General features: G+C 36.0%; 7 protein-coding genes across 11 annotated transcripts; 3 read left to right on the top strand and 4 right to left on the bottom strand.

Moving 5' to 3' along the window:
- Nucleotides 1–1,892: 1,892 nt before the first annotated feature.
- LOC113732366 (uncharacterized) lies at nt 1,893–5,349 on the bottom strand. The gene is made up of 5 exons (XM_027258080.2): nt 5,098–5,349; nt 4,593–5,003; nt 3,522–4,430; nt 2,688–2,921; nt 1,893–2,588 (listed from the first exon to the last, which is right to left on the bottom strand). Exons 1-5 carry the CDS (start codon nt 5,113–5,115, stop codon nt 2,406–2,408), a joined length of 1,755 nt encoding a protein of 584 aa, XP_027113881.1. The 5' UTR covers nt 5,116–5,349; the 3' UTR covers nt 1,893–2,405.
- A 6,088-nt stretch (nt 5,350–11,437) lies between these two features.
- Nucleotides 11,438–14,942, bottom strand: LOC113732365 (uncharacterized). Its single transcript, XM_027258078.2, has 3 exons — nt 14,754–14,942; nt 14,599–14,651; nt 11,438–11,929 (listed from the first exon to the last, which is right to left on the bottom strand). Exons 1-3 carry the CDS (start codon nt 14,842–14,844, stop codon nt 11,810–11,812), a joined length of 264 nt encoding a protein of 87 aa, XP_027113879.1. The 5' UTR covers nt 14,845–14,942; the 3' UTR covers nt 11,438–11,809.
- Nucleotides 14,943–18,843: 3,901 nt separating this feature from the next.
- Nucleotides 18,844–21,467, bottom strand: LOC113732364 (uncharacterized). Its single transcript, XM_027258077.2, has 2 exons — nt 21,325–21,467; nt 18,844–19,675 (listed from the first exon to the last, which is right to left on the bottom strand). Exons 1-2 carry the CDS (start codon nt 21,386–21,388, stop codon nt 19,092–19,094), a joined length of 648 nt encoding a protein of 215 aa, XP_027113878.1. The 5' UTR covers nt 21,389–21,467; the 3' UTR covers nt 18,844–19,091.
- Nucleotides 21,468–35,835: 14,368 nt separating this feature from the next.
- On the top strand, nt 35,836–39,930 carry LOC113728935 (uncharacterized). Its single transcript, XM_027253282.2, has 2 exons — nt 35,836–36,218; nt 36,345–39,930. The coding sequence occupies exons 1-2, from the start codon at nt 35,836–35,838 to the stop codon at nt 39,928–39,930; spliced, it is 3,969 nt and encodes a 1,322-aa protein (XP_027109083.2).
- Nucleotides 39,931–40,775: 845 nt separating this feature from the next.
- LOC113732363 (glutamine--fructose-6-phosphate aminotransferase [isomerizing] 1) lies at nt 40,776–49,145 on the top strand. Its single transcript, XM_027258076.2, has 11 exons — nt 40,776–41,191; nt 41,707–41,879; nt 43,110–43,218; nt 44,833–44,978; nt 46,095–46,259; nt 46,461–46,821; nt 46,905–47,155; nt 47,257–47,371; nt 47,500–47,755; nt 47,831–47,999; nt 48,652–49,145. Exons 1-11 carry the CDS (start codon nt 40,942–40,944, stop codon nt 48,733–48,735), a joined length of 2,079 nt encoding a protein of 692 aa, XP_027113877.1. The 5' UTR covers nt 40,776–40,941; the 3' UTR covers nt 48,736–49,145.
- A 1,884-nt stretch (nt 49,146–51,029) lies between these two features.
- Nucleotides 51,030–52,170, bottom strand: LOC113732361 (uncharacterized). The gene is made up of 3 exons (XM_072080309.1): nt 51,675–52,170; nt 51,369–51,554; nt 51,030–51,280 (listed from the first exon to the last, which is right to left on the bottom strand). The coding sequence occupies exons 1-2, from the start codon at nt 52,024–52,026 to the stop codon at nt 51,493–51,495; spliced, it is 414 nt and encodes a 137-aa protein (XP_071936410.1). The 5' UTR covers nt 52,027–52,170; the 3' UTR covers nt 51,030–51,280; nt 51,369–51,492.
- A 306-nt stretch (nt 52,171–52,476) lies between these two features.
- On the top strand, nt 52,477–58,292 carry LOC113732360 (putative disease resistance RPP13-like protein 1). Of its 5 annotated transcripts, none has more exons than XM_072080305.1 (4): nt 52,477–52,541; nt 53,280–57,139; nt 57,433–57,500; nt 57,970–58,292. In XM_072080305.1, the coding sequence occupies exons 1-3, from the start codon at nt 52,503–52,505 to the stop codon at nt 57,470–57,472; spliced, it is 3,939 nt and encodes a 1,312-aa protein (XP_071936406.1). In that variant the 5' UTR covers nt 52,477–52,502; the 3' UTR covers nt 57,473–57,500; nt 57,970–58,292. The 5 variants fall into 5 exon arrangements, with proteins under 5 accessions (XP_071936406.1, XP_071936407.1, XP_071936408.1 ...); XM_072080306.1 differs by having other exon boundaries at nt 52,491–52,545; XM_072080307.1 differs by having other exon boundaries at nt 52,538–52,661.
- The last annotated feature ends 12,366 nt before the right edge of the window (nt 58,293–70,658 follow it).

The following is a 70,658-nucleotide window of genomic DNA, read 5'->3' as shown; positions in this document are numbered from 1 at the left end:
CCACTCACTGTCCCACTTTTTATTATATTACTATTTCTCCTTGATAAATATCATGTTTTAGTTCTTTTTTGTTTGCTTAAGATCCAATAACTATTAATTGAATAATACACAAAATTTAACAAACTCAAAAAATCAAAAATACATAAAAAATGAAATTTTTTATGAATTTTCTGCTGTTTTTTTTTAATTTTCTATTATATATTGCTTTTTTGAAGCTATTGTATTTATTTTTTACTAAATTAATAGTTATTGAATCTTAAAGAAACAAAAAAGAACTAAAATGTGATATTTATGAAGGAGAAATTGCTTCATAAATAGCAATATAATAAAAAATGGGACAGTGAGTGGCACAGGATATGGGACAGAAGATCCGTTGCGGAACACAATCAGAAATGTTGGAATTTTATTGGCATATAATAACTCGCCAAATGAATAATATAGCTGAGTCTTTGCTGAACGAGAGTCTTGAGAATTTGTCAAACAATCACACATTTCTTGGAAGCTGGGATAGGCAACTTTTGCTTCAACAGAGAATCAACAAACAAGAAGGATTGTTGCGCCCCTAATTCAACCAAAAACCAAAAACAAAAAAAAAATTTTTGTGGGCATGTAGTGGCATGTAGTTATGCAACTTAGTTGCTTTCAAGATCTGTTATTCGAAACCAACTGCTCCTAGGATAGTTGGCCACCAGATGGGTGTAGGTCGGGTGTAGGTCAAAAATCAAATCCTCTGGTTTGTCTTGTCTAGAATTTTCTGAAAATTTCAGCAACGAATGTATAGTCACCCGTCTGGTTCGATGATAGTTTAGCTCCTTTGGGATCCCCCTTTGACCCCTTTGGATCCACCCCTTCCTCTTAGTGTAGAATAGAAATTATCATGTTCGGAAAAAAAGATTTATTATTCGAAAACAAAAAATCTATTTTATTATTCCAAAGGAATTTTCTTTCCCGGTTGTCAAACAAATGGGGCTGAAAATGACTAGATTTGTCAAAATTAAACCTTGGGCTGCTGTAGAATTGTCCTGAAATCAAAATCTGAGCATCCAAAACTTTTAGCAGGGAACATGACTTGGACAATCTTTCCTCGAACCTTCTTTGCCTTCATGAGGAATCTAATGGTGCAACTTTATTCTACTAGCTAGTGAGCACTATTGGCCATTTGCTCAACCGCTCAGTCTTCAAAATGATGTTGTTGGAGCCCCCAAGGAGGACTGGCCAATTTGAGGGGGTCAAGAGCTCAATGATTGGCCACTACACATTGAATCCAAATGCTAATGCGACTAGAACAAGAAAAGACAGGTCTAAAGTTACAGCCTATCCACAAAGCCATGGTACAATTGGTATATTCTGTTTCCCACACCAATTTTATCCATTCCTTTACTAGTTCCTCAATTATGCTGTTTATTTTATATGCATTTGAAAAGAGTTTTGTATTAGATACTCCTAATTTGGTTTTGCATATCATTTTGGCCCACCTTTAACTATAAACTAACTTTCAGTAGCTACTAAAAGCTTAAACTGCTCGTTTTTCCTTCCCCACCAGCATAACATGGAGTTTAGGCAAAGAGGACGGAAAAAGAAATGATTACAACCTCAAAGATTGAGATCAACCATAGTACACAACAAAAATGAAATAATGAGCTAAGATCAATCATTAATCTTGTTGTTTAGGAAAATCATGACAGTTTAAAATTTTGGTTCATTGATGAGGAAGATATAGAGAGGACCAATTTTTTGTTCTTTTTTTTCCTATCCACTTGAAAAGGAGATTTCTTGTCAAAATTATTTGAGTTTTCAAATTAACAAAGAAATAAATAAACAAACATTTTTCTATGAGATCAACTCATGACTGTTCTTTCAAGGCTGCACAATGAAAGATACTCACAAAAGGGTTTACCAAACTTATAAGATTCTAATAAATTAATGAATGGAATCGTATATCCCAAGAGGAATATCTATTACTATAGTACAAGGGATATGACCAAACCTAAGGGACAACTTGCACTTGTATTCATGGTGGGAATCTGAGGGGGCTCTCCTGAATCTTTTTCCCTTGCTAGTAATTCCAAATCATGCACAAAATTTTTACATCTAGCCATAGTGCAATTATTTAATGCATGAAGGAAGCTACAACAATTCTTATTCATCTTGTGGATGAATATCAGGTCAGCAAAAATTATTGCACTCATTCATCCAATGTCATCATCATTATCGTGCCCACCACTTCTGTGGAGAAGTCATCTTGAGTTGATACTTGAACAATATTGACAGGGATAGAACCCTTTGGTCCCCCCTCCTCCCCCACAAAGGCTAGTGTTTTCAATCAAGAGTGAGTGGCCATCTTGAAACACATCCTCACATTTTGTGGGATAGTGGAAAAAAAATCTGTTGTGTTTCATCATCAGCTATCTTCTGTACGCTCCTGGGACTCTAGGTGTTGGAACCACCACATCACGGCCTGCTTTTATCAAGTTGAGCCGGTCTGGAATTGTTTTATCATTAACAAACAGCCTGTTATTGGGATTTTCGGCATAGCAGACGTAGTAACAACCCACACAGGCTTGAGGCAAAGCCATCGCAATCCTAGTCTGTCATCAGATAACAAGTGCATTTTGTTAATTCACCAAATATTTCGACCAGTGGTAAGAAATTGTGCAGCAAATTTATTGATTAAGCAAATCGCTAACCATTAAATAGCCTATGAAGGCAGCAAGAAGTGAGACAGTGGCTGTATAGCTTTTATGTACTGTGGCTGTCCAAGCGGCTACAACAATGACACAGATGCAGCTACTGCATACTCCGGTGAGGAAGCAAATTGCACTAGTAATGTCAGAGTCCACAATCTGATGTATCTCTCGCCCCTGGAATAATTCCCAAGTGTCTTGTGAGGCCTTCACAAAACCTTTTCCATATGCAGCAATCTGTAGAAATCATTGGCTATTTGCTTCAATTACTTGAATTCAAGTTGATCAAATTCTGAGTAAATTATTAGCTGGATAGGATGTTGCAAGTCAGGCCAAAGCCATGGTTTCTTTGTTACATTTTACAAGTTGCAAAGTCAATGCAGGCAAATGATGGACCAAATATAAAAGAGTCATTTTTTTGTTTGTTGGTTTTAATAAATTGACTTGAAAGCAACAGGAAACAATAAAATTTATTGCCAAGGAAGGAAAGCAGTACAGAGCAACCATAGAGGCAGCTAATATACTCAACATACATCTAAATCAAGACATCTGGTATCAATTTACAACGCTCAGACAATAGGCATGCTCAAGGGCAACTTTCAGTTTGCAAAAACTAATCGTTAATTGTGACTGGAGAACCATTACTTATGCTGCTTGAAAAATTTTCATTCATGATTGGCTTTTGTTGTGAGCCCAGAGTTAGAAGTTTAACCGAAATGCAGGTATTGAAGTTCTCACTCATGCCGAACGATTTAAGTTTTGTCTTCAAAATTTAAAATATCTCTCATAGAATTCAAAAAGCTTAAATTTCTAAGTGCTATCAAAGTCAATAATTACCTGCACATAAGCCCAGCCGTTGCCACGTTTGAAGATAGAGTCCATGATCCTGAGACCGCAGCGAGCACAACAAAACATGAACTCATCTTCCCCCTCAATCAAGTTCAATCCACGAGCCACAATCCTTAAAGCTTCAATCGAAGGCACAAAAACGGATCCAAGACAAGCACTACCAAGATTTTTGGACAATGCTCTTTGAAAGCAAAATTGTGTGCTTGATTGCATTCCTCTAAGATAATACAGAGCAATCACCCTACTAACAGTTAAGTTAACCACATTCCTCATTACTTCAGTAATCCAGGCCAAGCTCACTACCAATACAATGATAACTATTGGTGGATAATAGAAATTCAATGATCCGATAACCGCTAAAATCCAAAGTGACATCCACACAAAACCAGCAGCAAGCATCCAATAAGTAGGCTGGTTCAGATCATGAAATTTTGCTACAGGTTCAAGAGCTTTGATGAAAACCTTCGAGCAAAATCCAGTTCTCTGTGTCACCCAACAAGCATACAATCCATTCCCAATTGCAAAGAATATGAAAATAACTCCAAGAGCATCGGTAGCTGGCATTTGGAAACAAATTAAAAGGATTCCAGCTGATAAAGCCAGAACAAAAGAGCTCCAAATTATGAAATGCACCATGAATTTAGGCCAAACTCTTACTGCCTTTTGCCAAAAAATTGCTAGAGTTATACTAAGAAAAGATGCAGCCTCCACTTGAGGCAGAAAATGCTTCAATATCTTCAGCTCTTTTCTTTTAGTCTTTCCTTCTTCTACCAAGCCTTGCACCCCCTTAAATATAAGAAAACAAACTAGCCCAAAAGCCAGAACCATGTGAACCACGAACAGAAACAGAGACAACTTGTTTGTGTATGATCTTGAATTCAATGATACAATTGATTGCTGCCCCAAAAAAAAAAAAGAAATCAAAATCAAAATTGATGTCAAATCTTCACATGTATCCCACGCACACACCACACATAAACAGACACAGACATATCTACAATCCAAAATTCTTTAACAAGAATATTTGATGGAAAGAAGAAAGATACATATGAGACCTACTTGAGGAGTAGGTGTGGAGCGAGGCTGAGAAGAAGGAGCAGGAGAGGGGCGAGGAGGAATACTCTGAGCAGGAGAAGGTGAAGGGCGAGCTGAAGGAGGATGACGATTTTGATAAGCAGGAGAAGGTGAAGGGCGAGCTGAAGGAGGATGACGATTTTGATAAGCAGGAGAAGGTGAAGCAACTCTTGGTGCATTTGCTACAAGCCTTAAAGGGTTGGTATCTGACAATCTTTGCATCATTGACATGTGAAATTCCCTTGTCCCTTGATGCTGCTGCTGCTCATTTTGACTTGCAAATTCTTCACCAGCAGCTTCACCCTTCTCAATATCCTTCATTTCTTCCTCTTCTTTCCTTTTCTCCTCCTCCATTCCTTCTCCTTCTCCTTCTCCATTTTCCCCCTGCACAATTACCTACCAAGAAAGTGAAAACAATATCAACTAAAGTTCAAGAAAAAAAGAAAGAGGGAAACAACAGAATGGTTGGTGTCCTGGTGTGTTCTCTTACAGGTTCTTGAACACCCATCCGCGGCGGCTGAAGTGGCGCGTGGTGGCGGTGGTGGAGGTGGGATTTTCGTAAGAGAACGTTGGATTTTGTTTCCTTGTGGTGGCTTGTGCTGTTGGCTCTTACCTAATTATTTGCAATCATCAAAGCTTTTTCCTTCTGACCTCAAAGTTTCAGACACAACTAGTTCTCACCTCCACCACTCGCAGGGAGAGGCTCGTGTAAACACGCTCCAATGGCTGCACTACAATTTAAAAGTACTAAAACATTCGTCAGTTAGAGAATGGGCTTTTAACAGTTTCACGGATGGAGGCATTATATGGTGCGCTGTGGGACATGGTTAGTTATTGTAGGCATGAAATACACGTGAGAATATTTGGTCAGACATTGAATGCTGGCGTTTCAATTTGTAAATTTCGTACTACCAAAAGTTTGATGATGCTATCAACGGCTGTGATTTGTGGGTTTGTGAATGAAGTTGGGCCACGTCATGTTTGTACACGAATGTAGACAGAACGATTGGGGTTGACCCCACGTTATCATCTTTAATTTACTAGTCGTATAAGGCACTCTAGAGTCTAAAGTCTTCTTCCAACTAGTAAATGGCACAAAAAAAAAGTAGTAAATTTCTAATTTTCCATCTCTTCTATTGGTTTGGAATTTGGATAACTGATTCAGCTCTACTAGTACTGTGTGAGGATAAGGAATTTCGGATAAGGAATTTGTAACAGGTCCAATTGTGTGAGGATAATGTATTTTTTCTTCTATTCACGCGTCTATCAGAATTGTACGAGTTTATATTAAAATCTGTAAAAAAAAATACATCAATCGAACGAAGTTCAACTAATATGTTATTTTTTTGATATATGTAGAGAGCTTTATATACCACAAAAATTTGATTGGACGAAAGGTAAAGGAGGAATGGATTGGACGATTCAAAAAAAAAGGAAGTAACGTATGTTTGTACTTTAAAAAAAAACAACTTTGATTGAATAAAATCGAGAGAAGGAATGAATTGAATAATTCAAAATAAATTAATATAAGTGAAAAATTTCAAATTCGAACACTCTCATTTATCCTTAAAAAAAAAAACAACTTTGATCTTTAGTAAGAGAATTATGTTTTTAAATTTGTATTATGTCAATTATGAATTACGTGGGCTTTGACTAACTTTAGGAACATTCAAGAATAGACACATGAAAGAATGTGATACATTACATTGACAAGACGTCTTAGTCATGAGTGATTTTGCTAGAATTATGCGGATGATCTTCCATTTTGGACGGCAAACTTTAAATGAGTTGCCTCAGCAAAATTATGTCACATCTTTAGGATTGAACGACAACTATTCTCTAATGTTCTTGTGGATCTTCTCTTACGCCTATGCCTTGTTTGGATTGCCTCTTTTCTTGAAAAAAAAATTGGAGTTTTCTGAAAATATTCCCTCAACACTTTTTTAAATATGCATCACATTTTTCTATAAAAACTCTAAAAAGTGCTAAAATAAGTGCAACCCAAATGGGAACGATTGCTAAATGAAGCCTGTTTTTCAGTAGATTTAACCATTCTTTAATATGCCAAAAATTTTGAGATCCTACAAAAAAAAATGTTAATCAGTTTTTGAGGTAATGTCCTCTTTATTCTAAATGGTCTTTACTTCTATCCTTTAAAAGGTGTCATAAAGTTGGCTCTTGCTAAAGCTTCAGTTTCAATATAGCATTATCAAGCATTAGAGGTGATGCTCAAAAGATCATTAACTCAATTACTGGTCTCCGGAAATTCTCAATCTGAGAAGCTTCTTGGATTCTTAGAAAATATGATAGTGTAGCTCATAAGCTAGCACAATACGCTATTTCAATTCAAGATGAAATTGTGGGATTTTCCACCCCCTTTTGTATTATCCGTTCTTCAAGCGGATCTTTCAAATCGATTGATATATAAATAATTTCATTTCGCTTCAAAAAAATATTTTTCAAAAATAAGGTTTTTAAATAAAATACTACAATAATATACAAACAAAGATGTCTCAAAAAAATCTCATACAAAAGTTTTTCATGTATACTGCTATAATAAAATTTTTCATATACACACTCAAAAACAGTTAATCCAAATGGAGTGAATCTTTAAGCTATTAACAGACGGATTTTTGGATCTTTGCCCTTCCTCCTTGCATCAAGAAAAGATGACAAAAAAGTTTGGCATTTCCGTGCAATTCAAAAGCAAATAAAAAAGAGTTTGCTTTAAAAACTCTCACTACCATGCCATGGTAATTTGTGTAGTTTTTTGCCGTTCTGGACAGAGTTTCCTTCTCGATTTCATCAATAAGTTGGAAGTACAGTTAAACTTCTTATTTAAAAATTAACCAAAAGGAAGAGGTGTGCCCTATAATTTGAACGTTAAAGTTTGAGACAGGATCTGCAAGAATGACTTGGAATTTGGTATTCAATAACTTCACGACATTAAACGTTCTGAATATTCAGATGAATACTGTACCAACCACTTGAGTTTGGTAAGGTGCATAAAGCATTATATTATACAACTTGTCACAGCTTTAAAAAAAAAAAAAAAAGGAATTAAATAACTGCATGAATGCTTTTCCCTAGGTGGCTGTGATCTATCCCTTTCTGTGTTTCATATAATTTTTAGGGTTAATTCCACTTTGTCCCCCAAATTTTGGACGATTATCCACTTCAGTCCCTAATTTTTAAAATGGGACACTTAAATCCCTAAACTTATAAATATCTCCCAATTAAGGAAAATTGTTGACAAATCCTGAATGTCATTGGTGGTCGAAGTGTCCCATTTTATAAGTTTAGGGATTTAAGTGTCCTATTTTATAAGTTTAGGGACTTAAGTGTCCCGATTTATAAGTTTTAGGGACTTAAGTGTATCATTTTCAAGTTTAAGGACTGAAGTGAATAATTATCCAAAGTTTGGGGGAACAAAGTGAAATTAACCCTAATTTTTACTAATTATACTTTGCGGTTGCTAATTTGGTGGGTCACTTTTGAGGGACGATTTTAAAACAAGAAATTGACAAGCACTCAAGTTTAAGGACTGAAGTGGATAATTATCCAAAGTTTGGGGGAACAAATTGAAATTAACCCTAATTTTTACTAATTATACTTTGCGGTTGCTAATTTGGTGGGTCACTTTTGAGGGACGATTTTAAAACAAGAAATTGACAAGCACTCCACGGAAACTTTTTCAATGTTTATTTGTGCAAGATAGGTGGCCATTCCTAAATTGGTTTGCCAGCCTTGATTGAAAAGTCATTTTTCACCAAAAAAATTTCTACGTTTCCCATAAATACATTTTTCAATCAACTTTTTATCTCACATATATCAAATCATTACAATGTATTTTCTAGAAAAAAAAATTCAAAAAATTGCAATTCAAACAGGATTCTAAGATAGTCGATTATCTTGAGGTAGTGGATTAGGATTCTCTTCTCTTCAAATATATGATAAAAAAAAACTAAATTGATACTCTTTTAAGGAATGTTACTGTTCATGACTATTTTCATTGTAGAAATAAATTGTATAGAAATCTCAAATTAATTCAACAATGTTTGGGCTTATGATTAAGCAATCGTATTTTTTTTGTTTTACACAATTTACTTGGTTCTCTATCATCTGATTATTATATATTTATGTAATAGTAATATATTGTCCACTGGGTTGATATTTTAACACAATGATCTCCTCATTAAGATAAATCTTATCGATTATTATATGGTATTTAATAATTTACATACAGGTAAATGGACAAATAAATTGACGGAACTAATTTGACAAGATCCAAAATCCATAAGATCTGGGATTTAAGTGTTTAAAATAGATTGAGTAGAACTTTATGATAAATCGAATGGGGTGGTACCTCTAAACTAATATTCGTACAATGTTAATTTTCTGAAATATAATTCCAAAGGATTTTCTCCACATTAACACTAATTTATTCTTAATGTACCACATCTAAAAGAATGTGCAAATAATAATAATAATAATAATAATGTGATACACCTGAAACAAAAAATTACATCACATTCTTTCGCATTTTGTGCATGGACATAAGAGTCCTAACCTTCACCCAAATGCCCAATACATAGTTAAATAGGAGGGTTTTTTTTTTTTTTTTTTTTAATGTCTCTAAGGTATCATAGATTGAGATTTATAAATTAGAAATTAGAAAGAAGAAAGGAGATTTTTTTTTTTTTGGGACTATGATAACTTTTCCTTCTGCTCTGAGCAGGAAAACTAATCAAATTTGAGTTTTCATATGATAAAATGGCTTGTGCCATCAATTTTGAGGAGGGTAGTTTTTATGAACTTCTAGTCTTGATAAAGCTATTTCAATTGTATTTTTGTTAACTTTGATGGCTGACTTTCCAATTTGGCAAAACTCATTAAGCAAAACCATGGTAGGGGCCGAAAAACATTTGTGACTGAAGCATGATTTTGACGTCGTAAATATCTGTCCTCCTAATGCGTCAAGCTGGTCCCCTATCTCACATACCCAAATGGACAACAGAAAGAGCAAGCACCATGGAGTCAATAATATTATGAAGAATTTTAGGAGGGGACCAAACATTTTGGAAATTAACACTGGAGCATTTTTTTTTTTGATAAAACAAAGTTTGGATTGATTCAACTCCGATCACCAACACGGGTCAGGACATATTTCCAAAATCATAAATCGCTTACAGATCACTCGCTAACATAGTCCTTTTAAGGACCATAGACCTCTACGAAACCATAAGTCGCTTACAAAGATTCTTATAGATCGCCAACCAACACAACCCTCACCTCAACAGTAATATTCGAACATATTTGATGAAAAAGAGATCCATCCTTGCCAATTGAACTAACTTGTGTTAGCACTAGAGTTGTGATTTGGTACAATTAATCCAAATATTGTGCTTCTTCCAGAATTGTTGTACATTTACATAAATTATTCTACTTATAACATTGTACAATATGTATTAACAAACAAAATTCACGCATAAAACTTGGTAAAACAAGCGTACATGAAATCATTAAAGGGTACAAACACCACACAACAGGATTACAGTTGCCCCATTCCCGGTGAGATAAATGGAACTGTGTACAAATTTCAGTTGAAAGATAGGTAAACTTTTATTAGTTGCTAAGGGTGAACAAAAGGGTATCACAATTGCAATACATATGCTGAGGGCGAACAGAAAGGTACGTATGTTTTTGTATTTGGAGATGGTCGTTTAAAGAAATTAAAATTTGGTGATTGATATGGTATGCCACATGTTCCAACAACAAGGCATAAAGAATACACCTTGCTGATTTTTGCAAGAATTGATGCTACAGGACATCTTTTCACCATTCCCCAACACCCCCCCCCCCCAAAAAAAAAAAAAAACCACCACCACCCCCCGCGGGGGCCCCCTCTTTTCTTCCCAAAACAAAAAACTACCAACACCGAAAAAAAAAAAAAAAAAAACTATGTGTTAACTTAACACTCGATTGTTTGTGTCACCTCTTCAATCAAATTATATTACATAACACCATAGGAGTACACAAATGCTCATCATTCTCCAATATGATATGCAAAGAATGATGGACTGTACATTTCAAACTCTGAAGCTATTGTGCCTATTGGACACCAGCTTTTAGACCATCTCACAAGTTTCTAAAGAGTATGAGGTGGCTAAAAGAAGATTTGTACTTCAAGATTTTAGACGGAATACATAATAGAATGCAGGAAAAACAAAAGGAAAATGGTAATTCACGATCAACCCTGGGCAAGGAAAGACTATCAAGGGTTCAGAAACTTGATGGTCCTCGGTTAACAAATACAGAGAGCACGTTTTTCATTAATGATAGATATGGACCACAAATTTGGACTCTTTTCTAGGCTGGTCACCATACCAAGTGCCCTGGAAAGAATCCAATCCACAGATGCAGCAAATTCCCAATTCAGTAAAGCTAATTGTTGGCCGAAAAAAAAAATGCAGAGCACCTTATAGTTTGGGTAAATAGAAACATGTAAAGAAAGTGGCACCGCATTTGCATGAAATGAAGACTTGAAAGAATTCTACATCATAAAGACAAATAGAATAAACAGAACTTGACATAATCATGAACCTTTTACAATGTGGTAATGGTAAACATCAGATTCAGAGAGATTAACAGATTCAACAGAAACGTGTCAAACACAAAACCTCCAATAACAAACATTTTTACTGGCCCTAAACAGTCTCAACAGGATAAGCTATGCACCATGTTTCATGATTTCTGGAACAGATAGTTTAGGTGTACGCACTACTGTACACCCAGTCATCTCATCCTGTAGAACTGAAAACTTTTAGTCATTTAACCAACGAGCTTGATCTATTGTCTGCAAAGCTATTCAGAGTAACAAAATCAAGAAACTCAGGCACTTACAAGAGTAAATTGGAGACAATTAGGAGCTACACTTGGTCCCGTTGATCAGCTAACAAGAACAGATGTGGCAACATGAATACATAGAAATTTACACTTTATAGAAGCCAAAAATGCAAGAAGTTGCATGCAGAACAACAACAAACAACTCTCAATCCAGCCCAGAATCAACTCAGGAAATAGAAAAGCTACACAATAAGAAGAAGGGAATAAACCACACCTATTCTGTTCCTACAAAATGACAATCAAAATTGTGTTAATTCAACGACTTGATCTTGACTGATGCAGCAGCCTGTTGTTTCCTACTTTGCACCACTAGATGACTCTGGTTGTGGTTTGACTATGCTTAGTTGGCCGCCTTCCTTGTTGGCAACAGTAGCTGCTTTTGCCTCATTGCAATAATTTATGAACTTGGTCAGTTCCTGAAGAGCAGAACGCAAACTGTCAGAAGAACTTAAAAAGAGATGCAAAAACAAGGTCAATATGTCAAATCAAGTATAAATTCAATGCGCAGCCTTAGTTCAGAAGAAAGCAAGTTACTGGGAGAAGCACTCTCCGTTAGTCTACAATCTGAAAATACCAGGCTGTCTGATGACAAATTTACTTTTCTTTTCCTGTAAATTCTAGAAATAGCAGACCTTTTGTGTTCATGGAGACTAGTTAGCTCCATGAACAGATATAAAAAGACATTTGGTAGGGAGAGGAATGAACTTTACTTCCTTTTCACCCATGTCACCAAAACCCAATAATAGAATGAAACTCTACACCCCAACTAAATATATGTAACCAACTTTAGCCTATTCCCATTTTTTTTCCAGCATTCGGCACCACCAGGATATCAATCTTCACTCCCTTAAAGATTCAAACGCCACCTTCACCATCACCATTTTTAACAGGTAGAAAACCAGAGCATTGGAAAGAGGATAGATTGCTGATCCAGAAAAGAGAAAAAAGTGAGGTTGGAAAGCTATGGACAAAGAAGGGGCAAAAAAAAAATTTTTTTGGTTTGAGAGAAGAGGGAGGGAGGGGGGAGAGGGGGGGCAGGAACTGTAATTAAAGTTGAGCTTTGCTAATTAGGTAGCTGGAGATGGGTGTGGAAGTGGAGACAAAGCTCAGAACCAAGGATCTGTAGGATCTGTGCATTGAGAGATTGATGGTTGCTGATGATGAACAAAAAGACCATCTTCCAAAAGTTGCTATGTATTTGGATCATCAGTGATCTGAACAACATGCTATCTCCTTGAACTTGAGAATATAGGAAATAAACAACCTATCTTGGTTATGTATTTGAAGGTGGTTCAATTGTATATACTGACAGAAGAATTGACAAAGTTTGGTAACAAAGGATAGGAAAACTGAGCTGGAGATCTAAGACTAGTGAACCAGAATGAAATGACAAGGCTGCCTGTGGCATATAACACCCAAAGAGGAAGGCTCAAGGCTGAAGAAAATAGAAAAAAAAAAACATGGTGAAAGCTGTAAAACTCTATTGGAACACCTCATTACCAAAGCGGTATTCACATCCACTTGCTGCTTGTGAAAAGAGATCACAGTCCTCCTAGTAAGCATTGTCAGAAGCAGTATTACATTGAAAATACAGTGACAACAATGTGAACCTTGTTTGACAATTGCACTATGATTTTGTCCAATCATTGCTCAAATATTCATCATTTAGCAACATTTGAGATTTGATGCTCTACTCTAAATCTGGGACAATCCTTAATTTAGTCTCAGATTGGCTCTCTTAATCACTGCACAATTTCATCAATTTTCCCTAATGAAATTAGATTAGAAGCTATACATTCGAAGACTGCCTAACTATAAAAGCACCTTAACCTAAACTGTCTCTCAAATTCACAAGCTCCCATGTAGTATTATTTAGGGGTAAAAAGAGTTCTCTTAACAACCATATTACAGCTTCCTTCCCTTCACATGCACATGTATCCACTATTTTGTGTTACAGACAAGCAACCATGTAGATATCTCAATTTACGTGCTACCTCACAAAATCTTTCTGGCATAACACCTGTTTAACACTAACAAAAGAGATAATGAACATATAGCATATACTCAACGAGACATAGAAGGATCTATAGTTTTATGTCTACAAAAATCTTCCATTTTGGTTTTGAGTTGGATGCATAGCTGACACCTCAGTCCAAAACCATTTAGTTGCCCAAACCTGCCTATGATTTGAAAAGCTTGGACAGGTTATTGTTTTTAAAGAATCTAACTAATTGAGCTTATTCTAACCTCAAGAGGTTAAAAAATAGTTCATTTGGACCATATGTAACCACTTTCCCATTCACCTCATGCAATTCTATAACATCGATGATGAAACAAGAACACGATTACAGAACAACTAAAAAGAAACTGATTGCAGGATAAGAAAAACTAAAAATAAATAAATACTAAAATATCCAAGAATAAATACAAAATGCAGGAAGGAAATGCACGAACATGGTTCCAGAACATATCTTTTCCTCCTAAATTTATAAAACAAGAACACATTCTCACAAATACAGACACACAAAAATGGAGAAAAGGAATTGAAGCCAATTTAGGTTCTAACGTGTAAACAGAAACACCATAGACTTACTATTGCCTTAACTTTTCATGGGAACAAGCTTATTGGAACACACAAAAGTAAGATGAAATCAAAGTAAGCTTATAATCCAATCACTACACTAAGTGCTTTTAACAGGACAAATGAAAGGGATCAATCTCCTCCAACATGTGCCAGAAGCATTAAATTCTAAGGTAGTTTTCAGCTGACACTTAGATTCTGAATTAAGATAATTCTAAAGCTCCAACTGGAGGCAAAACTAATGTTCTTTTTCACGAACTAACACACCAAACTGTTCTCACATTCAGAAATCTCGATTAGGTGGTTATTGAAATATTAAAGAAACCAAACAACTCCAATTATCAAGAAATTGCATAGTTCTACCAATTTTCTTCACCAAAGAAAGTCAAAAACATTAATAAGCAGATACAAATAATTATGAACAGTTTAATAACAAGAGTATTCCTTTCTGAAGTACAATTAAGCAGATAAATAAACATAATAAGGATAATTAAATAAGCTTACCCGATCAGTATCCATATCCTTCGTGACCTTTGAGGGCTTCACAACTCTCTTCCCTTAATTCAAATTCAGAGTTCAATCAAAACCCACATCACAAATATACAGAACAATGATTTTTTTCAACCAAAATATGAAAAGTTGGAAACTAAAAATTGCACCTTTACGAGTTTGAAGGGCTTTGCCATGGCGATTGGGAGGAATTGACTTCTTCTTTTGTTGGCCTTTGAAAAGATTGCTCTTTTGGGTCATTTTTCTTTCAAAATTGTTGAATATTCTCCCAATTGCTCTGCTCTGGGTGGCTATGATGGTTTAAATTGAAATGTTAGGGTTTTTGAAGCTCAGGGGTTTATGTGCCCGAAAATAGTAAAAAAAAAAAAACAAGAGAGAGAGAGAAAAATACAGTTTTGGTACCCAAACTTTAGCACATGAGTAATTTTAGTCTTCAAACTTTGCACAAAGCAAATCTAGTACCCAATCTTTCAACTTTTGAGCACATTTACTACCCTTGATGTATTTTTTTCAAATTGCAATCAGAAAGAGTCACACGATAATCACATATTCAACAACTATTATATTAAAAAAGTAAAATTTAGTTCTCGAACTTGGTACTTAGTGTCAGAATGATATTTTACATTTTTTTTGGCAATTTTTATAGAATTATTACTGAACATGTGACTATCACGTGACTCTTTTCCATTGTAATTTGGGAAAAAATTGTCAAGGGTACTAAATGTGCTTAAAAGTTGAAAGATTGGGTACCAACTTTGCTTTTGTCCAAAATTTGGAAACTAAAATCGCTCATGTGTCAAAATTTGGGTACCAAAACTGCATTTTTCTCAAAAAAAGAAATCCAATATTTTATACTCTGAAAATTTAGTAATCCCCTGTGGTTCTGGTGATTTACGTGTAGCTCCCATATAGTTTGAAAGTTCACTTTTTATCCCTGTCTGTTTTGGACTAAAAATGTAAATTGAGTGAAAAGATTTAAAACAATAATTTGTAAAAAGGAATTAAGAAACTTAAGAGATACTATTTTCATCTTATCATATAAACCAAATTAGCATTATGCAATATTATGGGAACTATTAATAGTAAATTAGTAATAACAAATGTGCTGATCTTTAATCTTGTAGAATTGGTTTGTATACACAACTTTAATTTGAGCTACTTAATAAGATAGCAATAATTATTCTTTTAGTTTGATATTGATTTACTTCTCCAAAAATATTACACAGAGACTAAAAGGTAGAATTTTAAACATATGGAGGTTGCAATCGAATTCTCAAACCTCGTATTAGTTATTAAACCTTAACTAGCTATAGAATATTTTTCAAACAAGGTTAATGGTAACACGAATTTGTCCATACAATTTTATGACATGTGAGTATACATGTAATATACAGCGATTAGCTATCTTAAACAAAAGAAGTAGAATGCCTTTTTTTAAAAAATGTAGGTAGGAGGTTTTGAATCCGAAATCTCTCACTTAAACTCCCTCCCCTCTTACCACCCAACCTAGAATCTTTAAAATCAAAATTAACAAGTTTTAGAAACAATAAGATCAAAAACTGATAAAATTCTAAGATTTTCTTATATTATAGTATAAAAAGAAATTTGCTTGGCACTATTCATCTATTTTTGATTGCTTGCTTCGAGTTAGTTTGATAATTTTAGATATGTGGCTAAGCATTTTTCGACTTTGGATATAAGTCAGGAGTACAAACGAGTCGAGTCGAGTCGACCTTTAGTCTAATCGAATCGAGTCTCAATCTAGATTTATGAAACTCGAACTCGAGTTCGAACTCGACGACTTCAAAATGTAAAGTTCGAGCTCGAGTTCGAGTCAAATTCGACTCTCGAACTTAAAAAATTAAGAAAATAGTTATTTTATTTTTAAAAATAAATAAAATAATAATTTTTCTTAACAAATAATAAATATTAGAAATATATATGTAATTTTACTATTAAAATAATATATATATATATAATATCGAACTCGAGTCGGCTCGCGAATTAACGAGTTTAGTATTTTTGAACTCGAGTTCGAATTTGAATCGAGCTCGGATTTGGGCCAATCGTGAGCCGATTTGTTTGCAGCCCTAGTACAAGCAGTAAAAGCAAGGACTGTTGTTGGAATTATGCTTTTGCCCTTTAGTTTTGTTTGAATGTGGCTGTTGCACGTGAGATGATAATAATTGCCACGGCTTCGATATGGTATTTTCGCAATTGCCGATTAATTATTTAGGTTTATTCTTTCTCGAAAAGTATTGCAATTGTCATGAAGCGTTGAGTCTGTTTCAAATTTCAAAATTTATAGTTAAAAGATCAAAATTTTAAACTGGAATATTGAATCCCCCCTCCCCCCTCAAACAAAGACTCCCCTTTTTATTTCTCAGTCAAGTGACTAAAATTTGATCTTACTAAAAAAAAATTTTCACTATTATGATTTCTTAATCGTGTATTTTATCTTGTCTTCTCTTGCTCTTTTAGAAAAAGTTTTAGCCAAATACTTTTGAATTTTTTATTTTCTAGCTCAAATATTTGATTAATTGTGCAAGTCCAATCAAACCTTTTATTAATGGGCAAATATTCTTCGTCTCCTAACTATTCATGTCATTGATTTCAGGTGAGGTGCAAATTGTAACTTGCAGCCTTATCCATGACCTCTTCTTGGTTAAATTCTACTATCCTCATCTAATGAATTTTATGCAGCTATTGAAAGCAAAAGAACTTGACAATGAAGATGATATCTATACAATAATAAAGGGAGAGAAATGGAAGTTGAGGTAAACATTTTATGTTATTTTTTGAACTTTTAATTTTACCCTTAAAAAATGAAATTTTACCCTAATCACCTAATCACATTTGCTAATATAATCTCTCATAATTCCCTTAAATATCGTAACGACCAAATTAACTTGTAACTACCAAATATTTTTTTTTATCAAACGCGTCTGAATATGTTAAGATGTGAATCCATTTAATCTAAGTTCTGAATTGAGTTATCAAACATGACTTATAAATTCTTATGCAAAAAATGAAAATGCTCACTTGCCCAATTACAAAAACATGTTTATTGTGGTTAATTGGATAAATAGCTTTCCATTCTGGCAGGCTGCTGAATCCGTTTGTTTCATATTGATAATCCATTTTATGATTATATTGACTTTTCTAGATTTTCTATGTGTACTTGCCTTTGATAAGTATGTATTCAACCATTCAAGACAAGAGGTAAAGTATAAAATAAAGACTGCTAAGTTTGGGAGTTTAGGATAGAAAAGAGAAGAAGGGAAAACTTAAGTTATGAGAGAAGAGAAGGGATTGTTGTGTTGTTTGGGAGTTTTGAGAATTAGTGGAATGATTTTGGATATAAAAGTCATTAAATATTTGTTCAAGACATTTTTAAGGATAAAATAGGTATTTTAAAAAACTTTCATAAGCTTCCTCCAACTTTTTCTCCATTTCTCTCCAATTTGGGAGGAAAACTTTTACTTACTATTTATCCTCTTAAATCCTTCCATTTCTCTTCTTTTCTTTCCTAATAAAAACTAACAAACGAAGGAAATGTTCACTTTCTCCTCTTTCCCCTTCTTTTCTCTCCAAATCATCCACTCCCAAACGAACCCACGACTAAGCCCATCTTTCAGTGGAATGTATATTTACTGTCATGAAACTGCCACAAATTCTAATATAAACGACAGATATGCTCTACTCTACCCTAGTAGCAATCCGATACATGCATCAATAGAAACAAATTGAGAAACAAAGAAAATATGATACCAAAAAGCAGTAGCTAAAAGAGGTAATAAACTTTACATTATGGATGACAACCATATTGTGGTCAAATACATTACAAATTCAAAGCATATATTCTTTGGGCTTAATTCCAATAGTAATGGATTCAAGGTGAAATTAAGCGGTAATAATGAATATTGTGAACAAAAATGGCTATCGACAGTCCAGACCAATTGACAGGCAAAGTTTTGACAAAACCAAGCAGATTGAATTGCAGCCGAAAACCAAACAGCAAGACTTTGCTCTTCTCTTCCAGAAGTAAATAAATCAAAGACATTTTATAAATGAACTCACCAGAAAACCTTAAGTAGCTCAAATGATCATTAGCTGACTACTGATGATCGACCAAAAATCACACACGTTGAAGAAATTGGGAAAGAAGCAAAATCTCATGTTTGGATGAAGAAAAATAACATCGACAACCATGACCGTTGAAAGGCATGATACAAAAAATACTGTAAAAAGAAACACAGAGATGTATTTCCAGAAAAAAATTTTAGCATCAAGGAACTATCTATGACAACATGATATTCCACTGAACATCTACATAATACAGTATTAAGCAGACAACATAATGTGCTATTGCCTTTGAACCATTCTTCTTGCTAGAGAAGTGTGAACCAATGCTCTAGCTTAATGTTTGGCAATAACTACAAGAGCTCCCCAGGGCAATGACCTACGTATCTATGCATCACAGAAATTTATGAGAGCTCAACAATTTTTGGTCGCTTATTGGATGGTTGCATCCTCCACGGATCACTACAGGAATTTTCACCAGTAGCCTTAAACATCCTTTCTTCATCATCACTGCCATCACTAGCAACTTCCTCATTATTTTTACTTTCATGGTGGTCATCATCATCACTACTAACACTAGCAGCCAAGGAGATGGTTGGCTGGGAACCAGCCATAGCAGACTCAGCAGCAGCAAGAGCCTCAGGGGTATGAAGATCAGCAACTCCCAACATCAAATCCATTTCAATGTATTCTGATTCATTACCATGAAGCACTTCAATATCATATTTTTCAGCGTTGTTCTTTGCATCAAATTGTAGCCTTTGATTTGCTTCTGATATGACTCCCAAAAAGTCCTTCACTTTTCCAAGAACATTACTTTCAGGAACAACGCATATATCGGGTTTCTTATCGGGAATTCGAATGCTTTTTGGTTTTGCAATTTGCACCTGCGCAAAGTCATCTTTTTTGTAAAACAAAAGTTTTGACTCTATAGATGAGGCAGAGTAATTGCTGTTCTCCTCCCAGTCCAAAAAATCTTTGCTCTTCCCTTCAATTCAAATATAAACATGACACTTATTAGCCAACATTTTGATGCATATATACTCAAATTTGAATGCACAAATACATATATCTTAGCATCACCCACTAAAGAACACTCATAATTACGAGCATGCTTTATAGATATAAAAAGTAGAGTATGTGCTTGATAGTTTCTTCCCAAACAAAAGAAGATAACTAAAATTAGGAAAAACCATATAGTCTATGACATATTGCTAATATCTGTCATAATCTCATGCTAAGGCATGAAATCCTAATTTATAAGTTTTAAAAGCAAAAGAAAAGAAAAGCAAAATCAAGTAAGATGTTGTCATAAGGATAAAAACTAAAAATTGCTCGACAAGCAACAGTAATTCTGACATACGATGTTTAAGTTAAGAACATCACCAAATATATACATGTTTACAAGCAGTATGTATGTAACATCTACACTATACTTTATCTATCATTTGAATCTGATTTATAACTGTACAGATTCATCGTTGAGAAAAAACCGTATCATTCAACCAAGAGCTTCAAAAGGCACCATGACCATAACAAGGTATCATTTGCAGATCCACAAAACTTACCAGTTAAAGCTTTCTTTATTTTTTTCAACACATAAATTTGCTAGCCTTCTTGACGATAATAACAGCTACAGGGAACTTCCAGTTGTCACATCTTATTCAGTCCAGATTTGTAAAGATCTATATCAACCAAAGTGGTTAAGTGATAAGTTATCTTCCAGCTCTTCCCTATTCATCCATTATCCAGAAATTTAAAAGATTCCTATTGACTAACCACATGAAGAACAACTGCAAAATAGGATTGGGACCGTATTCAATACAAACATGACAGGTTTAACACTTCAAACTAGTCTAATACCAACATATAATACATTAAACTTCATGTCACTTTCCATTGGGATGAATATAAATCATAGGCTGGAGTTGCTACAATGTATTTTACCATTTAAAGGAACAATAATACAACTGAAAACTTCCCTATCACTGTAAATTAAATTACTCGATTTCATAAACATTAAATCTATGAGCAAGATAACATAACAAGTTTAAGAAGAAAAGAAACCAAAGACAGCTAAAAACTTCATAACCAAATTAAAAACACATAGAATCACACACATTACACATTTGTTTTGATATCACTGTACATTTTACAGGTTGGAAGGGCTTTTCTATGGTGATTAGGATGGACTAATTTCTTTTTCTTGGGCATGATCTATCATTTTTTTCTTTATAGGACTTTTATTGGATATGTAAGGTTTAATCAAACTCTCAACTCCTTTTGCAACTGGAGAATCGACTTCCTTTTAATAATCAAAATAACTGGCTAAAATTAAAACTCTTTTCAATCCAATGAACAAATACAACCACCAGAAGCATTGATGATTTCAGTCCTTTATCGTAAGTTATGAAAACTATGCTAAGCCAAAATCCAAGTTCTCTTCACTAATAACACCACCAATGATTAAGTTAGCCTTCATTATAGAAATAAATTTCTGGGAATTCAACTGAAATAAAAATCCCATAGCGAGAATAGCATAAATCCAACCATTTGTAATTCAATAAGCCAACAGAGCAAAGAAAGTTAACAACTTCAAAACTACATGCAAAAATAAAAATAAAAAAGAAATTGTACCTTTAGAAGCTTGATGGGCTTTTTCAGGACGATTCAGGTGGGATGGTTTCTTCTTTTTGGGCATGATGATTTTATCAACTCCCTTTCTTGGTTTTTATTTTTTTCCCTCCCTGTGATTTTGCGGGGTTTAGAAGCTGAGATGCTAGGGTTTATGAAGCCCTTTCTTCTGATAAGCAAATCACCAATTTAGTCCCTAACCTTTTTGCCTAATGTCAATTTGTTCCCAAACTTTTAATTCTGGCCAATATAGTCCCTAACCTCATTTTCCACTTCCAATTAAGGAGCTCTATGTTGGCAGCACCAACAAAATCCAACCTGACCCCTAATTGATCGACAAAAGAGGGTATTTTTGGAACATCAATGATCGGTAATAAAACAAGTAATCTGATAATTACACACTCGATAAAAATCGAAAAATATAGTAGAAAAAGTCGATGGTGAAATTGGGTGAAACTAGGGTTCATTCTAAGGTGCTCAAATCTGTCAAATTTTGAAACTGGTGTTCAAAATCATAGCATTTAAAATGCATCTAAGGAGAAAGTGGGACAAAGAAACATCAAATTCAAGCATTGATCAATATTTGAAGAACGTCGACTCAAATTTATCAGAACTAGGGAAGTAGATATATGAAGGGAATCATGAATACTATAATGGAGACAAAATTGTGTTGCAACTTCCATGAGCAATGTCGAGTCGTAGCTTCTAGGATAGAGTAAAACCCTTTGAAATGGTTTTATGACGGCAAAAGTTATGGGGTAAATGTTTCAGGTAAATTTTTGAATAAGTAAAATTTGAAATTTTTTGTAAAACTAAACTCTGAATTGGCATTTATGAATGCAGAAACATGGCGCTTGTAAGTTTTTTTTATGGTATGATCTATCCTTACTCTAGAAGACTAAGAATGTGATGATTTCACTATTGAGGGACTTTAGAAGTGCTGAACGAGAAAATGCAGCGTTGAAGATTTAAATCAACAAATTGAATGCAAAAGTGAAAATGGTTTGGTTGGCATGTATTTATTACTGCATTGTAATTCTGGTTGTGCTTATTGGCAATGGAAGACGATAACAAGAGGTATTAGAATTGAAAATGCTAGAATTGAACATGATGAACTAGTGCTTGTAATAGAATTTTGTATATCAGCTATTTATGTTCAGAGAATGAAACTGTTGAGTTATGATCTAAACCAATTTGAATTTGAAATGAACCAGTTAAGGGAGTTCTTGGTTTGATATCTATATGATTGTTTGTACAGATGGCAGAAATGCATACTAATAGCTAATGCAACTAACAGTGATTTGGCAGTAAAAAATTTGACAAAATTTTGCTTGATATATGACATTTCTAAACTCAAACGAGTCACTTGATGTCATTACAGCATTTGCACTTGATAAAGAATAGTCAAACTGTGACGCCCCCACTTCTCCCAAGGACGAACCCAAGGGTATCGGTGGAACGCCTGTCCAACTCTCGCCAGGACTCGGTACAATCCATAATTCAAAACTAGGAATACTTCGAACAACTTCAATATATATATTTAAAGTACTCCAAAACACTTCATACTTACAATTAGTTAGCTCTCAAACTTAATACAACTCAAAAGAATATTTACTACAGCCATCTGCTGTAATACAACTTAAAGTTTTTTCCAAAAGAAAACAATCTAGCACTATTCACGAGCACTTGGTCTCGAACCCTGTTAAGGAAAACAAAAATGTGGAATGAGTTACACAGCCTAGTGAGGTTCCAAAGCACTCTAGCAGTTCTAATAAATCAAGTAATTTGAGCATACCCAATGTATGATTTAAGGTTGCACATTGGCACATTAACATGAAACAGTTATCATTGTACGAATAATTTGAACATATCACAGGTATGGCTCAGGGTCGCACGTTGGCACATTAACATGAAACAGTTATCATTATGTAAAATAAACACACATTGAAGGATACGGTATTCCAGTGGAACCATTTCGGTCAACTGCACCTTATAACTTCAGAATCCCCTCGGTTTGTCTGGCCATCACCTTATCTCTCCAGTGGTAGTACTCGAGTATACCGAAACGGTGTCCCAGGGTTCCAACCTACCCGACCGAGCCTAGTCCTGGCTCGAGTAGGTCAGTAACCAAGGGCAGGGCCCAGTTCAGCTTAGAGCTTACAACATGCACAAGTAATCAAGTAAATTGGTAAACGGTAAAAATTTATCAAATTTATAGGTCGAGTGAGATGAAATACACACTCGCCGTAAAACTGTGAAAAAATTCATGTGAGCACGTAATTTATGGTAATCACATAATCAAGTAGTCAAGTAATCAAGTAAGCAGGTAATCAAGTAAATTGGTAAACAGTGAACGGTAAACGGTAAATGGTAGACGGTAAATAATCTCGGTTAACGGTAAGATTTATCATTTTAGTAGGTCGAGTGAGATAAAGTACACACTCGCCTTAGAACAGTGAAAAAGTTCATAGGAGCAATTATCGGTAACACTTAACAGTTAAACACATAATGACCATGGAGTAAACATGTCGTAAAACTATTCAAATAACGTACTCCTATATGGAACACTCACCAATTCGAAACAAGTGAGTAAGTGCTCAAACAAGTGTTTAGGCGTCCACTTCGAGTTCCTCTTGAAGGTCCCCTTGAGCGCCTGAGCAAATAACAATCAACTATTACACACTATCGCTTAAAACCCCTACTTATCGAGAAAGATTGCACCAGTGTACAATCTAAGAAAATATCACAAAAATGAGGCTCAATTACTCGTAAATCGAGATTCAAAGGTGGGGTTTAAAACTCAAGTAAAAATCTGATTTTATCTTTAAAATCATTGGATGGAAACAAGTAGGTATGAAACCATGTAAATAAATTTCCAAACGAACGATCGAAGTCGGACGTGAAGATGCCACGTCACAATCCAGCCAAGAACTGGCAGGATATCCGGCCGGATTTCTGGCCAGATTCGAGGCAGTGAAGAAACCCAATTTTTTTTCAAATCTCACCATCAATCCAGCTAACTATCCGGCCAATAACTGGCCGGATATACGGCCGGATTCTATGAAATTATTCCCGTGCGGATTCTTTTCAAAATGGCCAAAATTTATCAAGTTTAGGGTATTTTTTGAAAAATCATAACTCACTCTCTGAAAGTCCAAAATTAGAAAATTTGGTATCTTTGGAAACTACTTCTAAAGTACTAAAAGTTCCAAGAAAACACTTTTCCATGATTCCAATTGGAAGACATTCAAATTTTGGGTCCAAGATGTTATCTTGGAATACCAAGACAGATTTGGGTTGATTTTTGATAAAGTTTGGAAATTCGGCAAAATTCACACAATATGAACTAGCCTCTAAAATTTGGAACTCCAATCAAAGTTTAAAACACAACAAGCAAAAAAAGATTTGGAGTTTTGAGCACCAAGATATAGCGGCTCAAAGTTGCTAAAAAAGTGAGACTGTTAGGCTAATTTTTAGGTTTAAATCACGAATTTTGGGACTTTGGTTGGGCATCGAAATGGATTCGGAATGACACCAAATTTGGTAGTATTACACTACCATATAAGGGCTATTCCTCTGTCAATTTTCATAGAAAAATCCATTTGGAAAGTGGGTTAACAAAGTCACTAAAATTCTAATTTTCCAAGGCAAAGCTGCCTTGTACTTCCATTTCCCTTTTTTAAAACATTTGGCCAACGAATCTTTTCAAACATGGTCCATTTATGAAGACAAATGTCTAAGAAATATCCAAGATACATTTGGTAGGTGATTAACACCAAGAATTTCAAGATCAAAAGTCCCAATTCAAAAAGAGTCATTCAACTAGCAAAAAGGAGGGTTTTTCATCACTGAGTCATTTTCAAAGCCACAACTCACTCAATTCAACTTGGAATTGAGCGTGGTTGGTGGCGTTAAAAACTACATTCATAAGGGTACAATTTCTCAGAAGAAATTGTTTTAAAATTCTGTCCACAACTAGCTCATAATTGAGCATCAAGTCACAGCTCAAAACAGGGCTTCCAGTACAGATGAGAAACAGAACAGGCAACTTTACAAGGCTGGTACGGCTCACTCAGATGGAATCAAGGCATGAATTTTATACCGTTGGAAAACTGAAAGTGTCTAATTTCTAATACCACAAATGGCACTCAATTTCAACATCGGAGAAAAAAGTTATGGCCGAAACAAAAATATTGCCAAAGCACTCTGGACACCCGTTTCCAGCTTTGGCAAATTTTTGAAATCTCAACATTCACTCATCCAAATCACTTAAATTTTTGAGGAAACTTTATACACAACCTGTGTTACACATTTACACAAAAAATAAGTCAATTGGACCACAAAAAAGTGCACCAAAGTGCACGGCAATGGCAGGGGCAGAAACGGTAAAAATTTCCTTTCACTTCCTTTGAGCTATCTTTCACAATACAACTTATTTTCACTAGATTAAGCACTAATCCAACATAAATAACATCAAATATAATTAAATCAGTTCATCAAGCCATTGTGGGATTTCATAGAACCCACTCACAAGATTTCAAACAATATAAAGCTTCCCATGTGAATCTATGAGCTCATAAGTGCAATATAACTTCCATAAATCAAGAATTAAGAGATTGATCGTTGATTACCTTCTTAGATGAATAAGGCAGAAAATTTCGGTCATTTTAAGCTCAAGAAAAACAGTGAGATGAAACTCCTTTCCTAGCTTAGCTTGATCACCAAGTGGTTTGTAAGGTGTGTGTAAATTTTGGAGTGATTTGGGTGAGAAATGAAGCAAGAATTGATGGAGATTTTGGGTTGTCTTCTTCCTCTTGCTGGAGAGTGTTTGCTGATGAGAAAACTTCTTGAGGAAGCTTAAGTGTGTGGCCAAAAATGTTCCAAAGTCAACCCTTCAATAGGCGCGTTTGGGCGCGTTTCGTGCCCGATTCCTCTCAGGTTTGTTTCACTAGTGCACTAAGCCTCTAATGCACTTCCATTTATACTATTATTATTCACTCTTAATAGTCTAAAAACAAGTCTCCAAAGTCCCTCAATTAATCACGCGTGCAAAAACGCGTACTTTCGTTTTATGCGCGATAGAGTGAAATTTCTAATAAATTCTTATAACGATAGTATAACTAACTAACACTTGAGTACTTAAACATAAAAATACCTATTAATTAACAAGTCTCCAATTTTTCAAGTTTATTGTATTCTTGAATCGATTATTGTCTCCAAACGCGCATCCACTATTCACTCTAAACGAGTTTTCAGAAATAAATTTTCGAATCAAGGCACTTTTAAAATACTTGTAGGTCATAGTTCCATGTAATTGAGTATAAAGAGATTGGAATAAAATATTCAGAGAAAACGAGTGAGTAAATAATTAATTAAACCAGTAAAATAAAATAAAATAAGAAAAATTCGGGTCCTTACACAAACTACCAATTTATAATAATTCAAAAACCACCTAATGTTATAATCTAAAGCTCATTCAACTGTAGCTACACAAAAATTTTTATGTTGATCATTTCTTCAAAAGTGATCATACAACTACTTCAACAAAAAAAGATTGCATGGACACCAATTCTTTAAAAACGTAGCAAAATAAGCTTGCACATTGGGTAACAAGTAAGTGTTCCCAGGCCTCTACTTCTAGCTTCAGAATGGATCTTGATCGACATTAAATGGCTCATCCAGAAGCCTATGAACCTGCAAATGCAATTGTTTAACAGTCATTTTTTCAACAGCCCTTAGAATTAGTTCAAAATATGGATAAAGCCAATAGTTCCTAAATTTACTATTTCTTTTCTCCTTTTCACACCAGCTACCCTATTTCTCCAAGCTTGTGCTCTCTAATAGGGGCAAGATTGTTTGGTATGTCCTAGACTATGACAAAAATAACAGGCAGTCTTAGGCACTTTTTGAGAGCTTGCTTCTGGAGCAATAGCTTGCACTTTAATTTTCTCAACCGTTCCAGTAGCATGGACATTTACATTTTTTTCAATAACTTATATAGGTAGCATATACAAGAACAACAAGTCAAGATGTGAAACAGCAGAAAGAATAAGATAAAATATGAATAAAATACATACATGAATTCAAAACTTCCATTGTCTCATTTTGTGAGGACATACCGGTGTCCCTAAGCTCATTGTCAGTTGTAATGAAAATAAGATTAGTTGTGTTATGGAGTAATCTAGGGACATTTAATGAATAACAGTCATACTAGTAGTTGAATTAGCATTATCCTGAGTTTCTTTGGTAGTTAATGAGCAAGTTTGAAATTATGACCAAGAATTTTGCATTTTTTGCACCTACTAGTGTTGAAAGATGGTCTTCTTCTCGTGCATTTTGCATTTTCAGATCCAATGATCTTAGGGCATTTTCTCTTGGTATATCCCTTTTTCTTGCAATAGGTGCACATCATTTGCATAGTCCCCTTCCTAAATAGTCATGTACATCTCTTTGACTCAGTCTGTGACTCATCATTTGCATAGTCCCTTTTTCTTTGGTGCACAAAGGGGGTTTTGTAAGATTTTTTCCAATTGTTAGGTCCATTAATTGGATCAATAACTAGCTCATAAGCCGTCAGATATGCAGCTCTTGTGTAACATGGATGTACAAATTTCTCTGGCTTATTTTTGGTCAAAAGAATGCAACGTAGAAAATGTCTTTTTAGATCTACAACAAATGTGCCTCCATACATGTGTGTAAACTCAGACTTATCATCATCAGACCATCTTGCAATATTTTCCTTTGCATCATCTTTTGCTTTTTCAAGTTTTTTTTTTTATAGAATTTTTGGATAGATATCATCGTTCCTTTTTGTCATCCATTCTGTCTTTGTCCTTAACCTTTTCATAAGATATATCATAATGTTCTCAAGCATACCAAGGATGGGCTTTTCTCTTGCTTCTAATATGATAGAATTAAAACTTTCACACAATTTATTAAGGAGAATGTTACATTTGGATGAGGTCCTAAAATGTGACCTCGACCAATGGCGTGGGGATGTATTGTCCAATAGCCATTGGTGAGCTTTTTCATTGTACTTCCTCAATGCATCCATTTTACTCCCAAATTTATTCATATATGCAGATCGGACACAAGTTCAAAACATGCCTTTTAATGTCTTACATGGATGAAATTTCTTAAAGTTATTGTGGAGATATCTAACACAGTGCCTGTGCTCCACACCTAGCAGAAAATCTCGAATTGCTAAATCCAATCCCTATCACACAACATAGAAAAAAATATTCAAAGACCTGTGATTAGTAATGAAGATGAAGGAAAGGCATATGAACTACCTTTTGCCTATCACTAGAATTGCAAATGAATCGAGCCGCTAGCGAGCCGATCACGAGTGGCTCGAGTTCGACCTCGACTCGAACTTGGTCAACATTGAGCTCAAAAATACTAAATTTGTTAATTCGCCAGTCAGTTCGAGCTCGATTAAATATACATATATATATTTTTATTTTTTATTTTAATAGTAAAATTACATATATATCTCTAATATTTATTATTTGTTAAGAAAAATTATTATTTTATTTATTTTTTAAAAATAAAATAATTTTTTTTTAATTTTTTTAAGCTCGAGCTCGAGGTTGACATTTTGAGCTCGTCGAGCTTGAGCTCGAGTTCGAGTTTCGTAAAATTATATCGAAATTTGACTCGACTCAATTCATTTGCACACCTATCTATCACTGATAAATGTTCATGGATGCTGAGATCGTATTTCAAAAATTCAATGAACCACTCTAGGAGCTCTTGTTCTCAACCTCAACTATTACATATGCAATAAGATAAATGTAGTCATTTGCACTATTCCTACATCTGTTAAAAGTATTCTCTGATGTGGTCCTCTTAGGTGGCAACCATCAACATAAAGTACTAGTCTACACCTGGTCTTGAAGCCTTTTTCAAGGCTACGTAACAAATATAAAGCTTTTGGAATCTTTCCTTTCGAATGACCTCATCTACCTCTACCTTCATATGAACTATGAAACTTAGATTTGATATTAATAATTCTTCACAGTAGTTCCACAGTTTTGTATCTTGCTACTCGTAGTTGCTTTGAATCAAAATTTTGCCTTTTCCGAGTGTCTTGTATACTTGCTCCTTGGTAATATGCACATTTAGCTCCTGATATACTTTTTTTGTTAAACAAAAACCATAAAACCTTCCTATTCAATCTCAAAAACTCCATATAATATCCAACTAAAAATCTTGAGTTGGCATGCTTGTGATAGAAAGTCATACCACAAGCATGTTCTGGCCCATGGTTCTAATTACAAAAGCTTCACAATCCGACTCCTTTGTAGCATAAGTGAACCATGCTTCACAGTTCCAAAGTTCTATACATAGTTATAAAACCCGTCCTGGTCCGACGGTCGAACCGATCAATCGGCCATTGGGTCGGACTGGGTTTTAAATTAGATCGTTTGAGCAAGCAAACCGTTGACTAGTCAATGACTCGACGGTTCGACCGGATTAAACTGAAAACTGGCCGATTTTGTCCACAAACCGGGTTTTGTGGAAACAATTTGTTAACTTTGCTAGAATTCAAACCTTGGACCTTTGACAAATGCTATAACATGCTTACCACCAGGTTATTTCGCCATATACTAATAGAGTAGTTTTCTTATAATATATAAACGTTTTGTCAATTCTATTTTTTTTTAAGTTCTCTAAAACAAATTTATTTGGGATCTTTTAATAAAAATTTATGACCCCCAAACTCTGTAAGTTATAAAATGGATTTAAAAAATAACATATTATATAATTCTTTTTAAAGATAAATATTATTTTTAATAATTTTTTGCACTTAAAATTCGTAAATAAGCTAGAAAATTACACTAAACATAGATAAAATTTTACACTTAAAGTTTGGTGGATTACTAAATAAATTTATGTTTTATTGATTCTCATATGAATTAATTATTTTATAGCAAATTAAATTAAATGAGCATTTGCTATGGCATTATTTATTACAATTTATATCATATATTTTATATCAAAAATTATAAAACATAATATTTAAATATATTTAGTGACCCACCGGTTTAACCACTCATCCATTGATTGAACCAGTGACTCGTTGACCCATCTCTTTTGCCGGGTTCCTTTCCAAATCGGGTTTAATAGCTATGGTATTTTACTATTGTTGGAGTGAAAACATGCACACACTAAACTAGTAAAACGTAAAAAATGAGTAGACAATTTCCGAGAAAGTAAAGAAAAGTGATGTGGAGTGTGGACCATGACAAGTTGACAACTTAAAAAATTGGATATTTCCCATCAATACCACGTTCCTTAACTCCAGCATCGTCCAAATTATCTGTCCCTGTCCTGCCCCAAAACAAAAGCCCACTGTGCCAAATCGAAACAGACGGCCTATAAAAGTCATGGTCAATCTCGTCAGCCTTCCAGAGTTTATTCCTCATAGAAATGTTCTTCCATGGATGACGGTTTTTACATGGTCAAATTCATTTTGAAGAATGGATTATGGATACAAAAATTGGCTGGCACACTAATTTGATTTAAATTAAGAGGCAACATTATATACACTGACAGTTGTTCGCGGTTGAATATATGATACAAAAATAAAATTTAAATTTTAAATTCATATTTTACATTTATATCATATAGTATAAACAGTAAAAGTGCATACGTTGGTAGTACAAATAAAATTAATATTTTTATTTAATGAGATTCCATTGTTTTAATTGATTTTGAATAAGAACAAACAACCATTAAGTCCCAACAATACTAGTGCATTTTAATAGACACGTATGACACAAGCACTTGAATCTTTTGGCAATCTAAGTAAAAAAAAAAATTCTTTTGGTAATCCCACTGCATTAAATTCTTGTATTATCACATCATGTACGAACAAATATATGGTACAGATATTTTACAACCACCACATTAAGCTTCATGACGTTTCGTTAAGATATCAAGCAGACGATTTCACAAAATCTTTATACTTTCTTTAATGGTACGTAAAAGAGTTAATTGAAAAATGAATCATATTATCCGATATTTATATTGAACTCGTTTAAACTTGGTTTACAAACTAATATTTTAATTTTAAACTCGATCACAATTTGTCTATGAGTGCTACTCCCTCCGTCCCACTTTGATAGTCCTGTTTCTTTTTTCACACAGTTTAAGAAAAAGTAGTTAACTTTGTTGGAAAAGTAAATTTAGATTGCTATTTTTCTAAAATACGCTCACATTAAATAGAGTACAATTTTATGGGAACTTGAATTTATGGTAAAAAGAGAATCAACTCTCATTAAATGGGGTAGGTTTATATTAAAAATAACTTACATTGAATAAGGGCATTTCAGAAAAATTAAAATACAACTACATTCTTCAATTGGAAAGTGGACTACAATTTGGGACAGACGAAAAAGGAAAATAGGACTATCAAAGTGGGATGGAGGGAGTATAAATTTTTTGAACTCTTTGAGTGGTTAAAAGTTTGTTTTAGTCTAATTCATGAAATAAATAAATAAAACTTGAATGCACTTTCAAATTGGTTACAATAAACGCACAAATAGGCATGAACGGATCTAGAGCTGGACGCACTTTCAAATTGGTTCGTCAAGTCGTCAAGTCACGTAAACTAATAACTTTAGTAACTTCAGTAGTATAAACTGGTATCTATACTATATATAAAGAGAGAAATGGGGCTTTGAGGTAAATATTTTTGTCACTTTATATACTTTTAATTTTACCTCATTAAAATCACTTATTACTTCACTACCTAAATATAAATTGATAAAATAACTACCTATAACTATTTTTAACCATAGTTAATCTAAACAAATCTTAACAATATGACTGTCTCTAACTCTCTAAATATTGTAACTACTAAAACCATCATTTGATGGGTAAAAAGGTTAAAATACCGTAGTTTGCTTTATTAATGAAAATTTTATATAAAATTAATCTACCAAAAAAGCATTTATAATTGCACATGTATCGCGTGTGTCTTTAGCACCAGTATTTATAATGCAATCGTAAGTTTTAAACCAATTTACTTATAAATTCACTTTTATACTAAATTTATGTCAAAACATCCAATGTTATACACATTTAGATGTGGCAAAATGGGCGGGATGGGCGGGATTTGATTGGATTTGAGATGGAACCGAGTCATATGGGTTTGAGTTTAACCTTACCCATATGTGTTTTGGGACTAACTTGGGCGGGATCACTTTGGGATGGGTTTAGATTGATCCCCCCCAATACCCAAATCTATTTTCTACATATTTTTTTTCTTTAATTCATTTTTTATTTTTTATATAACTTTAATATTTTTGTTTTATTAAATTTCTTTTAGTTTTATTAAATAAACATGCAAGTGTTTTATACTCAGGATTCCCACCAAAAATTGGATTAACAAATAAAGGAAAAGATAGATATACAGCCATATTCTAACATATATCAAGATGACCAAGGCACTTAGGGTGTTGAATATTTATCCACATCATTGTCCAAGGATGATAGGTCTAAACTAACTGAAATGCTGGAAATTCTTGTGGATAATGACTAGGAAGACTGCTAGATTATATTTGCTCGTATGACTATAAAAATTGTTAAAGATAATTTTTTAATCTAAGACTCCGTTTGGATTGGTTATTTTTTCAAAAAACAAGTTTTTTAAATATAATGTTACAGTAATATACAATAACTCAAAAAACATCCCATCCATATTAGTATGTCAAATATTTCAAAAAAAATTTTATAGTAAAAATTTTTCATATACACTTATACAATAAAGTATTTCAAAAACACCCCAAAAAACAGCTACTCCAAACGGAGCCCTTGTTATTTGAGCCCAATGGGTACCCAAGTATTTCTCAAAATTTCCCATCAATTAATGGGTACAATTGTGATTTGTCCCATTTTAAACCCAATACCAAATTTCAATACCCATCCCGCTCAAAGTCCCCATGGGTATGGGTAACCCATTGGGACTTGGGACAAATTGCCACCTCTATACACATTACACGACTGGAACTAAAGAGACTTGGATGGCATGGCAATGTAAAAGCTGCTTCATCGCAATTTAGAAGAAACTCACAAAGAAATATGTAGAGAATTTGATGCATGTTATGAAACGAGCACAAATGGACGTGGATGTCCATTTAGTTCTCCCCAAAGAATTGATATATGTATTTTTACCCTAGATTAATAAGATACACTCATCTCTTCATTTCATGAAACAACTCAATTTTATCATCTTGATGTATGAGTATTAAAGTCACTTCATGTATCATTTATCTTACTCTACCTATAAATAGAGGTTGTTATTCTAACTTCATTTGACCGTTTCCCTCCAAAGTGAGAGTTTCTCTCTCTTGATAAGAGCGCTAGTCTCTCAACCTTGAGAGTTTCAAACTATTTCAAAATTTTCCGCAAAACCTCACACACATGCCCAAGATTTAGATGCCACCCTGAATTCTTAATGCTTGTTAGTACTACAGAAAATCGTACTGGGATGAGTGAATCTACCAAAAGATGAGAACTTTGAGAGAACCGAGCTTCTTCAGTCAGTGGGGATATCTCATGGCTATACTTAGCAACTTTGTCGGATTTCGTCTGCATGCAGAAGTGATCTTGGCTCATCTGGACTAAGGAAACAGACTTCATAGTAGAAGTAAGTGCGTTGGCAGGTACCTTCATAGCCATTAAACCCTCTGTCTTAACTTGTGTTTTTCTTTTCTGCTCTAAGGCTTGGGGCTTGTCTTTTCAGTTTTATTTTCTTTTATTAGTAGAAACAAAATCTTAAGGTTTTAAAAAAGGGGGGTTAGAGACTAAGTCTTGACGTCAGGGGTAGGGCTGTTCTCTGATCTTTGTTCAATCTAGTCTGCCTGGGCAGCTCTCTCCTCTGTTTTTTCGGTTCTTGGTTCTGCTTTTCTGAGTCTCAGTAGTGTGAGTAGGAGACAGTGTTAGTTTTTCTTTAGACCCCATGGCGGAGGAACTAGCGGATGCGATAAGAAAGTTTGATCTTTCAGATAAAGAGCTCGAAGGAACTGACCTGGGTGTTGTTGAGATAGATATAGGTATCCAAGAATGTCAGTTGAGTTTAGTGGGGAGAATCAAGGGTGAGAAAGTGGCCAACTTTGTTGGGGTCAAGAATTTTGTGACCACAGCTTGGGGCTATCCGAGGAATCTAAGGATCATAGAATTGGGGCCAAATTTGTTTCAGTTCTATGTTCCTAATAGGGAGGACAGAGACAGAATAGTAGGAGGAGGACCATGGGTCATGGACAACCAAATTTTGGTGATGAAACATTGGGTGGAAGGAATAGAAGATGATATTTCTGCTTTTGACCTGGCACCTTTCTGGGTTCAAGTATGGAATTTACCTGTGCACTGGATATCTAAGGAAGTGGGGAGGAAAATAGGTGCGATCTTTCAGGAGGTAAAGGACGTACTGGTGCCTCAAGTAGGAGGAAAAGAAGGAAGACATTTAAAGCTTCTAGTGGTACTGGATACCTCTCTACCTCTGCTTAGGGGGACGACAGTGAAAGTCAATGGAGCCTTGAAATGGTTGAATTTCAGATATGAAAGGTGTCCAGACTTCTGTTACAAGTGTGGAATGGTTGGCCATGGAGAGAAGTCCTGCAAGGCAATAATACAGATAAGCAGAGGAAAGCAGGAACATCAGTATGGTCCATGGATGAGAGCCAATATAGGGAGAGGCTCTCCGCAAAAGGAACATCAGAACAAGTACAATTCTGAGAAGAGCTATTGGGGCTTTAAAGATGGGGATATGGTTCTGTTAAACACAAAGGCTAAGGAGAACATGGAACACAGACATAAGGACTCTATGACTGGGAGACATGAAACTCTTAGACAGGTTAATGCAGAAAGTCAGACAGCAAAGGAGGGGTCTAGAGAGAGAGGAGGTCATGAGGCTCAGAAACGAAGTTGTGGGGTGAGTAGCAATGAATTGAACAGGCAAAGATCAACTCCAGCTTGCAGTAAAAGTCAGAAGGAAAAAAGCACCACAGAAGCTTCTGGGACTCCCAATGGGGAGAAGGATAACTGTGAGTTACAAGGAGGAAGGATAAGTATCTCTGAGGAGCAAGATATAAACTCGATAATTAAAGGTGATTTGGACAGTAAAGGACTTGAGCAAATAGCTAGTGAGCTGATGCAAGTATCAGTGGTGGAGGAAGGCCCTGGTAGCCCTGTAATAGATGTAATGCATATTGATCCAGGTAGCTCTGATTTGGGTACAAAGGCTGTTCAGAAATACAACAGCAAAATGAAAAAACAGCTGAGGTCTCCCAAAATTTCTAGGCAGCCTTTGAGAGAACTTAGTGGGAACAAGACGAGGACTCGCCAGCAAGGGAAAAGAAAAATTAACCTGGTGGATGAGGATATGGTGGAAGTACATGTAAATGAGTTGGTCCCCAAGAGAAACAAAATGGCAGTTGGGGGAAGGCATCTGAACGAGGAACTAGAGGGGGAAGGGGCCAACCTTAACTGGCCCCTCAAGTTACAATGAAGGTTTTGGTGTGGAACTGTCAAGGAGCAGGGAGCCCCTTGACAGTTCCCCAGTTGAGGGAGGCTAATAACCTCCTCTCCCCGAATATGATATTCCTAAGTGAAACCAAAAACAGGTTCCATTACATGAAAAAGGTACAAAAAATTTTGAGGTTTGAGGAAAGTGTGATTGTGGAAGCTATGGACAGGAAAGAAGGCATGGCCTTGTTTTGGAATAAGGATGTAGAGGTTAAGCAAGTTGTTACAACAGCCCTTACTATAGAGGCTCTGGTGCTTGACCCTGACAAGCAGATTGAATGGTGGTTCATTGGAGTTTACATGAGCTGTGACCCTATTATTAGGAGACAACAGTGGAATGTGCTGACCAGGAGAAAGCAGTTGTAGGGTGATAAATGGCTATTAGCAGGAGACTTCAATGACATACTCTCTAATGAAGAGAAATGGGGGGGACGAGCAAGAGAAGACAGGAGTTTCAAGGACTTTAACAGTTTTATTGAGAATAACAGCCTGGTAGATCTAGGATTCAATGGTAACCCCTGGACTTGGAGCAACAACTGGGAGGATGAGGGGGAGATAAGGCAAAGGCTGGACAGAGGATTGAGCACCATAAATTGGTGGCAAAATTTCGACAAGGCTAAATGTGAACATGTGGAGACCCTCGGATCAGATCATAGCATGTTGCTTATAGATAATTGGCCTAGAATAGAGAAAAGAAGGTCCAGATTCTTCTTTGATAAGCGTTGGCTTAAGAGGGAAGATATAAATCAAGTGGTGGTGCAAGCTTGGCAACAAACAGTTGAAGGAAATAGGATGTATAGGATTACTAGACAGATTGCTAATTGCAGAGTGGCTTTACTCAAATGGAAAAACAGCTTCACAGGAAACACTTTGCTAAGAATCAACCAAGTGAAGCAACAGATCAAGGAAATTAAAGACTCGAGGGATTCAGGATACAAGGATAAGATGGCTGAGCTAAAACGTCAGTTGAAAGAGGCTTACTCTGAAAAAGAGCAGTATTGGGCCCAGAAAGCAAGGATTGATTGGTTGAGAGAAGGGGATAAGAACACAAAGTTCTTCCATGCCTGCGTGAAGGGAAGAAGAAGGAAAAACAGAATGCTTAACATTCAAAGAGAAAATGGAACGTGGACCAATAGTGAGGAGGAGCTGGGGAAAGAAGTAGCAAATTACTATAGAATTCTGTTCACTAGTTCTGGCTGTGAGGGTCTAGATGAGATTCTAAGTGGTCTACCTTCTACTATTACTACTGAGATGAATGATAAGCTAACTAAAGAGGTTGATGAACTGGAAATCAAAACAGCTCTTTTCTCTATGAACCCAAATAAGGCTCCAGGTCAAGATGGTATGACTCCTTTGTTCTTTCAAAAATTTTGGCATGTAGTTAAATCAGATTTAATTGCTGCCATTAGGTCTTTTTTCCATTCAAGCCATATGCCCAAATCCTGGAATCATACGGTCATTTCTCTCATTCCCAAAACACAGAATCCTACTAATCTGAAGAGCTATAGGCCAATTAGCCTCTGTAATGTACTTTATAAAGTGATTTCAAAAATATTGGCCAATAGACTCAAGGATGTGTTAAGCTATTGCATTAGCAAAAATCAAGCAGCTTTTATCCCAGGTAGGCAAATCCTTGACAATGTCATTTTGTCTCATGAATATTTGCATTACATGAAAAACAAAAAACAAGGTCAGAATGGTTTTATGGCTGTGAAACTTGACATGTCCAAAGCCTACGACAGAGTGGAGTGGAAATTCCTTGATTCCATGATGGCTAAGATGGGCTTCGGTACGGTCTGGAGGCAATGGATCTGGAGCTGCCTTACCTCAGTCACTTACTCCTTTAATATTAATGGAGAGCCTAAAGAGTTTGTAATTCCAGAAAGAGGAATTAGACAAGGCGATCCGCTATCACCTTATCTTTTCCTTTTATGTTCAGAAGGCTTTTCCAATTTATTGAAGCAGGCTGAAGGAAATAAAAGAATCTCTGGGATGAAGATAAGCAGGTATGGTCCAAGTATGACTCATTTATTCTTTGCAGACGATTCTTTAATCTTCTGTAAAGCTGAAAGAGAGGAAGCCAGTGAACTTATTCAAATCCTGAGGAGGTATGAGAAGGGGTCTGGTCAATCCATCAATCTGGAAAAATCCTCCGTGTTCTTCAGTAGTAATGTGGATTATCAGAGGAGAAGGGAAGTGAGGCAAAGTTTAGGCACAATTCAGGTTGCTACACAAGGGAGATATCTGGGACTACCTATGGTGATAACAAGATCTAAACAGCAAGTGTTTGGCTACATCAAGGACAGTATTAGCAGGAGAATGGCAAGCTGGAAGAACAAGCTGCTCAGCCAAGGTGGGAAGGAGGTATTACTGAAGGCAGTGTCTATGGCAATGCCAGTCTATACAATGTCCTGCTTTAAGCTGCCAAACAAACTCTGCAAAGAGGTGTCTTCCATGTTTGCTAACTACTGGTGGGGTGAAACTGAAGGGAAAAATAAGATGCATTGGTGCTCATGGGGGAGATTGTCTAAGGAGAAAAAAGTGGGAGGATTGGGATTCAAGGACCTGCAGAACTTTAACAAAGCTTTGCTAGCTAAACAGGTATGGAGACTGATTTCTAAACCAAACCTATTGGTTAGCAAGGTTTTGAGAGCAAAGTACTACCATACGGACTCAATTTTTAGGTGCAAAGTTCCTAAATGTGCATCGTGGATTTGGCAAAGCCTGATGAATGCTAGAGATTTGGTGCAGAATGGAACTAGGAAAAAGATAGGCAATGGCAAGGCAACCAACATTTGGAGGGACAACTGGATTCCGGGAAATAGGGATGGCAAAGTCACCTCTGTGATGCCTCTGAATTGCAAAATCAAAAGAGTAGAGGAGTTGATCTGTGGCTTTCGATGGAGGATACCACTTGTATTTAGGACCTTTAACAGGAAGGAGGCAGAGGAAATTCTGGAGATTCCTATTAGTATATCAGGAAAGGATGATAGCAATTATTGGATACATAGCGGCAATGGCATCTACACTGTCAACTCAGGTTACAAGGCATTGTGCAGAGGAACTGTTCAATACAAAGAAAGAAGAGAGAATGAGGCGGAAACTAGTATAGCAAGTTCTTATGAAAAGCAGTGGAAGTGGATGTGGAGGCTGAACGTGAAGAGCAAGATCAAACATTTCCTTTGGAAGTGCCTACATGGTTTATTACCAGTCAACAGCCTGGTTTTTAAAAGAACACACAAAGGTGATCCAATCTGTGGTGGCTGTGGTGAACAAGAAGAGTCAATTGAACACATGTTTTTCCAATGCAGCAAAGCACAAGAGGCGTGGAAAATGGCTCCATTACAATGGGATGGGTTAAGGGAACAGACAGGGAATTTTCAAGCTTGGTGGACTGCTCTTCTGGAAGCTACATGCAGGACAGAAGGAAAGGAGCATATAGAGCTCACTGTGAACATCCTCTGGCAACTCTGGAAAAGGAGAAATGAATGGCAATTCAATGCCAAACACAGGCACCCTTGGAAAATAATCCAAAAGGCTCTACAGGAATGGCAAGAACAAAAAGATGTCCAGAGCAAGCAGGAAATAGTCACTGAAGATGCGGTAAGAGCAGATGAGGAAGTTGATCAGGAGGAGGCAGGAAGGAATGAAATTCAGATCAGAATATCAACTAAGGAGCAAGACCAATCCAACCGAGTTGGCATGGGGATTTTTGCATCTACCTTCAACAATCATTGGGTGGCTGCATGGGCACTTTTTGACAGAAAAACAGTGAATCAGTTGCAGTCTACTGCAGAAGCTGTGAAAATGGCCATCATAAAGGCTAGACACCAGCAATGGAAGGAAATTGTTGTCCACATCACCAGCCCCCAGCTACTGAAGATGATAAAGGAAAGGAAGGCAAAGGACATCAAAATGGCTACTTTGATAGATGATATTAATGATCTCAGGTCCTTATTTCAGAAATGCTCCTTTTGTTTAGATAGGAGCTTAGACTCTAGATGTGAAGCGATTAGTGATTATGCTTTAGGCATATTTCAAGATGAGGAATGGATTAATCCTCAGTGTGTCTAACACTCTTGTATAGAATTCCTTGAGCCTTTGCTCATATAAGTTTTTTGCCAATCAATACAAATATCTAACGTTGCAGAAAAAAAAAAAAAAAAAATTCTAACTTCATTTGTAACTTTGAGAATTGTGAACAGACTAGTGAATGCGAGTATAACTTTCTCTCTATTTCTTGTCTACTTTTATAACTTTCTCTATGTTTTATTATTCTATTAGTATAATTCAATATACAATCACTATAAACCATTACTAACCAAATATATATTAGCATTAGTTTCACAAATAACGCAAATTGTATAAACACATAAACTAAAATAATTTAGTTATACTACAAGTTACTACCAAATATATATTAGTATTAGATTCACAATAATGCAAAATCACTATCAACCAAATATATATTAGTATTAGATTCACAATAATGCAAAATCACTATCAACCAAATATATATTAGTATTCGTTTCACAATAAAGCAAATTGTATAAACACTTGCCTCCCACCAAATTGTCTGCCCCTCATGAGCAACTCGATTGGTCTCAGCAAGCCTTCTTAGGAGCTGATGTCCAGTGTCCGCAAGGGTCCGAATCCTGTGATTATCGTGTTCGGAGGAATGGGGCTCCTCCTTCCGAGTCGGAGTGAGATTAGTCGGGCCCTATAAGGATTGACCCGGACATCCACTCCGTCAAAAAAAAAAAAATAACACACACCAATCAAATATATATTAGTATTGGTTTCACAATAGTGCAAACTGTATAAACACGGAAACTAATACTACGCCGTAATCTAAAAAGTCTCCTTGGACCATGTAAAAGAAGTAAGCAATAAATAGAAGGAAATTTCCGCCTCTCCTCCCCTTCCTATGCATGTCCCCACCCAGGGGAGGCTGCTATATTTATACTGCCAATATTCAACTGCAATTCAACTGGTCTCTCTTCTTCTTCATTGGACTGTACCCAAAAAGAGAAAAAGGCAGATCACGGAATAGCAAGGGAGATACTGCGGAAAAAGGGGAAGAAAATGTGTGGGATTTTTGCGTACTTGAATTATAACGTCAACAGAGAACGCCGTTACATCTTGGAAGTGTTGTTTAATGGCCTGCGCCGTCTGGAGTACAGAGGCTATGATTCCTCCGGTATCTCCATTGATTCTTCTTCATGCAAAATTCCGGCAGTCTCCGGTTCGAACTCGAATTCCAATGTTGCCCCTCCTCCTCTTGTCTTCCGGAAAGAAGGGAAGATTGAATCTCTCGTCAAATCCGTTTACCAAGGTGTGATGGGTTTTCTGATAGAATGTTATCTGTTTTTTTCTGAAAAAATGAGAAAGTTTTATGTATTTACTTGTTTTTTTAGCTGTAATATTTGGTGATCTTGTGTCTTTTATGCATTGATCTGGGAAGGTTGTACTAGTTTTATTTCAAAAGTTTTTGACTCTTTAACTAAATTGATCAGTAATTTCGTAGATTTTTTTTAAACTAAGAAAATGGAAGTAAAAAAAAAAAATGAAGAGGAAATTTAGAATTGCTGATGTGTTTTACTTGTTGGGCTTAAAGTTAAGAGCAATAAGTTTTACATGGAGATCATGGATTTTTTCTTTGCCTTCAATATTTTGTTTATTTTTTTTTGATGATTTTCTTTTATTCATTTTTAGCTGCAAATTTATGTTTTCAGTATTCATTTTCTTGACCAGTACATTGCTCGGGATTTAGGCCGGATTGATTAGTATTTTTTTTCCCTAAATGTAGAGAAGAATTATGTTAGATGAGTTTGATTTTTGTGATTGCAGAGGTTGCTGAGACAGAGTTAAATTTGGAAGAACCATTTGCTATTCATGCTGGCATTGCACACACTCGATGGGCTACGCATGGTGAGCCAGCTCCAAGAAATAGTCACCCTCAGAGCTGTGGTGCTGGAAATGATTTTCTTGTTGTCCACAATGGCATTATCACGAATTATGAGGTTTCTCATTTCCCTAAATTTCTATTCACTCATGTTCACTGCACAGTTAGTTGTTTGATCGTTTCAAATTAGTGCAGTTTCATGAAAAAGATGCCTGCTTTTGCTCTCTTGGCTGATGTTTTATCATGAGTACCTTTAATTTTTGGATTAAAGAGTCATTTCTCACACGTCCTGAAGCTGCTTTTCTTCTGCACTGTTATCATTAGTGATAATGGTAGGTTCGTCCAACGAAATGACAGTTTTAATGTGAAATCTAAATATTGGAGTTCAAAAAGTGAAACAAAGTAATATTTTTAAATTAGCATATATATTAAGTTCATGAAATATGAAATAGGCTTCTTTGTTGAGGATTTTTCCCATTACCGCAATTCGTCATTGAGGGCCTGCAATCATGTAGTTAGTTAATAGAGTTAGTAATCGTTATTGTACACTTTATGGTTGCAAGGTCAATAAGCGTCTTTGAGTGGTTATAAATTTCTCATCTTTAATCCGTTTAGACTGATATGAGTATGAGTTCTTTCACTCTCATGCATTGAACGTGAATATTACATGATTGATAGCCACAGCAGACATATGATGCTTTTGGTAGGTCAGTGTAGACTGGTGGATGGTAAAAGAAGCAAAAGTAGTGAGAGGATGGAGTACACTCTATAGGAATACAGAAAAGATATCAGTCCAATAAATTGTTTGAAACAAAGGCATTGGAGATTTTCAGAAGTTAGATTTCTTGAGAAATTGTAGAGTTTTTCACTAGAAGTTTCTAGATGTGTCTATGCTTGTGTTATTAGCAGCTGAATTTGTATTGCTCTATTAATGTCTAAAAGTGGCATGTCAACTTCCTGCATGTAAAGGAACCATTTTGCACTCCAATAATCCCTTGATTCATTCTCTTTATGCTGGCAGCCTCTGCTTTCTATGGGCTTGCATTTTCTTTGTTCGGTTATGGTGTGATTTTATTGCTAGTGACATAGAGTATACAAAATGAACTTTGCGCTGTTTCTGAAGATATGAGATTGTAGTTGTTCAAATTATTTTAACATTTTACTCCTTTGATAACTTTGTGATATGCTGCAATAAATCATTTTTGTCATCCTTGCTTTCACCTTTAAAATGTCTTTGAAGCATTCCCTTTCATATATTTCTAGGAAAGAATAGACGTAGAGTCTTGTTTGTACCTTTTATTTATAAGTTTAGTCTCCGATCTTCATTGAAGAACCTCCTTGTTTGCAGGTACTAAAAGAGACCTTAGTTCGACATGGGTTCACCTTTGAATCTGATACAGATACGGAAGTCATTCCAAAGCTTGCTAAATTTGTTTTCGACAAAGCAAATGAAGAAGGTAAGGTCTCCTTGATGAATGCGAATAATTTGCACCATGTAGTTCCTCTTCTATTCTATTGGTTATCCTTTTTGTCCTGTTTTATTTTTATTTACGATTAAGTCTTCTTGGCTATGCTCGTAAATGTCTTTGACTTTTGTCATTTTGTCCTGTTTTATTTTCCTTTGACTCGAACTTTCAGCCTCATGCTAGTAAATGTCTTGTGGTTGTTGATGTCAACTTTGGTCAAGATGCTGCATTCAATTCCATGTACATCTGTCAGTCTTAAGGAATATTGGTTTGGGGAAGCCATGCTTTCTTTGTTTCTCTACATTTTCTTCCCTTTTGGCTCAGTTTATGGACACAAATGTGGAATTAGTCTTTTACTCTTTTTATTGTAAGCAAATTATTTGAAGACTGATCTAGGTAGTTAAATTTGTTGTCATTGAGTTTTTTGATCATTTCTGGAAATTTATACAATTGATACATGTTGTTTGTATTATGGCTTTACTAATGGAAAATCTAATGCTTCATCAAGTTAGCTAGAGATGTTGAGAAATGTTTGGTGAACTTTCTATGACTTTTAAGTAGCTGGTTGTTTGCACCTGATAAGGATTGAGTTGGTAGGTGATACGAAGTAAAATCTGAAGAGCTCTGCTGCTGAATAGTGTAGTGAAAAGAAATAGTGTAGTGAAAAGAATGAGGTCATGGGGAACTTTTAGTTTTTATTTTTTTTGCCTGTGAAAGATCACGAGATTTCATTTACTCCACTACTTAATGATTATCTTAACCCCTATGAGAAACTAACATGCAGTCAAGTGATGTAGCTGTTAAATTATTACACCATGCCATATTATTGGTTTTCTATGTTACACCTGCTATGTGATTGATTGAATATGTTCCCACACATGTTATGTGGGTTATTTCTTGTTTGCTTGGTCTGCAGGTGCTATGTTTCAGATAATGGACAAAAAGAGAGAAGCTGAATTACACCATATGTCATTACCACTTTGGTTGATTTTGATAGGCGACATGCAGAATCTAAATTAAATAAGATTTGACACTACATTGTTGTATCTGGCTGTTAGTACCATGAGAGAATTTTTTAAATAAGTTAGCTGAAAAGACATTAGAAAAAGGAAAAAATGTAAATACTAAATTTTGAGTATCTGCAGCTGATCCCTTTTTGTGGTTGTTGTCCCTCTTCAAATTCTTGGTTAGGTTATTTGGTTTTGTGTCAAGGGGGAATTTGCAAACTGATAATTTAGATTTAGATCATGACTGAATTGTTTGATAGAGGCTACGTAATCTGACGTCATATGGTGCGTCGGTTCATTTGGTCAGATTCTTGCCCTGGATGGTATACCTCTGTATTTGGACATCTGTTCCTCGTCACTTTCCCTGTTGGAACTTGCCCTGAGTTTGCATTTCATTTTTTTTCTTCATGCATTTAAAATTGATTTTTACTATGAGAGTTTGACAGATAATATCATAAGTGTGTTGACTTACATCTTTTGCCAAACTTTTGTTGTCTTTTTTTGGTAAAGAAACTAGACACGTTGATTTTAGCTTTATTTCTCTAAAGCATATTTATGTAACCTGTAATGTAATCATTATTTGAATGTTTTGCTTCAGGTGATCAAAGTGTGACTTTCAGTCAAGTTGTGCTCGAAGTGATGCGGCATTTGGAAGGAGCTTATGCTCTTATATTCAAAAGTCGACATTATCCAAATGAATTAATTGCTTGCAAACGTGGTAGTCCATTGCTCCTTGGTGTAAAAGTAAGTATATGTATTTTGGATTTTGACGAGAAATTTTGATCCCGCACAGTGTGCTTGGTGAACTATTTGTTGATAAATCTTTGTTCTGTTAATATCGTCTTGGAGTTCACAATTTTACGCAACAAAAACTTATGTATACAACTTTTAGGACAATGAATATCAGTTACCTGATCTGATATTATTAATTCATTTGAAATGTATTGCTTTATATCTCTAGAGATGAAGTTATCCTGTTAATCTTTTCTTACTGTCTTCAAGCAGCAAAGCAGTATTACTGTTTTCTTTTTCTTCTTCTTTCTTTTCGAGGTCTTGGACGCAAATGAAAAGGAACTCTTCAAATAAATTCAATGGACTGCTAGTTTTGGGTCATCATTTGAATTGCCATATTAGATTGGAAGTTCAAGTAATCATTATGTGTTAGACAGCAAATAATATGTCAATAGTTATAGGAAAGCACATAGTACCTATTTTTCTAGGAAAGATGCTGTAAGAGAACTGGAAACACTTTAGAGTTCATCTTTATGTTGGTGATAAAAGGTGAGAAATTGTTATTGATTACAGTGATGTGTTATATTTCTCCTTGATTTTCCTTGGCCCCCAATATATAGTCCCTGTATATTCCTTAACCATTTACTGCTCATTGAACTCTTGCTTGATTAATCTTCATTTTCTTCTCTAGCAGATAACAAGGTTATGATAAGCTCACATTCTGCTTTTTACTCCTAAATTTTCGGTCTTTAAATTCCTTGGCCTCTTAATATTTCTTTCCCAAATTTGTCTGATTGTTCCAACCAATATAAAAACACTAGAGGACTTACCCTAGAGATAATTATCGTCTGCACAAAGTGAAGATCTGTTGCCATTTCACACACTTGCTGAGTTTGTCTACTTTAGCACTACTAAATGAGACATATCTATTCCCAATCATGCACTTTATCCACAAAATGAATTTGTAAAAATACATAAAACAGTTTGCCTTGACATTAGGTGCTCCATGGGGATGACAGAGGGAAATTGGAAAAATAAAAAGGAGATACAGATATTTAAACATGATTTTGTTGCCCTATTCTTCTCCATGTTGATGACCTGTTTTTTTGTGAATGAATTTGCAATTAGGACCTTGAAGATGAGGGCAGCATCGGAGCATCATTTAATGATGCAAAATTTCTTTCAAACAATCAGCAACCCCGGGAATTGTTTTTTGCAAGTGATGCAAATGCACTTGTTGAACACACAAAAAAGGTTTTGGTAATCGAGGATGGGGATGTTATTCATCTAAAGGTATGTTATTCTTCAGTAGTTAAATTGATTTCCCAGTTTAGTATATGTATATGTATATTTTGATATTAACTTTTTGGGACAACTAGCTAAATTTTGATGGATGGTTTTCACATGCATAGATAATGGTGTTATGCACATATGGCATTTCTTCGTGACATGCAATATTTGTATTGTATGACCATTGTGACTTTCACTATTCAGGATGGAGGTGTGTCTATTTTCAAGTTTGACCATGCCAAGGGTAGATGTGGTGGCACTCTTGCTAGGCCTGCTTCTGTTGAGTGTGCATTATCTGTTCTTGAAATGGAGGTTGAGCAAATAAATAAGGGGAAGTATAAGCATTACATGCAGAAAGAGATTCATGAGCAACCAGAATCTTTAACTACGACAATGAGAGGGAGGCTAATACGTGGAGGGGCATGCAAATCCAAGACTGTGCTTTTAGGTGGACTGAAAGATCATCTAAAGACTATCAGGAGAAGCAGAAGGATTGTCTTTGTGGGCTGCGGCACAAGTTATAATGCAGCTTTAGCATCAAGACCTATTGTGGAAGAACTTTCTGGTACTAATTGTTAGCTGTTGCTATACTGTATGGATGATGACATCTGGTAAACTGATTCTTTCGCTGATTTCTCCTGTATACAGGTGTTCCGGTTACGATGGAGGTTGCTAGTGATTTAGTGGATAGGCAGGGGCCAATATACAGGGAAGACACAGCTGTTTTTGTCAGTCAGTCTGGTGAAACTGCTGATACTTTACAGGCATTAGATTATGCTTTAGAAAATGGTGCATTGTGCGTTGGAATCACAAACACTGTAGGAAGTGCGCTTGCTAGGAAAACCCACTGCGGTGTGCATATTAATGCTGGTTGTGAAATAGGTGTGGCGAGCACTAAGGCAAGTGATTGGCACTGTGTGTTTGGCTTTATTTCCTTCTATTCTTTTTTCTTTTGGTTTTACTATTATGTGACTTGTTATGTTGTTGCCTTGATCAACAGGCATACACCAGTCAAATTGTAGTTATGGCAATGTTGGCCCTTGCTGTTGGAGGAGACATGATTTCAAATGAAGCAAGGAGAGAAGCAATAATAGATGGTCTATTAGACTTGCCGAGTATGCGTCTTGCTTGTTTCTTGCATTGCAGCTACATTCTTTAGTTTTTCTGCCTACAAATGTGTGCTTTCTAGTATTTATTTTTTGAGGTATCTAATTCTATTATATTATGCTTTTGAAAACGGTAGGCAAAGTGAAAGAGGTTCTCAAGCTGGATGAGGAAATGAAAGATCTTGCTGAACTGCTCATTAATGAACAATCACTTCTTGTATTTGGAAGAGGATATAATTATGCAACAGCTCTAGAAGGCGCCTTGAAGGTAAAGGAGGTTGCTCTTATGCATAGTGAGGGAATTCTTGCAGGTGAAATGAAACACGGACCTTTAGCTTTAGTGGATCACAACCTTCCAATTGTTGTGATTGCTACTCGTGATGCTTGTTTCAGGTTAGTTGAATGTTTTGATAAACTAGTGGTTTTGTGTTTAGTATATCTGTTCCATAAACATCTCTTTTGCTGCAGCAAACAACAATCAGTCATTCAGCAACTTCATGCTAGGAAAGGTCGACTAATAGTTATGTGCACGAAAGGAGATTCTGCATCTGTATCAGTTGGTGGATCTTGTCGAGTAATTGAAGTTCCTCATGTTGAAGACTGTCTCCAGCCTGTACTTAATGTAATTCCATTGCAGGTAAATTGCCCACTTTTATTGGGAACCTTTTCTTGTGTTAACTATTCATTGAGTTGGATGAAGGATGATTTTGGCAGTATGGATCTTCTTTACTCTGGGAACCTAAATGCTGCTATTTTTAGGAACTTTTAGGTACCAAATTGTTAAACTATTTAATAATGATTTCAACTCTCAGAGCAGCTTGAATATTAAGCCCAAGAACTATGAAAAGTCTGCAAGCTCTGCAAGTCTTTGATTTTTATTTGTCTGGGTAAAGTAGACCATATGATCAACAGCAACTATGTTAATTTTATCCGTGCCCTAAGGTAACTGTCTTACAAAGGGAATTCAATCTCAAAGATTCTAAGGGAGCCAATAGTTGCACTCTTCTATATTTTACTGCAACACTTTAGGTTGAGTATTGTTTTTGATTGAGCGAGTGTATATACAATTGGTTATGTTGTGCAGTTGAACCTTTGATTTCCTCGTTTTGTTTTTGTCATCTTTGGAAAGAGCTATGACACATCTTGATAACTATTTGGCTTATAGTACAGGCTGTAAAATTTCTTTTATTTTGTTGGTAGACCTTCTCAAGAATTGCGGTTTTGTTTCTCATTGCTATAAAAGCTGATACTTCTGCGGATAATTATCTTTCCCTGCTCTTTCCCTGCAGTTGTTGGCCTACCATCTAACTGTTCTACGAGGTCACAATGTTGACCAGCCCCGAAATCTTGCAAAGAGTGTGACAACCCAATAGGAGAGCGGCTTAGAAAATTCCGTGGGCATCTGAATTCTTAAGCTTCATGATCAGACCGGCTGATCCAGACTTTATTCTCATCTTGGCGGACCCTGTCTCTTGCATATACCTTTTCTCCTTTCTTTATTGCTGGACAGTGCGGTCTATGGCGTCTCATTTCTTTTGCACAGATGATTTGACTTGCTGTTAGGAAAGCCCCATGTACTCTCCTTGTATGATGCAGCAAAGATAGTTTGTCTACTAGAAGTTCCTTTTCCATTCCCCAGGGAAGAAGAACTTTAATTTAACTTTGTTCGGAGTCCTTGGTTTTAGTTTGTGTGGATGGTAGGTGCAAACCGGGTTGTAAAATCTCAACTTTTTATGTAAAATATCTTGAGAAGCTTAGCAAGTTTTACATGTTTTTTTGATCATTCGTGAAAGACTTGATGATCAAGGTGGAGATAATGCTCGTGTGATTGTATAGTTTCAAGTCCACAAGTAATGCTGCTTGTTCGTTGCCCATTTGTGCTATCATCTTTGAAGGGTCCTCCTGCGCAGCTCATTAGTTTGCCTCTTTTGCTGTGCACTAAAAATGGAGGCGTTTACTGATGGCAACTGCGTGTGGTTTGAATGCTACATGAAGTCAACTTTCCCTTTCAGGTCATCGGAAAGTAGTGTTCACCTACAATAGCACGAGCCACTAGGGGTGGGTGTGGGTCGGGTATCCGTCCCATTCACCATTTGACTGACCCGATCCGCACTTTGCGGGTCAGCCATTTTCTGACTCTTACCCGTCCTGCATATCAGTGGTTACCCTATAACGGGTACTCGTTGAGATAGGATCGGATCAGCGGATACCTGTCCCGCCCCTCCCCGTTTATCATTTAATTTTTTTAAAAAAAATGATTTATACCAATGTAATTTTATATTTTACACATTCATCTAAGATTTAATAATTTTTTTTTTCTAAAAAAAGGTTTCCCACCAAGAAACAAACATATGAAGAGAATATAAGATAAAGGAAAAAAATTAAAAGAATTCAAAATCAATAAAAGTTTGAAATAAGTAGCACAATTTTTAATATATATGTTCCACATTAATTAAACTTTTTTTTTATAAAATATAAGATCATGGTCTTTACAAATGAATCTTGTAAATAAACTATAGTCTCTCATATTTGTAATGCAATTTGTTCAATAAAATTACTTATTTAGTTCTAACTTATTATTTTATAGTGTGTGTATAAAAATAAAATAAAAAAAAAATATATATATATGCGGGGCGGATCGGGTATCTGCGGATTTTTAATTATGTGACCCTAACCCGCTCCGCATCTTAGTGGATACCCGACCCTCTTTTGACCCGATCAAATAATAAAAATCGGATATCCTAATTTTCGGATTGGATCGGATCGGATATGACGGGTTTTCGGGTTAGCAGATAATTTTGCCCACCCCTACGCGCCACTGTGATTTTTAGATGGTGTAGAATGGAACTTTATGCTTACAATGACTTTTAGATGCTTGGCTATTTACTGCTTGGTTAGAAACTCTTAAAGAGTCTAGAATTTGAGTCCACTAGGGATTGGTTTGTACCTAAGTGATTATTCGAACAAAAAAACTTAGCCCACAATTTTTTTGATCCCAATCAAATTGGTTGAGTTATTTTGAGAAGATAAATTTGCTGCAAAATTTCTAAAACTCGTTTGCAATATTTGCACAATAAAAAATGATTTATCAGGGCCAAACAAACATTGTGTGGGATTCATAAAGGTTAACACATATTACAAGCACGCATCTACCGCACAAGTTATTTCAACGACATGAACTCAATGTAAAAGATAATTCTAATTCTTTTTTTTTGTCCTATGTATTTTTTTATTTTAATAAAACCAGCAAACACATCACAGTCATATAATTTTCATCTTGACAGTTGTTGCATTCATTTATAGATGTCCTGCTAATTATTGCATTCATTTATAGATGTGAAGTGGAGCCTCAAACAGCAAATTGACAAGTATAGCCAATTAAGCTCTATCGAGAAACTATTAGTGAATCGTTTTCACATATTGTATTATTTTTTTAAAACATTCACACGTTGTAACCTTTCAGAAATTATTGAAGGCAAGTATCCAATGGATGATTTATGAATAGTGTCTCAATAAGCAAACATTTTCTTGTAACCAATATCTACGACCAATAAATCACCACCGCTTCAATAGCTTCATCCTTTATCAATCTTGGCTACTTTATTAAAGTTGCATATAATAATAACAAGGGTTAACAACATAAAAGCCTCATGTGGTATAGCCATCATACAGAAAAGCCCCATGTGATTTCATATCATACATGTCGGTACCTCATGGTTTGAATTATTCTGAAAAGTCGACGGAAATCGTCAAATGTACGGCGTTTGTATTAAACGCACTAGAAAGGCGCGTGTTTCTTACGAAAAATAGATTTCTATCACAAACTTTCACCTGATATGCCTATTTTACCCTTCATCTACCAAATTGCTAGTTGACCCAAAATCAAACAAACACCAAAATAGTAGAAACACAAGCCATCTGTGCCAAGAAAACAAAACCAGATCAAAATCAGATTGAATAACGAGATACTAATAGGGATGATAGAGCTGCAGCGAAGGCTTCTTACATGGAGTCCTTGCCCTCTCTTTCTTTCCCCGTCCACCCATTACTCCAAAGCCTTCAATAAGCTCCGAAGTCCCATTATTTCTTTCACGATCTCAGCGACTGTAGAGTCCGTGAATGAAAAGCAGCTAACGGCCAGGGAGAGAAGGCAACTGAGGAATGAGAGGAGAGAGAGCAAACCTGCTTACAACTGGAGAGAAGAGGTGGAAGAGAGGCTCGTCAAGAAACCCAAGAAACTCTAGGCTGAAACTAGTCATGTAACATTGCCAGCATTACTTGAGACAATATGCAAATGCACAGATAAACTTACCACCAGATGGTGAATTGCACTTAGATCGCTTAAGCTTTTCGAATTGGACCTGGGATTCCATAAAAAGCTTCATCCTTTGAATCTCCAAATCCTTGGCAAACTGCATTCTCTGCTTCTCCAACTCAACCATTTGCCTCTGTTTCGCCTCCTCTACTCTCTCATATATGTCCGCAAATCCCCCTATCGTCTCCGCCAACTTCCTATACCCTTTTGCCGCCACCTTCCCCGCAGCCCTCCTCCTCTTTTTCCTCCTCATCCTAACCGACCCCAGTCCAACCGCGGCAGCACTCGACGTATCAGACTCTTCCTCATCCTCATCCTCCTCCGCCACCACCGCAGCAACTGCTGCCATTGCCGAGAAGTTCCTTCGGAAAACTGCCTCCTCCCCCGTCGCCACGCTTCTTGGACCGAAGAGCTCAATCTTGATAACCTCGCTTTGTTGGGTCCACAATGGTGGAGTCTTGGGTCAAGACACTGCTGACCGCCTGGCCCGTGCCCTTGCCCGAAATTACTTCTGCAATTTTCGCTTATATCATTTGAGTATTTTCGTCTTTTCACTCAGCTCCGTCTGTTATAACGATTTCCGTCAATTTTTCAGAATAATTCAAATCATGGGGTACCAACGTGTCTGATATGAAACCACAGGGGGCTTTTCTATATAATAGTTTTACCACAGGGGACTTTTATATTGTTAACCCTAATAACAATGAATGATTAGTCAATTGCACGTCAACAAATAAATCAAATTGCATCTCCTTAGATAATTCACCAAAGCTAACAGTTAACCTTTGTGAAAGGGTGACCCAAGCATTGCAAGTCACTACGAAAATGAAGGATGGAGATCAGATGAAAGAGAGCAATAAAGAGGCCGGTAGTTTTCTTTTGCTTTTCATCCTCATAAAACACCAATGATTACCTATGCATTTGTTAGTGAAACATACAAGGAATCTAAATAAAATGGGTGGATTCTTGGGAAATGAATAGTAGGTAAAAATTTCACTCATGAAACTAATTATAACTTCTATGTCCATATCCAAACACGATAAAGTAGTTAGTGTTCCAACCATTTTGAATTATTAGTCCAAACCATGGTTCGAAGACTCAACCGAGACCGAGATGACTTGGCCGAGTCGTCTCCATCTCGGCCTAGTCCGAGACGAGACCGCGACGAAACGTTTTCAAGATACGTGACAGGCCGAGACGTCACCGTGAAGGGTTGAAACGGCTGAATCACACCGAGTCACTACGAGTCATCCCGAGTCAACTTAAATTTTTATTATTTTTACTAATTTTTTAATTATTTTTGTTTATCATATTTTTTACAATTTTTAGAATATTAAAATTTCACAAATTCGCATCTCGCCGAGACCACGACCGATATATCGAGATCGATATGGAACAGTCCAAGCCGCGATCGCAACCGCGACCGCGACTTTGAACCATGGTCCAAACACAGCCTGTAGTTTCCTGTCTTTCAATCTTATCTCCCCTTTCAAGTTTTCAGACTTTTTGCTCGTTGCTTACCTACACAATATAATCCGGAGAAAAAAAAAAGAATAGTGAAAAATGGCACTGATAGAAGTCTTTCTTGGTGCAATCATCAAGGTGATATTTGACAAGCTTGCTTCTGTGGATTTGAAGAAATTTGCACGCTCAGAAGGCTTAGATACTCAGCTGAAACGATGGATCCAAGTGCTATCCCTGATTCAGGCAGTGCTTGATGATGCAGAGGACAAGCAGAATATGAGGATTGCTGTGAAGCAGTGGCTAGATGATCTTCAGGATTTGGCGTATGATATGGATGATGTGATCGACGAATTCTCCACTGAAGCTTGTCGAAGAAAGTTGATGGAAGCTCAAGGCTCTACTAGCAAGGTAAGAAAGGTTAAAATCCCTTCCCGTTGTACAAATTTTTCTGTTAAAGATTATAAGTTCAACAGAAAAATGGCTCCCATGGTGGATGAAATAACTAGAAGATTGGAGAGCATGAAAGAACAAATCAAAATCCTCCATTTGGCAGAGACTGTAGCAAAGAGGCCGAACAAAACTAGGGATAGATTGCCATCAACTTCCTTGGTGGAGTCTTATGTTTACGGTCGAGAGAATGACAAAGAAGAGGTGCTGAAATTGCTCCTTTCAAATGAATCGAGTGATGATCAAGTGGTTGTGATACCAATTGTTGGCATGGGAGGGGTTGGTAAAACAACTCTTGCTCAAATGGTGTACAATGATGACAGAGTCAACGAATTTTTCGATTCCAAGGCTTGGGCTTGTGTTTCAGATGATTTTGACATTGTTGGGGTAACAAAGACAATCCTTAAAGCAATCACACGAGGTGTCTGTGATTATGAGGATCTGAATATGGTTCAAGTGAAACTGAGTGAGGCCTTGACCAGGAAGAGGTTTCTAATTGTTTTAGATGATGTTTGGAATGAAAAATACGAGGACTGGGACATCCTGCGCCGCCCATTTCTAGTTGGTTCATCTGGGAGCAAGATAATTGTCACCACTCGGCATCATAGGGTGGCATCAGTAATGTCTTCCACTGCTGGATATAGTCTGAAGGAGTTGACAGATGATGAAAGCTTATGGTTACTGGCAAGACATGCACTAGGAAGGACAAATTTTGACAGGCACCCCAATCTAGAAGGCATTGGTAGGAGTATTGTAAGGAAATGTAAGAACTTGCCCTTGGCCGTGAAGACTCTTGGAGGGCTGTTGCGTGCTAGATCGACCCCAGATGAATGGACGGATATACTGAACAGTGAGATATGGGAAATAAAAGAGGATCAAAGTGATATTCTTCCAGCACTAAGATTAAGCTATTATCATCTTCCTGCCCATCTAAAACCGTGCTTTGCTTACTGCTCCATATTTCCCAAGGACTATGAGTTTGACAAATATGAGCTTGTATTGCTCTGGATGGCAGAGGGTTTTCTCGAGGAATCAAAAGCAAGTGATCTTTTGGAGGACATAGGGGACAATTATTTTAAGGAGCTACTAATGAGGTCCTTCTTCCAGCAGTCAAGTTCCGCTAGTTCACGTTTTGTGATGCATGACCTTATTAACGATCTAGCTAGATATGTTGGTGGAGATTTTTGTTCCAGACTGACAGACGACTTGGAAGAGAACATCAAATGCACGATTCTTGACAAGGTTAGGTACACATCATTCACAAGTTCAATGTATGGAGCTTCACAAAAGTTTAAAACACTTCAGAAAGCAAAACATTTGCGGAGTTTCCTACCCGTTTCCGGCAAGTATGACGGCGACTTTTACATCGCTAAAAAGGTCATAACAGAACTTTTGCTGGAATTGCGATACTCAAGGGTGCTATCATTCAGTGGATATGCTATCTCTGATCTACCAAATTCCATTGGTGAATTAATACATCTAAGGTACCTGAATTTGTCTGGTACTTCGTTGAAAGTGTTGCCTGAATCATTGAGTAATCTTTGCAATTTACAAACACTACGTTTGCGCGACTGCTGGGGGCTGATTAACATACCGGTGGGTATTAGAAAATTAATTAACTTGCGCCATCTTGAAAATTCCAATACTAGTCAATTGCATGAGATGCCTTCAGGGATTGATCAGTTGACGAGCTTGCAGACACTATCCAAAGTGGTTGTGAGCAAAAATGGTGGGTTCAGGCTGAATGACTTGGGGAACTTGTCCTTACTGGCAGGGTCACTCGCCATTTTGGAGTTGCAAAATGTTACGAATGTTCAAGAAGCACGGGATGCCAATTTGAAGAACAAGAGGGACCTTGATAACATAGTATTGGCATGGAATAGTGAATATGATGGTTCTCTGAGTAAAGTTCTTCAACAAGATTTGCTCGAGGCACTACGACCACACACAAACCTAACGAGTCTTGAAATTGAGTTCTATAAGGGAGACAAATTCTCTTCCTGGGTGGGGGATTCTTCATTTACTAAATTAGAAGAAGTAAGCCTTAGAGGTTGTACACACTGCAAGTGTTTACCATCACTCGGGCAATTGCCTGCGCTCAAGGATTTGAGCATTCAAACCATGCTTGAGGTGAAGGCAGTAGGTACGGAGCTATGTGGCAAAGATTGCTCTCGGGAATTTTCCTTTCCATTGCTTGAAAGTCTAACATTTGATGACATGCCAGAATGGGAGGAATGGACTTGCTTAAGTTCAGCAGGAGAGAACGAATGCCACTTCCCTCTGCTCCAAAAGCTCTGTATAAGTAGATGCCCAAAGTTGAAAAGCATTCCTGTTTTGCAGCTTCCTTCACTCTCAGAACTAAAGTTGCAAAAGTGCTCGGTCGGAATTGCAAAATGTTTATACAATTTGACCTCATTAAACAATTTGGATTTTCGGCAGATTATAGGGCTTGCATCCCTCGAGGATGCGTTCATGCAGTTCCCATCAGGCCTTGAAGATATCACATTACGTGAGTGCCATCAACTGAAGAATTTGTGGGGCTCAAGTAATACTGTAAACCTTGTGCAGCTAAAATCTTTAGTTGTTTCAGAATGTTCACAGCTTTCATCCTTGGAGGAGCTTGCTGTTTTACCCATGCTTAAATATCTTAAGATAGAGAGTTGCAGTGCTCTCCAGTCTTTGCCTACATTATCTGGTCTTAACATATTGCGAATAAGCAGTTGCTCAGCCCTCAGTTGCTTGCCAATGGACAAGTTGCACCTCCCTCAGATTAGGAATCTTGGGATCAGACATTGCCAGAAACTGAACCTTACTCCGGAGATTGTCATAGAGGACACTAGCACATCGATTGAGAGTCTGGAAGTCGTTGGCTGCCCATGTCTGAATTTGAGAACAATGCTTGGTTCAGTCTACAGTTTTGCAAGTCTCCGGTTTTTGGATATTAGGGATTGTGATTATGATCTGGATCAATTGCCCACTCCAAGTTTGGAACGTCTTTCCTTGTGCAGATGCAAAAATGTTAGTTACTTGCCCAGTGGTTTGGGACGACTAAAATCTCTGTTGTTGTATTCTTGTTCAAGTCCTTTGTTATTTCCACAAGGAGGTTTTCCTCCCACTCTGAAGTTTCTTGACATAGAGGCAGGAGAAAACTTACAGCTGAAGCCCCTGTCAGAATGGGGACTCAACAGACTCACGTTTCTTGAAAGGTTCTACATCCGTGGTGGATATCCAGGGCTGGAATCATTTTCTGGTAGTGGTGATGATGGATTGGCTTTGCTTCCTCCAACTCTTAGGTCCGTTGCCATTGGTGACTTGCCAAATCTGAAATCGCTCTCCACGTTCTTGCGAGGTCTTACAGCTCTTCGATATCTGCATATCTTTAACTGCCCCGAGCTTGGATCCTTACCAAAGGAATCGCTGCGTAATCCGCTTCAAACTCTAGTAATTAATAAATGCCCACTTCTTGGGAAAAGGTGTTTGATGGATAGAGGAGACTACTGGCCCATGATTGAAGACATTCCCTGTGTGGAAATACGCAGTGAACGCATCAGGTACGCAGAGATTTAGATTTCTTACTGATTTTCACTTAAAATTATTGTCCAAAATTTTTTTGTTGACTCCAACAAATTTCTTGAATGGAAAAGAAGTGTCGAAATTCAAATGGAGGAATCATATTACTTTTATGTGTCGTGTGAAATTTATATTAGTAATTTCCTCCTTTAAAGCCCAGTAAATAATTTTTCTCACTTTTAACTAGCTTGAGAAGAAACTCAGATGTCAATCGTGCTTTGCTTACCATGTTAAATTGATTCTTTGACCTTTCAGCCTGTGTCTTTTTATGCAGATCGGGTTCGATGCACTTTTTTTCTTATCATTCTGATTAAGCTGTGTGCACTCTCTTCACTTGAGATGGTAAGGTAGTATATTCGTGTTCTATGATTTCTTTGCATTAGCTTATCAAGTTGATATTTTTATTGCATTGGCTTATTGGGAGGGCACTTAGTTTATAGTTCGAATCCTGTACCAGTCAATTGGGATAGGAAAGGCGTGGTGAAAGGATTAAAAAAAAAAAGTGTCATTAAAAGCTGATAAGTAACCACCAGCTCTTGGGCTGGTGGCCACCACCAAGCCTTTAAGGCTTTGGTGGGGTGGCCTCCCACCAAAATGCCACTCTTGTGGCTCTGCTTCAAATCCAGATGGGTGTGTTGTGCATCCGTCTGGTCCGGTGGTGGTTCTGTCCCCATCGGTCCCCATAGGCTCAGTTGAGCCTCCCCCTAGATAGAGTAGGAGTAGGAGTAGGGTTGACAATTGACAAAAAAAAAAAAAAAAGCTGATAAGTGACGAGTGATATCCTGAACTTGGGTTTATTTTTCTTTTTCAGGTAAAATATTTGTTGGCACGTTGACGTAGGCTCAACTCGTAGAATGCAGATTGTAGAGGAAACTAATCACAGGATCTTTCTGCCCCATCTTGTTCTTGTATTTTGCTAAATCCCTGCCGTTCCTGCCTTGATGATATTGCAAGTCTCTTTGTTGGGTCTTATTTTTCAAATCGCCTTTTTTATTCTTCACGCTTACTAATTTTGGTCTTTCTACCGTGTTAGGTACTTTAATGTGCATGATGTCATTGTTTACGTACACTAATACACATTATTTTGTTGTAGTGTTTTTCCAGTCAGCATGGTTCATTACTTGGTGTGTTGTATTCAAGTCACAACAAATGCCACTTCTATTTCTTTTTTTTTTCCCTTCCCTCTTCATCTAGAAATTAAATCGTATTTTGCGTCAAGATGGGTGGAACTAGACGAATAAAAATTACTAAAATACATGTTGCATGAATGTTCCTTTTCTTTTCCGTTGTCCTATTAATTGTTGATAGAGAAGGAGCATAAATGATTATGAGAAAACCAGTGACCAAATCTTCCTAGTTTTCAATGCCTGTCAGGGCCGGTGGTTGAGAATGGAGGATCCGGGGCGGAACAGTTGTCAGAGCAATCGTTCCGGAAGGTATAACACCATTTGCACACGGTGTAATATTATCTGTACAAGGTGTAACAATAGAACAACAGCGAGTAACACTAGAATAATATTTTTGTGGGTTCCACATGACGTAAAAATCGAGTTACAAGGAGTGATTTGAACCGCACAAATTTTTTTGACCTAATCATGGCCATGAGCCTTCCGGAACGGTTGTCCGTTCCAGCCCCTCCACCGAGAATGGAGACCTAAGAAAATGGATTTGTGTCAAGCCTCAGCGGTCAATGTCATGACAATAATTGTTTGTTAATATATGACTAATTATTATTAATATATGAATCCATGAAACACTTCTCCCCTTCTTCCGTGGCCTTCTTTCCCGCTGCTCTCTTTTTCTTACTTTTCTTACGTTTACATTCGTCTGGACCTCAATACCTGCCGAGGAAGAAGAAGACAGCAGTTCCAGACACCCTTGATGGTATTGTATTCTGATCTGCAGATAACTACTTGTTCCATTTCAAAGTTCCCGCAGCCTTTGCGGTCACAATACTAGTTTTCTAAAAACCTTTATTAACTTGGGTAAATCTTTTATGCGATTATAATGTACACACTAGCAGATTTAACTGCATGGAACATATACAAAATTTATGTTTAATTTCAAATTCAAATAATGTGGTATTTATCCAATTCTGTGAGTATATATATTGACAGTATATAAAAGATCAATCATATTAACTATTCCACTTTACTTGATCAAAATTTTGTACTTCTAAAAGCCATAAAACGCCAAGAAATGATATGCATAATTGCCTCTATAAAATCAATGTAAGAAAGTCTCCAACAAATTGAACATAATTGCCCTAAACTCCACAAGAATTATAAATTGAAATACCTTGACATTAGCAATAATACTTAAGTAAACTCATTATACAAGTCCTGTTGACATGCTGGTTTTTTATGGTAATGTATAATGATTTGAGAAAATACTAATGAACAATACATGATAATACAATATAGCTAACATGAATATTAAGTTATTAACAATACCAGTAATCTATAAGTAGACACATACAGAAGGTTTATACGTGTCTATATATTATCACATGTTTATCTTTTTAGTTTTTACAACAGGTTTACATATGTGTGTATACATACATACATACATACATACATGCATACGTATATACATACATATATAAACACATGTTTCTTTCTTTCTTTTCCTTTTTTTTTATTTTTTCCTTTTCTGAACTTGGACCAGTCCAACAAAACAACCCAAGAGTTTGCTATAATCCCTCAGCCCAAGTAACTAATTAAATGATCCTATTAATTGAAACGCACAAGGGCCACAACAGCATCAACAACTGATGAATTTGATCTTCATCAGGTCATTGTCAACATCACTCCGACTAGTTTTTAAAAATTCAATGGTTCAAATTGTGTCACATCATCTCATCAGGTGGTATGGCACAATTTAGATCACTGAATTTTTGAAAATCGAATCTACCCAAATTTTGATTCACCAGTAGTGATACGGCTTCAACTTGTTTCCCAACTCACAAGTTGGATGATTAAACACAACTATTAATTATTTGTCTTTTAATTTTGTACAAACAGTCTATCTCCAAGTGAAATTGCGTGCCATGAAATTCCATTTCTCCAAACAAATAATTCTAGAAATTATAAAGTCCTAAAGGATATTGTAAATAAAGAAAAATGAACCAAAAACTCTACTTTTCTTTATTTTCCCACAACCTAAATATGCTTACAAGGTAGGCATTTATAGGACAACCCTATCATAAGGTAATAGAACCATGATTTTAGAGATTACATAATCAACTCATATCCTATCTATTCAAACTTGATTGATCATAAGCAATAAAATCCCATAATCATGGGAGGTAATATCTCTAATAATCATGGGAGAGAATTATGGAAGATAATATCTCCCATAATCATAGGAGATAATATCTTCGACACCTCCCCTCAAGTTGGTGCATATATATTTATCATGTCCAACTTGCTTGTAAGAAGTTCAAAATTTGATCTGAGGAGTCCTTTGGTGAGAATGTCAGCTATCTGCTGAGCTGATGGAACGAATGGCATGCAGATAATTCCTCCTTCAAGTTTCTCTTTTATGAAGTGGCGGTCAATCTCAATATGTTTGGTTCTATCATGTTGCACAGGATTATGAGCTATGCTAATTGCCGCCTGGTTATCACAATAGAGCCTCATTGGAAGTTCAATAGGTCTTTTCAGCTCCTCTAAAACTCTCTTCAGCCATAACATCTCACACACACCATGAGCCATAGCTCGGTACTCTGCCTCTGCACTACTACGAGCTACAACACTTTGTTTCTTACTTTTCCAAGTAACCAAATTGTCCCATACAAAGGTACAATACCCCGAGGTTGATCTTCTATCAATGACTGATCCTGCCTAATCAGCATCTGTATAAGTTTCAATGGTTTTTCGATCTCCTCTTTTAAAGAACAATCCCTTTCCTGGAGTACTTTTTAAGTATCTCAGAATTTGATATACTGCATCAAGGTGCTCTTCATATGGAGAATGCATAAACTGGCTCACAACACTCACTGAAAAAGCTATATCAGGACGAGTGTGAGCCAAGTAAATTAGCTTGCCTACTAACTTTTGGTATCGAGCAGTATCAACTGGTGTTCCATCTTTTATATCTACTAACTTGTGATTCGGATCCATAGAAGTGTCTGCAGGTCGACATCCACTCATCCCTATTTCCTTTAAAAGATCCAAAACATACTTGCGTTGGGACACAACAATGCCCTTCTTGGACCGAGCTACCTCCATCCCTAAAAAATATCGTAGTGTTCCCAAATCTTTGATTTCAAAGCTAGAAGCAAGACTTTTCTTCAGCCGTTCCATCTCAATTAAGTCATCTCTTGTGAGGATGATATCATCCACGTACACAATGAGTACTGCTATCTTCCCGTCCTTGGAGTGTTTAACAAACATGGTGTGATCACTCTGAGCTTGGGTATAGCCTTGATCCTTTACCGACCTAGTAAATTTTTCAAACCAGGCCCTAGGAGATTGTTTGAGACCATATAACGATTTTTTTAGCTTGCAAACTCTAGACTGAAACTTCCCTTCAAATCCAGGGGGAGAATCCATGTACACCTCTTCCTCCAGATCACCATTTAAAAATGCATTCTTGACATCAAGTTGTTGGAGTGGCCAATCAAGGTTTACTGCTATTGAGAGAAGCACCCTAATAGTGTTTAATTTTGCCACTGGAGCAAAAGTTTCAAGATAATCGATCCCGTAGGTTTGAGTAAACCCTTTAGCCACCAATCGAGCTTTGTACCATTCCAATGTCCCATCGGAATTATACTTGATGGTAAAGACCCATTTATACCCTACTGTCTTTTTCCCTTGTGGCAGGTTTGTTACTTCCCATGTTTGATTCTTCTCAAGAGCATACATCTCTTCTTCAATAGCCTTTTTTCACTCTGGAACTTGTAATACTTCCTGTACATTCTTTGGAATTTCCACAGAAGAAAGTTGTGAAGTAAATGTCAAGAAAGTAGGGGATAACTTTTCATAAGAGACATAGTTAGTCATAAGGTGTTTGGTACAAGAACGCACTCCCTTTCGAAGTGCAATAGGAAGATCCAGATTAGCAATCTTTGAATCAGAGGAAACTTTATCTGATGACTCAAAAACATCAAATTTTGTCCTAGGTTCGGATTCGTTGTTGTGAAGAGAAGGGGGAGCTTTATCTTTTCCTCGATGATTTTTCCTGACATAGGTTTTCAAGGTTTTTTCAGTTACATTCCCATCTCTTTCACTAAGAGAATTCGACTCTGTTATTGGCACTAAAGACAAGAGATCCTCTTCTAATCCCTAATCAATTTTTTCACGTTTTTCAAAATCCTTTTGACGGGCAAATTGAAGAGTGTCATTTGATTTTTCAGGATTATTATCTTGAAAAGATTCTTGTTGAGGAAATTGTGCTGTAGATTCTTCTAAAAAATTAGAAAAATCAATTCGCCTATCAACAAAATTTTGATTAGGAATTTGATTTTCAATACGAAAAACATCATCATATTCTACAAGTTCTTCTACATGCCGAGTCCTCCCCTGAAGAGGATCTCCAAAGAAAGGTTTATCTTCAAAAAATGTTACATCCATGGTTACAAACATTTTTTTTCGAAATGGGGTCAAAGCATTTATACCCCTTTTGCGTGGGTGCATATCCAACAAAAATGCATTTTCTTGCTCGAGGGTCTAATTTACTTCGACCTTGTTCATGATTGTGAACAAAGGCTATGCACCCAAACACCTTTAATGAGACTTCATATGCTAATCGAGACATGGGATAAATTGTTTTGAAAAAATTCAGAGGAGTTTGGAAATTCAAGGTTCTTGAGGGCATTCTGTTTATGAGATATGTAGCAGTTAAAATTGCTTCGCCCCATAGATATTTAGGAACATTTCTTGAAAAAAGTAATGCCCTCGCCACTTCTAAAAGATGTTTATTTTTTCTTTCAGCTACCCCATTCTGTTGTGGGGTATCATTGCAGGAGCTTTGATGCACAATCCCTTTTTCAAGAAAAAACTTCCCAAAATTTTATTGAAATATTCTTTTCCATTGTCACTCCGAACAATTTTGATTTTTTCTTGAAATTGTGTCAAAACCATGCTGTAGAATTTTTGAAACACACTTGCAACCTCTGATTTCTCTCTTAACAAATACACCCAACAAATTCTTGTGTGATCATCGATGAATGTAACAAACCATTTTTTTCCAGATGAAGTTGAAATTCTAGAGGGACCCCAAACATTAGTATGTAATAGAAAAAACGGTTTTGAGGGTTGATAAGGATGTATAGAAAATGTAGACCGATGATGTTTAGCCAATTCGCAGATTTCACATTGAAAGGAAGATGAATCTTTATTCTTAAACAAATCTGGAAATAAGTATTTCATGTAATAAAAACTAGGATGCCCTAGTCTAAAGTGCCATAACATAATCTCTTTATTACTAGTAATAGAGATAGACCCGTAACATGTGTTTTTGATTGGTGTTGTCATATTTGATCCATCTTCAAGAAAGTAAAGTCCCCCATTTTCTCTAGCACATCCAATCATCCTCCCCGTGGTCAATTCCTGAAACTCACAAAAAGAGGGAAAAAAATTAATCCGACACATGAGATCCCTAGTTAATTTACTTATGGACAGCAAATTGCATGATAACTTTGGAACATGAAGAACTCTATGAAGTGTTAGAGTAGGAGAGATGACAACGGAACCTATGCCAGCTATGACGGATAATGATCCGTCAGCAACCTTGACCCTTTTATTGCTTGCACATGGACTGTAGGTAGAAAATAATTGTGACAAACTAGTCATATGGTCAGTGGCCCCAGAATCAATAACCCATACAATCCGTGGACAAGATGCATTTGATGTTTTACATGAAAGAGCAACAGTAAAAGGATTACCATTTTTAGCAAAAGAACAGAAAGGAGTGAAGCTTTTTGGCTCAGTGACTGAAAATTGTGGAGACTTAAAGAGTTTGTACAGTTGGCATAATTGTTCCTTTGTAAAGGCTGGTGTCTCAGAGTCAGTTTGTTGCTTTTGAGAATCCTCATTCACAGTCTGCAACACCTTGCTATCACCTCCATTTTTCTTCTTGAAATTTGATGGTTTCCCATGTAATTTCCAGCACGTGTCCTTTGTGTGCCACGACTTTTTACAGTATTCACACCAAGGCTTCCTTCTTTTATCTCCGTCCAAATCTGTCCCCTTAGAAACCAATGCTGAAGTCTCAACTTCATCCTCTGCCTTGGACTTTAGCATCACCTTACGCCTTGATTTTTCTTTTCTGACCTCAGAAAATACTTCACAAATGGAGGGGAGAGGCTTCCTGCCCAAAATATGACCTCGTACCTCATCAAGTTCTTGATTTAGTCCGGCCAAGAAGACATAGACTCTGTCGTTCTCCTCCCGTTTCTTGTATCGAACACGTCTGCACGGCAGTCCCATTCATCCTCATAACAAAGATCCAATTCCTGCCATAAAGTTACCATCTGATTGTAATAGGTTGTAACATCTTTATCTTCTTGTCTTGATTTCCACAATTTCGTCTTGAGATTGAAAATTTGAGACGAATTCTCTATATCGGAATACATATCCCGGACAGCATTGATAAGAGTATATTTTACGTATTTTTAGTGTGCTTTATTAATTAGTTTTGGTGTGTTTTATTTAGTTTTATAAATAATTAACTAAGATTCTAGTGAAAATATGCATTTTGTGGTTAAAGTGTGAAAATTGCATTTCTATTGATTTTTATGGTAAAAACTTCATATTTTGTAGGTTTAATGATTCAATCATCAAATGAAGTGCATTGAGAAAATATTTGGATGATTGAAGATGGATTAAAATGGTGAAAATAAAATATAAAGTGTAAAAGGAAAAATGCAATTTGAATCAAGAAAAAGTCAGCTTTGACAATTCAGACACATTTTCGTATTTTGACTATATCTGGAGCTACACAAATCGGATCAAGGTGATCTTGGTACCATTTTGAAGCTAAGAGATATATCTACATTTGGTGTGAAGACATCAAAGTCCAATTCGGCTGTTTTCTTGGTCAAAATGTCAAAATACAGAAGTCAAAGTCTGCTGCTGAGAGCTGAAAACGCGGAATTGACTAGTCAGTGGTATTTTTATCATATCTCGGTCTAGACAGCTCCAAATTGGATGATTCTTGAGGCATTGGACAGCTATTTCAATGGACTACAACTTCTATGTTTTGCACAAGAGCTAATTCAGTCGTCATCATAGAGAAAATAGCAGTTGAAGTAGCCAGATTCTGGTCAGAAATAGCTGCTGGTACAACCTGTTTTCTCCTTCAACAATTTACAGCTATGGATGAACGTATGACAACCAATTAGCAGCTGTAAAAGGGATGTTTCAAGCCTCATTTCCTGATTGCATTCATCTATATATAGCCATGGACTTGCAGGATTCAGAATAACTTGGGAGAAGGCTAGAGAAACTCACCAGAAATGTAGTTTTCACTAGAGTTTCCTTGGTTCATTAGTATAGTATAGGTAGAGTAGTTTATCCATCTTGTATTTGTAGTTAGATTTGGATGAAGATTGGAGGGGCAAAGATGAAGAGGTTGATCTCATGTGACAAGGGTGATATCTCTTCTACTACTTTCTCTCTTTTATTGGATTTCATGTTTAATTATAATACAAGTTGGCTTTGTGTTTTTATTATGTTTAGTTAAAGTTTATGCCTAGAGTTATGGTTGAACTTGCTATATTTTGTTAATGATGTTTATTTGGTTATTTGGTCATATTATTTTGAGCAAGCTATTTATCACTTTTGGTTATCTAATCATGATTAACTGGCCATTAATTATGATAATCTTAAGGTGTTAAGTTTGCAATGAAAATTGGAATTTAACACTAGTTCAAAGAAGTGATAAGCCTAGGGAGTACACTCACGAAAGTAGAGGTGCACCTATGCGGCTTAAGTGACTTGTTTCATGTAATTTCATAGAAGAAATGAACTTGTAGTTAATTTCATAACCACGAGAGTAGGTATGACTTAATTACAAGTATAGTTGATTCACTACGAAAGTAGGTTTCACATACATTAGGAAATTACGCCATAACTAATCAAGATAATAGCATTCACTTAACCGATAATCTCATTTGCAAGAGTAGTAAGGAATTCCATATCTCTAGGAGCTTTCTAGTGTTATTTTCTTAAATTTTATATTTGTGGTAGTCTAAATAATAAAGGAGTTTGAAAACATCGGTAATTGCATTCTTCCCTGTGGGATCGACCCTTAATACCCTATACTCGCTCACGATTCGTATACTTGCGATAAATCGCGTGTGGGGTATTTAGGAATTTATAAATGTAAAACTTGATTGGGATGAGTTTAATATTATATGTATACCCCGCGCACGTCAAGTTTTTGGCGCCGTTGCCGGGGAAGATTTGGCAATATCGGTGTGAAGAGCAACTTTATTAATTTAGACAATTTTTCTTATTTTTGTTGTATCTTATGTGTTTTATGTCATTTTTTTTTTTAGTCAACTTTTATTTTTATTTTTTTTTCTGTTTTAGTTTGTGTCTTGGAATCTATCATTCTTAACTAATCTTACTTTTGAGATTGTTTAAAATTAATTTTAGATAATGAGAAGGGTAGGTGAATTGGGAGGACAAAGCTTGAGAAATGAAAGTTTGGCAATGGATGGTTGCCTAGTGCAAAGCTCCTTCAACAGAGGTAACCAAGAATTTACTGAATGTATGTCTTTTGAAGATGGTTTAAGGTGTTTAAAGGCAAAATTTGATGTAATTAAGTTACAAGTTCAAATGGACACCATGATGCATGAAATTGAGCAGAGAAGGAATGTTAATGCTTTTAATTCTTATCATGTGATTTGTGACTTGTGTGGAGGTTATCATGCTACTAATACATGTATGCAAGCACAAAATGTGAATTATTATGATGAATTAGAGCATTACAATCCTTGTTTTGATCGATATAGTGCTAATGCTTATGGTTGGGATAATCATGGTACTTATAGTGATTCTTCATATTTTTATAATTACCAACCTGAAAGTGTCCAATATGAATCAAAACCATCTTGGGAGTTAGCTTTAGAAAAATTAGCTAATGCAACTTTCGACCGTTTTGATAGGATTGAGGAAAGAAAAGATGAATTAGCTTCTCACTTTGGTAGAATACATGAGCAATTGAATGCATTGTGCGAAGTTATTTCCTCTATTAATTGCAAAATGATCCTAGCATGAATGGTAGGAATGTTGTATGTGAAAATGGATTGCATTTTGATGAAAATGATGAATCTCAATTGTGTTTCAATGAGCAAATGTCCATTTCACATGATAATATCTTTGGAACTAACTTTGAACCTCAAGAGGTGAGTTTTAATGACTCATTTTTCATCCCTCTTGAGGAGCGTATTAAAAGTACAGGTTTTAAAGGTATTTCTGCTCAAGATACTCTCATGACATTTCCTTTGGTAAATTCTCAAGTGGTGCATATTCAAGGTAATATCTATGAAACACTTGGGATAGGTAAGTCAATTCCATTTCTCACATCATTAGATCATGTGGCTTTTTCTATTAAGTCACCTTACAATGATCCACCACGGCCTAAAATGGTGGATTATTCGTTAACTAAACCTCCTTGAAAAATGAGGTGAAATAGTCAAGCTATTGACTGTAAAGAAGCGCTTATTGGGAGGCAACCCAATGTTTTGGTTATTTATGTTATTTTGGTGTGATTTTATGTTTAAAATATGTGTTTGAGTCATTTCGTTATTTTTCATTTATAGGTATTGGAAATGAAAGCAAAAGTGACCAAATGAGGTGAAAAAGGCGAAGTTTGATCAAGGAACTCAACCCCTCGATTTGAGTAATTGTTGTTTTTGATTCGTTACAAGGGGTTAAAATGCATGTTTTGATCATTTTACATGTGCATGCATTGAGTATATTAGCAAACAAATGATCTATGATGCATTTTGGGAAATTGGGGTATCATTTGTAATTATTCAAAAGTTGAATTTCTGCTAAAATTCGCAGCAGAAAATGCGTTTCTCAAAAAAACGCGCCTCTAAATCGCGTTTTCATAGAATCGCGTTTTCAATTCTGCGCCTATAATGAAGAAAACGCGCCTTCAAAACGCGACAGAAAGTCGCGTTTTATACAAAGTCGCGTTTTCCAGCCTGTTCAGAAACCAAAAACGCGCCTTCAAATACGCGACTTAAAGTCGCGTTTTCCCACTTAGTCGCGTTTTCAGTGCTGCAAGATTTGTGAAGAAACGCGACTTCACAAAACGCGGCTTAGTGGCGCGTTTTGATGAGTCACGTTTTCTGAGCACTTTTTTTTTTTTTTTTAAAAAAAAATGCAGCTTCCTTGATTCTCTTTTTCTTCTTTTCCTCATATATTTTCTTGTACCTTGAGTTGCTTATTGTGTATTTTTTATAGGTACATCACGAAAACAAGGGTTTGAAGTTACGGATCCCCATTTTGTTTTCTTAAACCTTTGTTATCACTTTTGTTCCTCATTTTCCATTTTTAGGTTTATATCACTAATGGTTACCAAATGGAACTCATGAAGCAATGAAGACAAGCGAACAACGTACCTTGAAGCTTCATATTCAATCACATCATAGGGGAGTATTACTTTCTTTATCTTGATTTTCCTTTTTACACATTGAGGACAATGTGTATGTTAAGTGTGGGGGGAGAATTGAGATTATATACATTGTATGTGATTGAATTATTAGTTGCAAATGTTGGACTTGTGTTAAAATTCAAAATTTTTCTACAATCTTGTCCAAAATTGCAAACTTGCCTCAACAATTTTTAAATTTTTTCGATTTTATCCAAGGGGTAACAAGTTTCATACCATTAGTAGTTCAAATTCCTTCTATATTTGAGATAAATATATGTGATTTGGAAACTTCTTTTCTCATTTAACTTGGAAATGACTATTATGTGATTATAATTTTTGTATTTGTAGGAAAGTATATCTTTTAAAGTGGAGAAAATTATGCCTATATTTTTTTTGCATATTTGATGAAATTTCTTCTCTTTATTGGATTTTATAAGTTAAGTGATAAATATGGTCAATAATTGCAATACTCTTCTCATGATTATGCTTTCGAGGGAATGTTATTATCTTTACTTTAAAAAAAAAATAAATAAATGAAAAAAAAAAAGAAGAAAAAAAAAAGATTTATTCTACTCCAATGATTCTTGTACTTAGTAACCGGGTGTCTTCATCTAAAAATGTCGACTTTCGCGTAAAACGGTACTTGAATTAAGAGTATGCAAAGCAACTTGAGTATGTGAAGTGTTGAGTAACCGGTGATCTTCATCTAAAAATGTCGACACTCGCGTAAAAAGATACTTTCACAACTTAAGTAATATTTAGCTATATTATATAAATAAATCCCTCCTTAAGTTAAATAAGAAGATGATCATGGGTTTAGAAAGCATATTATTGGCCATATGAGTTACTTGCGTATGAAATTGGTTAAGGATGAGAAATTGACTTGAATTTGTTATAATGGTGGTATAATTGGCTCTCCTTTACTTGATATTATGAGTACTTGAATTTAATTGAATAATTGCATAATGGTTATTTACTTTGTTTTGAGGAAATGAAGTTGAAATGCTACATATGTTTATTTTCAAATTTTGGATCATTGTTGGTTTCTATTTCTTATTGCTTGAGGACAAGCAATGGTTCAAGTGTGGGGGTATTTGATAAGAGTATATTTTACGTATTTTTAGTGTGCTTTATTAATTAGTTTTGGTGTGTTTTATTTAGTTTTATAAATAATTAACTAAGATTCTAGTGAAAATATGCATTTTGTGGTTAAAGTGTGAAAATTGCATTTCTATTGATTTTTATGGTAAAAACTTCATATTTTGTAGGTTTAATGATTCAATCATCAAATGAAGTGCATTGAGAAAATATTTGGATGATTGAAGATGGATTAAAATGGTGAAAATAAAATATAAAGTGTAAAAGGAAAAATGCAATTTGAATCAAGAAAAAGTCAGCTTTGACAATTCAGACACATTTTCGTATTTTGACTATATCTGGAGCTACACAAATCGGATCAAGGTGATCTTGGTACCATTTTGAAGCTAAGAGATATATCTACATTTGGTGTGAAGACATCAAAGTCCAATTCGGCTGTTTTCTTGGTCAAAATGTCAAAATACAGAAGTCAAAGTCTGCTGCTGAGAGCTGAAAACGCGGAATTGACCAGTCAGTGGTATTTTTATCATATCTCGGTCTAGACAGCTCCAAATTGGATGATTCTTGAGGCATTGGACAGCTATTTCAATGGACTACAACTTCTATGTTTTGCACAAGAGCTAATTCAGTCGTCATCATAGAGAAAATAGCAGTTGAAGTAGCCAGATTCTGGTCAGAAATAGCTGCTGGTACAACCTGTTTTCTCCTTCAACAATTTACAGCTATGGATGAACGTATGACAACCAATTAGCAGCTGTAAAAGGGATGTTTCAAGCCTCATTTCCT

Source organism: Coffea arabica, chromosome 2e (genome assembly GCF_036785885.1).
Source record: "Coffea arabica cultivar ET-39 chromosome 2e, Coffea Arabica ET-39 HiFi, whole genome shotgun sequence".
Taxonomy (NCBI): domain Eukaryota; kingdom Viridiplantae; phylum Streptophyta; class Magnoliopsida; order Gentianales; family Rubiaceae; genus Coffea; species Coffea arabica.
This window is presented reverse-complemented; position numbering and strand designations above follow the sequence as displayed.

Excerpts from the sequence above, each read along its gene's own strand:
- LOC113732366 (XM_027258080.2), bottom strand. Across the intron at positions 2,922-3,521 it reads ACGGCTGGGCTTATGTGCAG|ATTGCTGCATATGGAAAAGG; the intron begins GTAATTATTGAC and ends TGATTTCTACAG. Across the intron at positions 2,589-2,687 it reads CCTTCATAGGCTATTTAATG|ACTAGGATTGCGATGGCTTT; the intron begins GTTAGCGATTTG and ends ATCTGATGACAG.
- LOC113732365 (XM_027258078.2), bottom strand. The coding sequence starts at position 14,844 with ATGACCCAAAAGAGCAATCTTTTCAAAGGCCAACAAAAGAAGAAGTCA. Across the intron at positions 14,652-14,753 it reads AGCCCTTCAAACTCGTAAAG|GGAAGAGAGTTGTGAAGCCC; the intron begins GTGCAATTTTTA and ends ATTTGAATTAAG. Across the intron at positions 11,930-14,598 it reads AGGATATGGATACTGATCGG|GAACTGACCAAGTTCATAAA; the intron begins GTAAGCTTATTT and ends TCTGCTCTTCAG.
- LOC113732364 (XM_027258077.2), bottom strand. The coding sequence starts at position 21,388 with ATGCCCAAAAAGAAGAAACCATCCCACCTGAATCGTCCTGAAAAAGCC. Across the intron at positions 19,676-21,324 it reads AGCCCATCAAGCTTCTAAAG|GGAAGAGCAAAGATTTTTTG; the intron begins GTACAATTTCTT and ends TTTGAATTGAAG.
- LOC113728935 (XM_027253282.2), top strand. The coding sequence starts at position 35,836 with ATGAAGGTTTTGGTGTGGAACTGTCAAGGAGCAGGGAGCCCCTTGACA. Across the intron at positions 36,219-36,344 it reads CTGACCAGGAGAAAGCAGTT|CCTGGTAGATCTAGGATTCA; the intron begins GTAGGGTGATAA and ends TGAGAATAACAG.
- LOC113732363 (XM_027258076.2), top strand. The coding sequence starts at position 40,942 with ATGTGTGGGATTTTTGCGTACTTGAATTATAACGTCAACAGAGAACGC. Across the intron at positions 43,219-44,832 it reads CGACAAAGCAAATGAAGAAG|GTGATCAAAGTGTGACTTTC; the intron begins GTAAGGTCTCCT and ends GTTTTGCTTCAG. Across the intron at positions 44,979-46,094 it reads CATTGCTCCTTGGTGTAAAA|GACCTTGAAGATGAGGGCAG; the intron begins GTAAGTATATGT and ends ATTTGCAATTAG.
- LOC113732361 (XM_072080309.1), bottom strand. The coding sequence starts at position 52,026 with ATGGCAGCAGTTGCTGCGGTGGTGGCGGAGGAGGATGAGGATGAGGAA. Across the intron at positions 51,555-51,674 it reads GTGCAATTCACCATCTGGTG|TTGTAAGCAGGTTTGCTCTC; the intron begins GTAAGTTTATCT and ends TCTTCTCTCCAG.
- LOC113732360 (XM_072080305.1), top strand. The coding sequence starts at position 52,503 with ATGAAGGATGGAGATCAGATGAAAGAGAGCAATAAAGAG. Across the intron at positions 52,542-53,279 it reads TGAAAGAGAGCAATAAAGAG|GTGATATTTGACAAGCTTGC; the intron begins GCCGGTAGTTTT and ends GCAATCATCAAG. Across the intron at positions 57,140-57,432 it reads ATACGCAGTGAACGCATCAG|ATCGGGTTCGATGCACTTTT; the intron begins GTACGCAGAGAT and ends CTTTTTATGCAG.